The following is a 72,089-nucleotide window of genomic DNA, read 5'->3' on the forward strand; positions in this document are numbered from 1 at the left end:
AATGAGAGGGAAAAAAAACTCAACAAAGATATTATTAGTTTTGTAAAGTTTAGAAACCGAAATGAGGTTTGTTTCAAGTTTGGAACACATAATATTTCAGGTAAGGATAAATTTTTAATTTGTGTAGTGATATGTGTAGAACCAGTGAGGGAAATTGCTAGATATGTACCACTGCCAAGTAGTATTTCATCTGGACCGCCACCATATTTAGAGAAATTTTGGAGATTTGATGGATTAAAGGTGATCTGGGTTGCATAAGACCTATTGTGGTGACATTGGCAACATGATTCCGAGCTTGATGAATGGATACTAAGATGTGGTTGTCATGAAGAAATTTGGACAATTTATGACATTCCTTTGTAGGATGATCCGATACATTGTATGATAAGTTTAAAACATAAACTTGAAGATCGATTAGATCTTAAACAGGTAATATAAAGAACAAACAGCAAGAACACGAAAACCGTAAACAACTCAAAAGTGAATCAAACGTGTCCAATGATTTATAAACAACCCTCAGAAGAGCTCGATAAAGAACATCAACTGCAGAGGGTTAAAAGATTTACAAGAACGATAAAGAAATCTGCAAAGTTATCGACTTCTATCAATCGTAATCTAGATCGTTAACCTAATATGCATGCAAGCATATTATTATATAGTAAACCTAACAGCTCACGGTTGGACAGGCCCAAACCGGAGTACAAAATATTGGACTATTAACCGAGCCCAATGACGCAACACAAAAACGAATCTGCTACCCAACAATCTCCCCCTTTGCGTCAATTGGAGCAAGATCATTACTTCTTGCTTGGGCCAGCAGCAGCAGGAACCTTCTTCTTTACAGTCTGAAACAGACGAGAGATAAGAGCAAGTATCGTCTGTCTGAATCGGATGTACCACTGTATCATATCATCGAAGTATTTGATATCATCCGCTGTATTCTCTTTACACCGATGGATGATCCCCAGCACGTGCTCAAGACAAGCAGTGGTATAAAGATGTTTATCCGCTAAGGCAAAGAGACATTTCTATCCTTCAGCCCTAGTGAACATGACCGAATTACGCCTTGGGTCAATCTTTCCCATCTTCATCTGATTGAGATCACTGGCCGAGCCAACAGGAGAGATCTTCGGTTTCTTCTTGAAGACAGTGGCTATCTCCTGATCCATCAGTGCAACCTCCATGATATAACATACCAACATCCTTTTGAGATGGTCTATGATCGGACCATATTCAGCTTCATTCGTCAAGAGGATGTTGTGCAGAACGATCCAGTCATGGGGGTTTAGGTTCGGTAGATCTGCTAAAGATATAAGATGTTCGGTTCTTGCAGACCCTCTGATCACCCTGAACCGAATGTTGATGAATCTCCCTTCGGTATATGGCTTCAAAACCCGAACGTTAACGATCTTCTGAGCGCTCCATGTTTGGTACTGTGGTTGAGTGGCCTTCAGATAGAACTCGATTAACTCCCGATCAACCTCAGGATGAGGATGAGGGACTTCAAAAATGTTGGAGAAGGCGTGAAAGATAAACGCCTTTCGGGTTAAGGGCATGTCGAACTGCGAGTCGACAGAATTGTAGCAGTCGAAGGAGATCACCGGTTCAAGCCATAGGATGCTCGGAGTATCGATAGCCTCCTTAATCATTCTCTCTCGAGTCCAAGCAGGGAAAAGAGTCTTCCTGCTCTCGAGGAGATCGTGGGCTTCTTTCTTCTTGCGTTCGGCTTCTTCAGCTTCTCGCGCCACACGAATGTTGTCATCATCAACATTGCGACTGTTTTTGCGTTTCAGCATGTCAGCAATGGTTTCTTTATCATCTTCATCTTCTTCCTCAGCTATCTTCTTTCCTTTATCCTTCACACCCGAACCCGAAGTTTGACCAGTAGGAGGAGGTTTGGTTGTGTGAGCAACTTTTGAGGAAGGAGGTGGTTTCGATCCGGACTTCACTTCTCCCCCTTGTTTCGGAGTGGACACGAAACTAGGTAGCCCTTCTATTTTGCTGAGAAGATCCAGGGTAGGGGCGAGTTTTTCTGCAAGGGTTCGCCTCACAGTGTGGTTCAGAATGGGATCGTGCGCTTCCAGGATGTTAGATATTGCGGAGTGTACATCCGAAACACACGTCTTGATAACCTCCCGTTCAGATCGAAAAGCGTCAATTTGTTGCTGAGAGTGGGAAAGTTTAGCGCTTTTGACCTTGAGGGCGGTGGTTTTGCTTGCAAGAGCGTCCATCAACGAATTTTCTACAGCGAGATCCTCTTGAAGTTTAGAGAGGCGCTCGTCAATGGAGGCACGAAGGACCGAGTTGTTGTCACTGATTGATTGGCGAAGGGTAGCGAATGACTTCAACTCCGTGGAGACGAACGTGGCCAATTGTTGAACGATTGGTTCCAACATTGTCTTTGTGGCATCGGCGCTCTCCTGTAAGGACTTTAACAGGGAAGAGGCATCAGAGAATAGTTTATCGACTTTTTCGGTCGCTGCCTCACAAGCTTTTGTGGAGGCGTCAGTTGCTGCAGTGGCAGAAGCGACGGAATCATGTTGAGCCTTTGAGAAGGCATCAACAATCTTCTGAAGAATGGATTCAGAGAGAGAGGATTGAGAGTTGGAGGATGAGGCAATAAGCAGGTCAACCTTCTCATTCAACTCCTTTAGGTGCTTCTTTGTAACTGGAGCTTCCTCATCATCGTCGCTTTGGACCTGAAACGGACAAAAGTAGACCGAATAGAAGGTCATATTTTCCCCTCCAAGGAAAGGGTTATCTCCGTCAGAGGCATGACCAGGAGATGAGGGTGGTGGTGAAGCTGGTGGTGGTGTGGTATGGGTAGGTTCAGGTTGAGTTTGAGTGGGGGTAGTTTCGGGTGGTTGTTGAGTATGGGTAGGTTCGGGTGGTGGTTGTGTTTCGGTTGTATGTAGGGGTTCGGTTACAGGTAGTGGTTCGGTTGCATCGGTATGAACCCCCGTATCAGATACGTTGGTTGTAACCTTTGCGGTTGATGTAGTTGTTGTATCGGTGAAAATGGGTGGTGGTATAGGGAAAGAGGTTGGAGGAATAGTGGTAGTGGGGGTTATGGTGGGAATGGAAGTAGGAATTGTTTGAGTGGGAGAGGGAATTAGTGAGTTATGGATTTCCATGTCAGGGGTAGGTGATATGGGTGGGGTATTACCTCTTGGAGGGGTTTCGCCTCTTTGAGAGCCGTCCGAATCCGAACTCGCACCTTCCGACTCACTGGAAGAGGAGGCGATTAGCAGCTTTTGCTTCGGTTGAGTCTTGCGCCTCTTCTACTGCGGGGACTGTGCAACTTTTGTTGATTTCCTCTTCCTGGGAGAAGGACCTTTAGCTCCTCTGGTCACTTGCTTCCCTTTGTCTGTCTTTTTGCCTCTATGAACAGGCTTATCAGCATCATGGATTGATTTGAGCATCTCCTGAGTGAGTTCCCTCGGTCCAGACTGTTTGAACTCCTTGATAGTCCGGATGATCCTACTGTCTGTTGGGACATCAGCATACATTGTCTCCGGAATAGAACCGATAAAGGGGAATTTGGATGCATCTGAGACGATGATCTTCGTGGTATGGAAAGTACCGATCGAAGACATCGATGCACCGGCAACCGTGGGGACATCGAACTTATCCATCGCCCACTTTGTAATGAGAGTCCAAAACCTTGCATACGACACCTCAGAATGTCGTGAAGAAGAAGAGAGGCTTTGGATGAGTTGTTGCCAGAGTACCAACCCATAATCGACGTTGATTCCGTTATAGACGCCGTACATGATCGACAGGAAGAGTCGACTGGAGCCGTCTGATCCTGAGCTCCGTTCAGATAAACCCTTGAAAAGGACAGTGAACATACCGTTCCACGGTGGCGGCAAGCATGATTTTTTAAACTTCGCGACGGAGGAGAGCACCTCCGTGTACCCCATGTTGTAAAACATACTGTAGAGATGGCCAATCGGAATCGTCTCCGGATTAACCCTTGAAGGGTCAGCAGCAAACTCTAGCAATGCGCCAAATCGTTGCTTTGAAATCGAGGTTTTGTGATCAGAAACCTCGAAGAAAACCCTATCGACTGCTTTATCGTAATGGGCAGTCGCATAAACCTGCGATAGGAGCTCCATGGGCACAGATTCCACCCGTGAAAGTGCAGGTGCTATCGGCGAGTACTTCAGGCACTCAATGATCGGGTACATGTAGGAGACGTACACCTGAGGGGTTAAATCTATCACCAAACACTGTTGAGGGCGAATGGGAAGGATGTGTGAGGTAGCATGAACAACGATGATTCTGCCATTGTTGAAGTTGGGAAGAAGAAGATGAACAGTAAGGGTTTAAGGGAATTTTTGCTCTCTTGGGAATTCGGATGCAGTAAAGAGGTAAATGTGAGAGGAGACTGCCTTTTATAGTGGGTGTAAGGAGAGAGAAAAATCTGTTTAAATCTTCTATCGAAATACGAAAGGTTTTTCCGGAATGACAGATGCGTGACAGTTAAGGAATGCGATGATCACGCATGAAAGAGAGTGTCAGATTCCTTGTAACACGCCGCCCAACAAGCGCCATTGCAGAAGAAACCGTTTCAAATTCACACCCGCCTGTTTGTGCCAGAGAGGAACCGCTTCATATTCGCACACGCGTCCATAACGTCAGTTAAAAAATGGGCGTTTCAAATTTGCATGCGTCCCTTTTTACCGCCGTTGGAAATTCAATCCATTTATCTCCCGCCTGAGTCAGCAACCCTTCATCTTATCTCTGTAACGACATCTTGTGAAGGATACTCCCACGTGGATGAATTTGGACCACGTCTTTATAATTAACCACCGATGCAATAAAACAACCTGTAATTATTAGTACCAGAATTTTGGAAAATCAAAGATTGTCGTGCTAAGAGTGTAAAAAGAAAAGAAATAAAGCAACTCTTTTTAGGAATAAATGTGATGTCAATAATGACACGAAACAAATGATCCCGGGCACGAATCTCTTCCTTCACAGTCAAGAGAGACCTTAAAGTGTTAAGGTGGTTTCCCGTTGAATAACGATCAAACACTTATTAAGAAGTGATGAAAGGCTTCTTTTAATTAGGCTCCTTAAGGTGGCTTTATCTTTGATTCAACATTCCTAATCTTGAAATAAGATAGAAAGTGACCAAAGTACTTGTGAGACCGATGTAGTCTGTTGAACAAGTAGGTAGGAATTAATGTTAAAGTGGCTAGGAGAATATAAAATCTCAACAAAAAATTAAAACTGGATCCCAAGTGAAGAAATGTTATGGTGTTTTAACAATTTCATAGGAATCACACAAAATAAAGTTTGAGATTTCATCAAGATACATCCGTCAATTCTTTGGTGAGAACTTGAGCAAATTAATTGTTCACCGTCAATTCAGATTTGGTGTTGAATTTTGGGTTTCACTCAGCTCGTAGTGGCACGAAACTAAGATCATAAACACAGTTGTTGTGTAACCATAAACCTCAGTGGTAATTTCTGAGAGTCTCAAGGGTTACGTTGATGAAACGAATGTAATGGAGAAATGTAATGGAGATGGTGTAAGAAATTAAAGTACCTCAGCTGCGAAAATAAGGACCAAGCAGAAAACTCTTATCTCATGTGAGAAGAGAGTGAGGTAGCTCACGATTAGAATAAATGTGGTAGCCTAATTGGGAAGACAAGGTTCGTTTATACCAGGTCATTAAGGCTATTATTCAGAATTTATGAGGCTTGGGACACATACAGCAGCATGCTTCTAGGGACACTTAACTAATCCAACAATTTTATCCCCATAGACAAACGAACACACAAATAAAATAAAAGAAAATTTTTTTTTGGAGTTTTTGATATATATAAAAAATAAAATAAAAAATAAGCAAGAAAAAATAAGACTTAGAAAGAGTAAAAAAAAAAACTTTGGAAAAATTTGGTAACCGAACCCGAACGTTCGGTTGGTTTTGGTTGAGAAAAATTTTGAAAAACCGAACCCGAGCGTTCGGTTGGTTTCGGTTTTGGAAAATTTTGGAAAACCGAACCCGAGCATTCGGTTGGTTTCGGTTTTGAAAAATTTTGGAAAACCGAACCCGAGCGTTTGGTTGGTTTCGGTTTTGAAAAATTTTGAAAAACCGAACCCGAGCGTTCGGTTGGTTTCGGTTTTGGAAAATTTTAGAAAACCAAGGAATTTAGGCTTGCAATAAGAAAATACTTTTGACAATAAGATAAACAACTTTGTACATGAAATTTACAAGCGAGAAAACTACCTGTGAAGTGATAAGCGAGTCAGATGATTCAACCGAACCTGAACGTTCGGTCAATTTCGCTTCTTACGATTGATGTTGAGAGGTAGTTTGAGGTACTGACTCTGATTCCATCATACCTAGCCCTTGTAATATTCTGTTGAATGACGCTTCAGGAAGAGCTTTGGTAAAGACATCAGCCAGTTGATCAGTGGTTCTAACAAAGTGTACTTCGACGTTTCCATCTTCCACATGATCTTTGATGAAGTGATACCTCAGTGCTATGTGTTTGGTTTTGGAGTGTTGCACTGGATTATGATAGATCCTAATTGCGCTTTCAGAGTCACAATATAGTGGGATCTTCTTCATATTGAGTCCATAGTCTCGAAGTTGACTCTGGATCCAAATCACTTGAGAGGTGCAGGATGCAACTGCTATGTATTCAGCTTCGGCAGTAGACAAAGACACGCACGTTTGTTTCTTTGATTGCCAGCTAACCAACTTCCTGTCAAGGAATTGGCAGCCACCTGTGGTGCTTTTTCTGTCGAGTCCACATCCTCCAAGGTCTGCATCTGAGTAGGCTTGAACGAAGAAGCCTGAGTTGGAAGGATACCATAGACCTAAGGAGGCAGTTCGCTTGAGATATCGTAGGATGTTCTTTACAGCAAGCATGTGAGGTCGCATGGGTTTGCCTGAAATCTAGCACAGTAACACACAGAAAACATGATGTCAGGCCTGCTAGCAATAAGATACATCAGAGAACCTATCATTTGACGATAGAGCGTGATATCAACAGCCGGTTTGTCCAGGGATGGGGTGAGCTTGGTGCCGAATGCCATTGGGACTTTGACTTTGGAATCTCCCATCATGCCAAACTTTGCTAGGAGAGTCTTCGTGTAAGCTTCCTGATTAATAAAGATGCCTTCGGGTCCCTGTCTAATATTTAAACCAAGGAAAAAGTTAATAGGACCCATTGAGCTCATTTCAAATTTAGTCTCCATCAGCTTTCTGAATTCAGCTGTTAGGCTAGAATTCGTTGAGCCAAAGATGATATCATCGACATAAATTTGAACGATCATAAGGTGGTTACCTTCCTTTTTGCGAAAGAAGGTTGGGTCAACCGAACCTTGTTTGAATTTGGACATCTTTAAGAATTTAGTTAGCGTTTCATACCAGGCTCTCGGAGCTTGTTTCAGTTCGTATACGGCTTTATCCAGAATGTAGCAATGATTTGGATACTTTTCGTTCACGAAACCAGGAGGTTGCTCCACATACACTGTTTCTTCGAGTTCTCCATTAAGAAACGCACACTTGACGTCCATTTGGAAAACTTCAAAGTTTTTGTGGGCAGCATAGGCAAGAAATATTCTGACTGATTCAAGCCGAGCTACAGGAGCGAAAGTCTCTTCATAATCAATCCCTTCCTCCTGACAATATCCTTTCACGACCAGACGAGCTTTGTTCCTTATAACGTTTCCTTCCTTGTCCATTTTGTTCCTAAAGACCCATTTGAGACCAACAACCGATGCATCTGGAGGAGTTGGAATGAGGCGCCAGACTTTGTTCCTTTCAAATTCGTTCAGTTCTTCTTGCATCGCTTGAACCCAATCGGAGTGATCGAGAGCAGTGTTAACTGTCTTCGGTTCAACTTTTGATACGAATGAGTTAAACATGCAGAATTCAACTTTGGAAAATAAGGATGTCTGTTTTGCCTTGAGTTGTGATCGGGTCAGAACCTTTTCAGAGACATCACCAACCACTTGAGAGACAGGATGATCTCTGGTCCATTTGGTAAAAGGAGGGTAATTTGGATCAAAGGTTGGTTCCAACTCAGCATTTATCATTTCTTCTGGTTCGGACTGGCTTTCATAGTCATATGACATATCAGCATGCTCCCCCTCGATAGATGAGCTTTCAGGAATGCCTTGAGCTTCAGAGGTTTCTTGTTGTTTGGAGCTTTCGAGCGTAGATGCATCTTTGGATGATTTGGCACTTTCGGTTGGCGAAGTGCTTTCGGTTGGCAAAGTGCTTGGCTCCCCCTCAACTTGTGAGCTTGGCTGGGATGATGATGGTGGTTTCTCCCCCTCAACTGAAGCATTGTGTGATGGAGGTTCGTTAGAATTTGATCCTCCTTCATTCATTCGCCTGGCAGCTTCTTCGACAATTTGCTTCATATGATCTACCTTGTTGTTTGTTGCGCCTGCTTCTGAGAGAGTGGCTTTCTTTGGTTCGTCAAATAGCTCCATAAACTTCTCGTATAGATTAGCGATCGAGACCGTGACTTGTCCAGTTTGAGGAAAGATTTCCCCAGCAGTGTCTTCATTGGCCTTTAGCTTTTTGACATAGCTATCATCGAAAGTCACGTAGTAAGTCTCTTCGATTTTCTTAGAATGCTTGTTTAATACCCTGTACGCTTTAGAAGTGAGAGAATAGCCCAGAAAGATTCCCTCGTCGGCTTTGACATCGAACTTGTTGTGGTGTTCCTTAGAGTTAAAGATGAAACACCGTGAACCGAACACATGGAAAAATTTCACATTTGGCTTCCTGTTGTTGAGAATCTCATAAGGTGTGAGCGTGAATCGCTTGTTGAGATATGACCTGTTCTGTGTAAAACAAGCATCAGAAATAGCATCAGCCCAAAAATAAAGAGGTAAGGAAGCGAAACTTAGCATGGTTCGGGCAGCTTCACACAAAGATCGGTTTCGTCTTTCGACAATTCCGTTCTGTTGAGGTGTGTAGGGAGCTGAGAAGTTGTGACTTATTCCCTTTTCTGCCAGGAATTCTTCAAATTCTCTATTTTTGAATTCCAGACCATTGTCGCTCCTGATGTTGCGAACGACCTTCTTCAGTTGTACTTCAATCTGCTTGATGAACACCTTTAGCTTGTGAGTCGCTTCGGATTTAAGCTTTAGAAAGAACACCCATGTAAAACGCGAAAAGTCATCAACAATAACAAGAATATACTTGCTACCACCGATGCTTTCGATAGATGATGGACCACACAAATCAATATGAAGTAATTCAAGTGGTTCAACAACTTTAGTGTTTATTATAGATGGATGACTTTGACGACTCTGCTTCCCCATTTCGCATGCAGCACACAAATGATCTATATCATACTTGAGCAATGGGAGACCTCGAACATGACCTCCAGTGACAAGTTTGTTGATGTCTTTAAAGTTGAGATGAGAGAGTCTTCGGTGCCACAACCAGCTTTCATCAGATTGTGCTTTTGATAACAGGCAGATAGCTGGGTTTCCTCTGATGGGTTTGAGGTTTAGAGGAAACATTTCACCCTTACGCTCCGATTTGAGAATAACTTTCTTCGTCTTCTTCTCAATAATTTCAGAACCCTCATCGTCGAATGAGACTTTAAGACCGGTACCTCCAACGAGCTGAGATACACTGATGAGGTTGTGTTGTAGCCCTTCCACGTATGCAACCTTCCTTATCGTGAAATCACCGTTAGTAATCATTCCATATCCTTTTATGGTGCCGAAGGAGTTATTTCCAAACTTGACGTTTCCACCATTTGAAAGAGACCTGTATTCCCTTAGCTCTTCCTTCCTTCCTGTCATGGGACGTGAGCAGCCACTATCAATGTACCATTCTTCGTCGAACTGCTCGTCACTTATAACCTGCAAAAATTAAGCAGATTTAGGAACCCAAAGTTTCTTGGGTCCTCGTGAGCCTTTTACAGGAACAGGAATAGTAAGAGTGATGTCAACAAGATATGTTCGTTTAATTAGGGTTGTCTCATCTTTCTTTTTTATGGTAAAAACTTTGATTTTATTAGGATTAGGTGCGTTCGGTTTAGACTCAGGTTTAGACACTGAAACCTTCTGTTTCCCTTTTTGTTCAGCTGAAGATTGAGATTTTTGAAAAAGAGCGGAATGGGATTTAGAATGAGGTGAAAAAGAGTTGGAAGAATTAAAAGAATTAGATGAGTGAGAATGAGAGGGCTTAGATTGAGATGACTTCTTGGCTGGAGACTCTAGGTGACCCTTTTGCTTTTGATCATTAGTGGGACTGACCTTAGAGTTTTGATCTCTTTTGATTTCAGAACCGAACCTTTGCTTTCGGTTGGTTTCGTTCTCTGAACCGAACCTTTGCTTTCGGTTGGAGTCATTCTCAGAACCGAACCTTTGCTTTTGGTTGGTATTTGTTTCTGAACCGAACTGTTGCTTTCGGTTGTTATGGCTCTCGTGCATTTCAACAGGATTTTTCTCATACTTTAGGTTCTTGTCTTGATGTGAGAAATAAGCATTCTGGGATTGCCAAAACTGCTTTCTTTCAGAGAGATTCTTCCTGTATCTTTGATTCCTTTGGCGTTTCTGATTTCTCATCTGCTTCGGTTGATGATGGATATTAGCTTTCGGTTTCGGTTTTTCTATGGCTGGTTCACTAGAGGGAGTGTCTTCTTTTGCCGGACTTCCTTTTTCTTGAGGAATGTCTTTCGTACCACTAGTACTTGGCACATCAAAGTTATCAGGCTTATTCAAGGGTTCTGGTACGTATCTTCCTTTGCTTTTCCATGAGGTCCTTTCAGATAAGCCTACCGTTTCATCAGCATTATCGATTGGAACTGACCAGAAGAACTCATCACAGCCATCAGCATTGTCTTCGTTTACAATAGCTGTGAGTTCAGCAGTCTGATGTTCGGTTACGTCTGTGACCTTGTACACCTGATTTGCAGTGGTTCTAACCTTTTGATATACAACGGCCTTCTCTGCAAGAATCGGGGACTTTTGTTGGGACAAACGAGCGAACTCTACTGAATTTTCTGAAATTAGATTCTTGTGATTTTCGGGTTCGCTTTTTACAAATTCTGAGCAGTCAACCGTGTCCTCTACAGAAATTTCACTCATATTATCGTCCTCAGTAAGCTCAGATGCATTTTCAACATCAATTTTATTTTCTGAGCTCAAGTTGGCGTTTAAAGAATCAAATTTTTGTATGGTTTCGGTTCTCAGTTTCAGTTTATCATTTTCATCCAAAAGGTTTTTAAGCATGTTCTTATGGTCCTTGGATTTAATGAAAGATTCTATTTTGTCCAGTCCATACATATAGGTCGGATTAACATCCTCAGATGATATCACACTCTCACAATTATATGCTTCAGCATCAATTTCATCCTCCTTAAACTCAAGGAAGGGCAAAATCATGCGATGAATCTTTTGTCCTATTTCACAATCCAAATGAAGCTGAGTAATATTGGAGTAAAGACGTTTAGCAATCAGACAAAAAACATTTCGCTGTTTCAACAACTTTAAATTGTCTCTTTGTAAATAAATGTTTTCATCTTTTATTTTGATTAATTCCGACTCCTTCAGTTCGATCCACATGCGCCGTTCCTCACTCTTCGAAGACACCCTGCTTAATTGATCAGTTAGGTTAGAATTGGTGACTCGAGTTTGAGTAAGACTACTATCTAGATGAGAGATTCTTGAATTAACACTTTTTAGTTCTTTTTCATATGAGCATTGTGGGACGTTAAATGAGACAAAAACCGATTGTACCTTCTTAATCAGTTCATCGAGCTCGTTGAACTGCACGCTGAGCGGTTTGGCTGTAAAGCACATATCTTGTTGCTCCTTCGGTTCATTACTCCCACCATCAGTGTTGTATCCCCTCATCTGAGATACGTCTGACACCATCAAGCACTTTCCTCCACTGCTTTCTTCTTTAGCCACACAAGCCTTTCCATGAGAAGGCTTCCTCACTTCATCATCTTCAGAGTCGTTGACCAAACCTCCACGCCACCGAACTCGTCATCAGCAACCGAACCCTGCACAATTAGAGCATTCATAGAAGAGTTAGCGGTAGATTTCTTCTTCCTTATCTCATCAAGCTTTTTCTGCAGCAAAGCTTCCTCATCCTTTTCCTCATCCTTTTCAACCATCTTTTTAAGGACACAATCCTTTGCATAGTGGTTCTTTCCACCACAATAGTAACAACTTACTCCAGAATCACCTTCCGCTTTCGGTTCCTTCTTAGACTCTTCAACCTTCGGTTCATCTTTAACCTTTTCAAAACTATAACTCCCCTGCCAGTTTCGGTTTTTGTTGTTGGGGAATCTCTTCTTGATGAACCTCTTGGGGTTAGATACCATCATAGCATAATCTTCAGACGTGAGGTCATAATCCTCCAAGTTGAGGTCTTCGTCCTCCATTACAGCTTTACTTTTGGACAGGAGGGCTAACGAGCCTAGGCTTGAAACCACATTCTTTTCCTGCAACACAATCTTCTCCTGAGATTTGAGAATGCCCACCAGTTTCGCCAAGGAATATGATTTAAATTGCTCGTGGGCTTTAACTGTGGACACAACTGCTCTCCACTCTGATCTGAGACCATTTAAGAACGTAACCTTCTGCTCTATAAGCTTCCTTTCGATGTCATGTTTAATCATCTTGCTGAGAAGATGAATGAAGCGATCGAACGTTTGGGTCACGGTTTCTTCGGCTCCTTGCCTGAATTCACCAAACTCAGACAAGAGTAAGGTTTGAATGGAGTGTTCAAGATCCTCGTCTGTAGAGTACAATTCACGTAACCTGTCCCAAATCTCCTTTGCCGTCGTGCATGAACTCACCAGTCTAAAAGTATCGGACTGAAGTGCGAATCTGATCAATCTTAACGCCTTGATATTGCACTGAAATTTATCTTTTTCATCTTGCGCAATATCTTTAACATCTTTCAGAAGATCATTATACTCTTTTTGAGTTTTAATAATCCTTGAAGTTGCAGAATGAGAAAACGGTCCAGAAATAATTGCTTCCCAGATGAGGTATCCATTATCCTCAGATCCTATAACGTAATCTTCAAAGTGATGCGCCCAGACTTCATAATCATGGGTGTACAGGATGGGAATCTACGTGGTAGATCCAATGCTGTTCGAAATATTGATGGGATTCGATTGCGACTCGTCCATAATGATCGAATAACCTGTTTAAAGATCAGACTTGTAATAAATCAGATTAGGACAAAACAATAAATATCAAGATATGTCAATAATGAGATGACGGCTCAATAAATATCAGTAATTGCGGAAAACCCTAATTGAAACCTTTTTCACAGAAAAAAAAGTGTATCGATTACACAACCTCCTGCTCTGATACCAATTGATAAGTTTAAAACATAAACTTGAAGATCGATTAGATCTTAAACAGGTAATATAAAGAACAAACAACAAGAACACGAAAACCGTAAACAACTCAAAAGTGAATCAAACGTGTCGAATGATTTATAAACAACCCTCAGAAGAGCTCGATAAAGAACATCAACTGCAGAGGGTTAAAAGATTTACAGGAACGATAAAGAAATCTGCAAAGTTATCGACTTCTATCAATCGTAATCTAGATCGTTAACCTAATATGCATGCAAGCATATTATTATATAGTAAACCTAACAGCTCACGGTTGGACAGGCCCAAACCGGAGTACAAAATATTGGACTATTAACCGAGCCCATGTGTGTGTGTGTGTGTGTGGGGTGGGGGGGGGGGGGGGGGGGGGGGGGAGGATAGAGTGTTTGCTCAACGAGCCTTTGTTGCTCCCATACCATTATATGGTATCGAAGGGAATAGAATCTCATATATTACAATGAATCGATACATGGGTTTTTATAGCTATAATACATACATGGAAAGGAAATAAATAAGGATCTAATTCAGGAATGTATCAACACTAATTTGGCTGTATAAATATTCTAAATTTGAGTGTTATTTTTTGCCTTGGGTATGTCCGCAATATGATTGCTCTTTACAAATTTATAACCAAAAGAAATTATTTGATTAAAAAAAATTATACAAGACTACTAGTTAAATAGTAATTCTTAAATCGGTCGAATTGCTTTGGTTTAATCAAAATTGTAGACATAAATCAAAATAAGCCCACCTAGTGAGCACGCCTTCATCAAAAAAAAGAGAGAAAGAGATGAGTATTAGTAACTAAAACTTTAATTTATTAAATTTCCAAGCATAATTGATTATTGTAATTTAAGTATTTAATAAAGTGAACACATATTCTTCTCTTACTTCATTCCCCATATCTTTTGTAGCTTTACCAACACACACACTTCTGTCTTTTGTCGTGCCTTGGCCCTTGACCAAAAGCATTGCCCAAAATGGGTACACCGTCCAAGGTGGCTGCACTCATGGCGGTGCTGTTAGTTCTCTCCGGCAGACTCGCGACGGCGACGTGGTGTGTGGCCAGAAGCGACGCCACACAGGAAGCTTTACAAACGGCACTTGACTACGCATGCAGTGCCGGAGCAGACTGTGCACCATTGCAGCAATCTGGTCTCTGTTTTCTTCCAAACACCATCCAAGCACACGCCTCCTACGCCTTCAACAGCTATTACATGCGTAAATCAATGGCTCCCGGATCTTGTGACTTTTCCGGCACCGCCACCATCGCCAAAACAGACCCCAGTTATGGATCTTGCGTTTACCCACCGACTCCGAGGTATATATATGCACCATTTCATTTGTCTTATCTCTTATATGTTTAGTCCGATTGGGATCAACACCACCGTCTTACCGCCGTGTAATTTCAGCTCCGCAGGAGGAACGACACCAATCACGACTCCTAGTTCAGGCATTGCTTCGCCACCACCGTTCGGAGGAGGGCTGACTCCAGACAATGGCATGGTGCCCACATTAACCACCCCGCCAAATTCTAAAGCTTTCTCGACGTCCGACGTGTCAAGAATCTTACATCTTAACACCATCTTCATAGTGTTCTTGTTCATCTTTTAATTGATCAAGATTTTTTCGGCATGATTTGCTTTGAATGTAGAAGGTAGACGATTATTAGTAAAGTTTTGTTAACACCATTTGGTTTAACCGTGATCATCTAACTTAAAAAAAAAACGAAGGCACATGAAACTGCAGAAATCTATCATATAATTTACTTAAAAACTTTCAGGGTAGATTGCAACAAACAATAAATCATGGGTCCACGATGTGGAGCCATGTGGTTGAAGCAACTTGAGTCATAGAGTCTAAGGTGTTGCTTGTTTACCTCTTAATAAGTTCCATATGTTCCTGTTTGAGTTTCATATGATCATTAGTTGGAGCAGAGAGCAGTGGTTGTTACACTAGTGTTTGATATTTAGGTGTTATAGAAGCCACCAATTGGATTTGATCACTACTTAGACGATGAGACCTTGGGATCTTTTGGACAATCAGAGCCATAATGTTTTGGTGTTTGACATTGCATCATTTGCACAAACTAATTAGGCTGTGGCGGCAGGTATATATGATGGAGATTTACAAAATGAGCAATCGATATTATTCCATTTTGCTTCAAATTTCAAGTCATGTGGTTTACCTTTGTAGCCCGATGAAGGAACATGTAGAACAGTGTCAATGGAAGTTGGAGACATGGTTGTGTTAGGGACTAAGGACTTCGACAAACACAAATACAATAATACAGTTGCGAAGAATTACAAAGAACACAAAGATTTAACATGGTTTTTTGTCGGGATAATCAACCTATGTCTACACATGCAAATTAAAGAGATTTTAGTGATAATCAATGCTATATACTTTGTGTTTATGGCATCTACTTTTTGTTAAAATCAAGGGAAATGATTTGTACACAACAAATTACATCTCAATCACCATATGCATAAATTACATCTCAATCACCATATGCATGGTGCTCTTGTTCATCTTCTAATGGATCAAGATTTTGTCACCATAATTTGCTTTGAATGTATACATGGGTAGGGCTGGCAATTCTCGACACGACACGCGACACGACCCGCGACACGACACGAAATAAATGGGTTTGGGTTGAGTTTTTCAACCCGCCAACCCGCTAACCCACTAACCCGCCAACCCGTTTATTAAACGGGTCATATATGGGTTACTCAAAAAATAAACGGGTTGACCCGCCAACCCGTTTATATTCTTAATAAAAAAAATTATTTTATTTTTAAATGTATTTATGTATCAAGTATTAATATTTAATAAGTATTATATAATATATACCATTGATTGATAGACCATTTGACTGTTTTGACATTTTGACTCGTAGTGGATGGTCTAAGATCGTGAGTCGTAACCTAAAAGGTTAAGTCTGTAACATGTTTCTATGAATGTTTTTAATTTTCATTTGGATATTTAAGACTTAAATGTCTAAAATTCGGACCCACAAACCCAAATCTAACCCACGAACCCGCCAACCTATGAACCCGTATAAATAAATGGGTTGGCGGGTCATATATGGGTTTATGTTCCAAACCTGCCAACCCGTGACCTGTATATTTAAATGGGTCGTGTTTGGGTTGGCATATTTTGACCCGCCAACCCGTCAACCCGCGACACGCCAACCCGAACACGACACGATTGACAGGCCTATACATGGGTACACGATTATTTACTAAAGTTTTAGTTTCAGCTGTGATTATACATTATTTCAAAATTAAAGGCACGTGAAACCGAAGAAATCTATCACCAGATTCACTCACAACTTACTAAAAAAATTCCAGATAACATTCAAACAAACAACAAATCATGGGTCGAGTGGTCGACCCATCTTACAATCTATGCTATACAAATCTGTTTTAGAACCCTAACAGATACAACAAGCTTCACTTTGCTGATCTCCAAAGCTTGAGTGTAGGTTTAGCTTTAACAACAGGGCATCTTCCAGGCTCACGAACAATAAATATTTGATCACCCGACTCATTATACATGTCTTGATTTCTATGCCATGTCCATAGAGCATGTGTCTCATTCTTCACCTCAAGAATCCCATGCCCAAAGCTACTTTCTCTATAAGCACTATATTCAGGTTGTCGATCCCAACAGAAGTTCCCTGATGCTGGACCTGATGTGAAATTGGTTGCACAAAAACCACCCATGAATGAATCCGGCGTGGTGGAGGGTTCCGGGCAGTTGCCCGGTTCATCAGCATGTTTGACCGCCATCTTTTCTCTGTTACCACCGTCTCCTACGGTTATGTGGACCGGACCACATGGATCCAACGTGTAGTTGTACACTCGGTTTGTTCGTTCGTACGCATGTACCTGAAATTTTTTTAAAAGTAATTTTAAAATCTTTAGTACTTTCAAGTTTCTGCAAAAAAGTTATTCTTCCTGCAACCCCTGAGCTGGCCCACACTCATTGACCAGGAGTGTCATGTAAGATGTAAATTAGGTACACAACGGTCTGCTTAAGTGGCTGGCTGACATAATCCACATTGGAATTGAAACCCTGACACTGTATGGATCATGTAATGCTTGAAACACTTACATGACCATTGAAAATTATATCGACGCCGGCATTGTATAGTAGTTCTTCCATGGCTACCCTCATGCATTCGACTTCTTTGTAATGAGAAACATAGGTGTTGTACCATGGTGGATGCCAAACACCAACTAGCCATGGTGTCACTTCTCGATTGACATTCGCCAAATCCCTCAGCAACCATTTGTATTGATCCGCTGTAGAAAAAAAAATGACACAAATCGACGTCAGTGTTAGTGTCTCACATCAGCTAGATACAGTGGCTCTCCATACACGTTGGAGTTTCTCTCTCTCTCCTTAAAAGTGATTTTGGAGAAAAAAAATCAAGAACCCTACATATCTAACATGGTATCAGAGCTATCTGAATAATCAAATAGTGAAAAGTGTAAACAAGATTAAGTTTTACATGATTTGTCATAAGCAATGTAGCCACCAAGCATTATGAAGTGTATTCCTCCTGCATTGAAGGAGTAGTACATAGTAGATTTGGAGCCACTTTCTTTAGATGGAAAGGCAAATCGTGCACTATAAGCTGCAAATGTTGTGTTATCAACTTGCTCTTCGATTTCATGGTTACCCTCTATAGCCATGATTGGTACTTTAGATGTTAATCTCTGCATAAACCTGAAATACATCACTCATCATCTTCAAGAACAAAAGCATACAACTTTAGCATCAAGATTCGATAAAGATTCAAACTTTTACCTTCCCCAGAAATCCCAACGTGGTTGATAAGTTTCGTGAATAGGAGTATTTGAGAACGAACAAGAATAGCAGTCTGAACCAGTGCCATTTGTTAGATACAAGTTAGCATAAGTTGCATCTCCTACAAGAAGCACAAGATCAGGTTGGTTTTGGATGAGGTGGCTCACTGTTGATGTTGTATTATAAGTAAGACCAAGATCACCCATAATTCCTATTTTGGGGTAATTTTTAGGGCTAGAAACAGGCATAGTCTTGAAATGAAAAACACCACTCATTGATTTAATCGAAGGATCTCCACATCGATAGTAATAAACAGTATCTGGAGATAATCCTGCAAGATTCATATACCAAGATTTGAGATTTCTTTTATTATATGTAAATCAAGAAATTGAAACTCTTAGAAACTAACCTGTAAGTTGAACATGGTGGATGATACCAGAAGTGTAGTTTTGAAGACCTTTAAATGGGTATAGCTGATTGTAAATCAGAGAGTAACCCTCTGTTTTTTGTGTTTGTTTCTTCATAGATTTTACTTTCCCATATTCTACAACACTAGCTACGCTTTCAGGATTTAAGGGTTTTATATTGTCACCAATTTGATAATCACCTGCATTTTTTCAGAATTTTTTTGATCATTTCTCCTTCAAATAATCTAAAAAACCCCAAATTCAAACTCCAAGGCGAGCATTAACCAGAGCGACAGTGAAATTTATTTTGATTGTATTTTAAAGCATATGACAGTAAATTAACGAAAGCGAAGGTGTAATTCCTAATTTGTTCTTATCAAAAACCTAATCATTATCGGAAAGATTAGTACCTGTAACCCAAGAAATCCAAACAGAATCATGGGTGGTGGAAAGAGAAATCGATATCTGTTCAGGTTGAAACCCGTTAACAGTTCTCCGGACACGAGGATCATCGGACGGCAAGTCCACCGCATTCCCACGAAAACTCTCATCCAGTGGCACCGTCACCGGCGTAAAAGGTCCGTCAAGAGTGGTCGGAATACCACCGTCACCTTTGACGATCTCACCGCAGAAAACAAAACCCACAAGAATTAACAAATAGCAATAAAACCCAATCAGAATCACACTCCCTCCTTCTCTCTTGAACACCATTTTCCTACGTCGAAGGTGAATGTGGAGGTCTACGTGGTTTTAAAGTTCGATTGATGGCATATCGGCATATCCTAAAGAATATTACTTGGAATCTTTATGCGTTGCAGAAAATGACACTTTCTTCGATTTGGGTGCCGATCAGCCACCGCAGCCAATTACATACGGGGTTTTGCTGTTTTGTCTATTACTTTTTTCTCCGATTTCACGTCGAGAAAGATGGAAGAAGTGGCGTGGCGTCTTCGTAACCATCGACCGTTGCTTGCCGTTTGAGACTCATTTTTATTGAAGGCTGAACCTTTTTTTAGAATATCTCTATCCAATCCGTTAAACATTTGTTTTTAGAACTTTGTTTTTTTATATGATTATATTCGATCGACATAATAATTATGTTAAAATGATTAAAAATTAAAAATCTTATTTTTTATAAAATTTTATAATAATAAATTCGTCAAAATCTTTATTTTTAATATTTTTTAGATGTTCTATAATTATCTTAAATCTTTTATATTAAGTAACCATTATCTTAAACATATTATTTTTTATAAAATTTTATAATAATAAATTCATCCAAATCTTTATTTTTAATATTTTTTTAGATGTTCTATAATTATCTTAAATCTTTATATAATGTTATAGCTTGGAGTTGAATCTCAAAGTATAACTTCGTTTTAAATCCAATAGAATAAAATCATAGGTCACCTTTTGTGCACCTCAAAATCAGAGCTTCGATGATTTCGGAATTCATCACGCATGTGATAGCCCTCGTCTCCAACCGAACTTTACTTCTGTAATTTATGAAATCAAATGGTAACAAAAGCGGGTCATGATGGATGGTAGAGAATGAACGGGAGGAATTGAGACACATATGGACGACTAGAAGGTAATCGACAAAATGTTTTTTTCTATTTTAGGTTAGCGGACAGTAATTTGATCAGATAAAGGTCTTTGGCTTCAAGGGATAAAGTTTTTGCCTTATTAAATGTTGATTAAATGATTTAAGCCCTTGAATCGTGAATTGGAGGCAAAAGGGGTGAAATGGGAAAAAGTGATATTTTAGACTTTTTGTATGTATTGATGAATTAAGTTCTGTATGTATTAAGTAAAAAGTAATTAGATAGAATTGTGGGGAATGTTATTACCTTCACATGTATGTATATAAAGATCACCAAAACAGGTTTAGAATGAAGAAATTATGGTTGTTTGAAGCTAGAATGAAATCTGAGAAACGCGTTTTAGGTCATTTTCAACCCTCAATCACACCGAAAAAGTTGGGAGCAAACTCTAGCCTCTTTTGAGTGGTGTGTGCTCAACCTCCCTCTTAAATCCATTTTAGTACTCTTTTTATGGTGTTTTCATTATTAGATATATGAGTATTTGTTGTTTTTGTCCATTTTAATGAGTTTTGGCCCCTTTGAGGTTTATTCCGCAGAGTTTGAAGAGCTCTTGAATTTTGATTGTCGTTTGGGTTTAGATCTAGTCATTTAATGGAGTAGAGACTGCATGCAAGAGCTCTCTTTACTCCATGCTTGAAGAAAAGTGAGTTTTTGGACGTCTTGATCTAAGGCTTTAGATCTTGCTTATCTGGAGCTTCTTAATAGATAAAGCTGGAAACTTTATACATTTAGGCATTATTAGTAATCAAATCTAAAAGTCGGAAACTTAGACATAATGGATTAAGTCGTCTTGGAGTTGTTGGAACAGGGCAACCGCTGTTCGGTTTTTAGGTTTCTAATGTGTGCCTGTTTCGTGAGAATCCCGATTGTTTTGTCCTTTAGCAACAACGACACAGTAAATGGGTTTGGCCACGGTGCGATGGTTAGTGATGATTGACCGTTGACTTTGATCGTTGATCGTTGACATTTTGACTAGTTTGACTTTTGGTCGAACTTGGGTAGAATTTAGTATTTTAGTAAGGAATGGTCTCGGTTTGGAACTAGGTAGCTTGTTTTCATTATTCTATTGTTGAGCTTCTTCTGGTTAGCTCATGTGAGTTTTCTCACTATATTACTTATATCATAGTTGTTATGCCATGTTTGTATGCTAGACTAGTATGTTTGCATGTTGACTATATGTTTGCATACTTTGTTGTGGGTTGGTACGGACCCATTGTTATGGGTTGATGTAGACTCGGGGTTGTTAGGGCCCATTGATGTTATGTATAGATATTTGTGTTGTATGCTTTATAGTTGTATAAGATTTTGATTATATAGTCATAGAATGCTTGATTTAGCCTTACTTCTTGTTCATTGTTTGGTTGTGGGCTTAGGGTAGAATAATTTATGATGGATTTTGGGAAGCTAAAAAACGATATTTTTCATTAAACAATTTATAAATGACAAAACAAAACACTTTAAAATAACTAGTTTATTTTATGATAATTTTAAAAAACCCACCAATAGTATCCAAGTACATGAACTAGAAAGATTATGACAACCATTGGATGTTTGGAACTATAACATTTGAAGATTTTGATCCCACTTGTTTTTGGGAGTTGATGTAGATGGAAAAAAACTCAAGAATAGAGTATTGTTACATCTGAATCCCAGGTATAAATTTTATTTATGTATGTTTGGAGATCTGGTTGGCCACGACGTAGTGATGACATCACCACGACATGGGAAACTGGTTTGGCCCATGCATCTTAAATGGGTGTCACACCATGGTACTAGGTGGTCACGACGTAGTGAACAATTTGGGCCAAACCCTAATTCTCAGGTTTTAATCCTTACTTAAAGGAAGTAAAGGGTAAGGTTTTCTCCACCCTCAACCTCCATCACCTTCAAACGACTCCTTGTTTAAACCCTAATCTTTTTGGAAGCTTTTGTTCTCATTCTGCAAGTTCTTGGTAGTTTTAAAGGAAGAAGAAGAAAAGTCGGTGCCTTAATTTAGCAAACAAGGCTTTCCTTCACTTGTGTGCATCTTCTGGACTCTCTGTAAGTCCTCAAGTTTCCATTTTTTTAATGCGTTTCTCCTTAGATTTAGGCTTTATATCATATTATGGTCCTTTTGATGTGATTTGTGTGGGTTGAAGAGATGAAGTTTGCAAATTTATGGTTTCTTTATGTCACAAGAGCATTATATCTAATAGATCTAGGAGATGGTGGTGATTTGGAAACCTTTCTTGATTTCTAGGTCATATTGTATCTTTTAACCTAAATTGGGAAATGACATGCATAGAGTATTGTAACAATCCCAAAACAAGATACAAATTTTCAATTTTAAAAGAAGTACTACAAGTATAAAAATTGTTCCAAAACCATCACAATGTATAAATATAACATCATCAGAGTACAATGTTAAAATGTGGAAATAACGGGAGAGAATGTTGTACCATCACGTCGGGCTTTTCTCCTTAGTACCGGAAGTACCTGAAACCATAAACACAATCTGTAAGCGAATGCTTAGTAAGTTTTCCCCCAAAATACCACATACCAACATACAAATTAATGGTATGGGCCAAATCATAGCCTTTCATATAATTCTTGCTGAGAGCCAAATCCCGATCTTGCATATAATTGCCAAGGGCCGAATTCTGGTCTTTTATGCAATTGGCAGGGGCCAGATCCTGGTCTTTCAAGCAACTCCTAGGGGCCCAATCCTGGTCTTTCATGCAAATATCAAACAAGTAGTCTGTATCCTATAATACAAACAATGGGCCGACCTTGGTACCTTCGACCCATTGATACAATGAGAAAACTCACCTCAGTCTACTGGAAACACAATACGCTTGCTTTTGAATAGAAAAGTCCCACACTATCACAGATAAATAGCCCTAGTCAGCATTAGGTCACAATCCCAAAACATGGGCATAAACCCTAAGTCCAAACTTGTAACATCTTGTTCCAGAAACGTTTGTGATTAGGGTTCGTGGGCTGCAAACCATGCATGAGGAGGTCTTGGGGTTGCGATGAGCTGCTAGGAGCTTAGGGCATCTCATCACCTTTCCGTGGGTTTGAGGATCATGGGAATCAGGGTTATATCGAGGAAGCGATGACAGTTTGAAGATTGGGCAAGATAAGTCTTTCAATTAAGAATGGTGGCAGTGGAGTACGCTGGGCGTACGTGTGTGTACGCTTAGTGTACTCATGTGCGTGACTTTTAAGCGGAGCCACTTAGTATGCTGGGCATACCAAAGGGTATGTTGGGCGTACTAGGCACAAAAGGAAAACCCTAATTGAGAGAAGTGTACCTATATAAAGAATGTTATGGCCTCATTCTTGGCCACCATCCTCAGTTTGTAAACCCTCTCAAACCCTAATCCTCATTCTTGAGCTTATATGTGACCATGGTGAGCTTTAAAGTGTTCTTGTGGGATTATTGGAGTAAAGAAGGAGCATGGAAGAGAATAGAGTTGGAGTCCAAGCTTTGGATCTGAGCTTTTCTGTGGTTGGAGCATCATTTGAAGGTATAATGCTCAAAGCTTTCCCATCCTTTTATTTTGCGCATGATATGGTCCATTTTAGGTTTTTGGTCCAAAATCTTGAGGCTTTATGAGTTGTTGCACTCCAGAGCTTAATATATGTCCTTTTAAGTGTTTCTAGTGAAGACGATCCATAAAAATGAGGTCTTGAACGTGAGAATCAGCCCATGCATGAGATATGAGCATTTTGAGTTAAGAGAGTAAGAGTTTTGTGTGTTTGTGACCTTATCAGCCATGCAAAGGCTAAAAGTCACTGACTTTATGTAGTAAGAGCTATTAAGGAGTCTAGATCTGAGAAATGAGCTAAGGTCTTAACGGGTTAAGACCAAGAGAATGGACTAAGAAAAATTGGGCGTACGTCCAGCGTAATTCCAGTACGTCCCACATACTGGGCTGGTGTCCCCGATCAGATTCATGCATGCTAGTGTACGCTGAGCGTACTAAGCGAGGTACGCCCCGCGTAACCTCTCTGCGAGCTTTTGGGTTGAATCTATTATTGGGCCTTAAGGGTTGGGCCTAGATCTTTGCGCTTGTGTATTAGTGACTTTGAGTAAAGAAATATTATATTACACTTTGGTCCCTTGAGTTGGGTTTGCCATTTAGATTTAGAATTGGGCCTTAGGAGAGCCCATCTATTATTGGGCCTTGGTGGGTCCAATGGGTTTTAGGTCATTGATGGGCTGATTAGTGGATTACCTTTAAACCTAATGAGTGAGAGTTTGGACTTAATTCCTAATTGGGATAATAGTGGGTTTGGCACAGAGTTAGTGGCTGGTGCGTAGCAGTAGCGTCTATTGGAGCTGTTCGTCATCTGAGGTGAGTCTTCTCACTATACTTTACCTAGAGTGGTACTTATGTGTGACCGGAGGGTCTTATGTGCTTACATTGAGTATTATGTTATCCTGCCTTATGTTGTATGCTATGCATTATGTCTTTGTTATTTATCTTAAAACTGCATACAAAATTACAAGTACGAAACAAACACATACACTCGGTCTTGGGATTTAAGACTACATAACATCTTATAAGGAAAATATTAGATTTTCTTGGGTATTCATTTCAATTACCAACATGTTACAAGTATGAAACACACATATACACTCGGTCTTGGGATTTAAGACTACATAACATTTTATAAGGATAATATTGGATTTTTCTTAAGTGTACATTACATTTACAAACAAAGGTTTCCAAACTCGGGATACAAAACTCGGTTTTATTTCAAATAATAAAACTACTATACATGCCGGTGGTAACCAGAATTTTCAAATTCTATATCCAAAAGCTTATGAACTCACCAACTTAATTGTTGACACTTTTTCGAAATTACTTGTATTCTCAGGAAATCAGTGAAACAAGAAATCAACTTCTTTTGAGGATGGGACGTGTTAAACCGTCAAACATTTCATTTTGTCATCATCGTGTAATTGATTTTGAAACATGTAAACTCATACTATGGTGTAACTTTTTCAATTATATTTATGATGGTTGTATTTACTTTGAGCACTATTATACTCGTTGTTGTGATACTATACATGAAGTCCGCCACCCCCGGACATTTCCACCATCCTTGGTTTGGGGGTGTGACATGATTCGTATACAACAATTTATGCGTTATAATGTTTTACAAATTACAATATAATTCTATAAAACATAAATTCTTGTGTATAGAGAAAAACTGATTTATATAAATTATTATGTATATATTATAGTTGATTTCTACATGAATTATTCGATATATATTATAATTAGGTGTGAGACCCATGTATTACATGAGTTTATTTAAAAAAAAAAACTAAATACAAAATTCTAGACATTTGAAGAGTATGAATTTATAAGAAAAGTGAGAAAATACTGAATTATAAAAATTAAAGTGTTTTTTTTTCTCTTTTAAATTTAAACAAATAATTTAGATAAATAAATAAAGAAAATTAATGAATTTTTAATTTGGTAATTTTGAAATTAGAAAGAAAGTTCATTAATGAAATTAATATGCATTTATTATTGAATATTAATATTATCTACAATTTAATAAAATAAAAAACCTTAAAATGACATTTGAAATAAAAATTAATTTAAAATAACCATAAAATTACATGTGGCAAAATAAATAAGAAGATACAACAGTAGAAAGCAATTCTTCTAGATTGCTCGAACCCTCACTTGGCCCGGATTATACATTGGTTGCAGCAAGAGAGAAAAGATGAAGCAGAAACGTAAGAAAGGAAGAGAGTGATTTCGTTTCATCCAGTGTCTCGAATCAGTCACATATGCATTGTATATATATTACCCAATGCAATTAAAACGAAATCGTAACAGTCACAATTAAATAAGAAAATTAATCAAGAAATCAAAATGCAAATTTTATTTATTTATTTATTAAAGATGATTTATTTCTATGTATATCAAACATAAGCAATTTTTAGGTGTCCTAGGTACAATTGGTGTTGGGATAGAACCCCAGTCTGATCATCACTTATATAAGATCTAACTCATTCGTTTTTAACTCCATACTTTAAGGAATCCAATATTGACTCTCTAAAGAAATATCTACCCTCCTCATCCTCTATATAAAGTTTTCTCAAGTATCAAGAATTATGTTAGTTTCACATTTTGGGCTCGGTTCACTTTTAAACCCGAAGCCGAGGTTTAAAAACAAACCAAAGAAAAACAGGAAACCTAGAAACAAACACATTTGGTACAAATTATTACGAACATATTTCACACATAAACTCAATGTGGGACAATTGATACATTGCAACATCTTGTTCAACAAACACACACATACACACAAATTGACATATAGCTAATGCATCCATCGATCATTCTGTTTGCGAAAAACGCTTGGTCCATATGTGGAATAAACAAGTTCCACGAGTAGAGGAAATTGCAACAACGCAAACAAACATGCTGGAATACTCGTTGCTATAACGACTGGAGCTGCAATCCATGTTACTTTATCGCGAACCACAAGCGTTATAGTCGCACTAAATGCTATCATAGCGGCTACTAACGATAAGAATAAAGAGACGAGTCCAATCGTCATTCTCTTTGGTAAGGCATAGAGAAAGTCACCCTCTGCATATCGTGAAGTAAGTATCCCTAAGAACATCAACACTGAAGTAGTCGAAGAGAATAACGCAATGGCATCTGATACGATAAAAAGCATAAAGACTCCTTCATCTAAGAACAAAGGTTTCCCATTATCTTGGTTTCCACCAGGGACAGTGAATGCAGCTGCAAATGCCATTGTCACTGTGAGTGCTGCTACTACGGTGCATGAAGACGCTGTGTCTTTCATCCATTCCTGCCCTTCTCTAAGTAAGTCTTTATGTTTATCAGTGAAAACCATTCTTGGGGTTTGTTTTTCTGTATTCAAGGCTTCTTTATATGAGGGCTCTATAAACTTTTCGACTTCCTGCACAAATATGAAGTATTGTTATATTTTATGACTAAAAGTGAATTTACTACATTCCAAAAGACTGAATATTTTCATTACTTTTAATTGGTACTTCACTATTTTTATAGTGAGTGCAAACAGAGGGGCTGCTGTAAAACCTTAGACCATCCCCAATATATTGAACTCATTTGAGTTCAATGGATTGACATATGTACATTCCACTTACTATACAACTTTAACCATTAAACTCTACATTCCATTAAACTCTATACAATTTAATAGATTAACACATCATTTATTATTTTTTTATTGTTATTTTTTAAAAATTTAATTAGCATGAAAATAAAAATTAAAAACTACAATTAAAATCAAGATTAATTTAAAATTTTAAATAAAAAGAATATATATATATATATATATATATATATATATATATATATATATATATATATATATATGTGTGTGTGTGTGTGTGTGTGTGTGTGTTTGGAGTCTCGAGAGAGAATATAGAGTTCAGTGGTGATTGAAGTCCCCATTCCATTGAATCCTAGTCATTTTCTCACAATGATGATTTTGAGTTTAATGAGATTAAACTCCCCATTAAACCCCATTAAACTCCTGTTGGAGATGGTTTTAGTTTTGTTCACCAAGGTAACAGCAGAAAAAAAAAACACACACACACAGGAATAAAAGAAAAAAGAACGAAACACTAGATTAAGGCCCCGTTTGATAGTTGCTAATCGAGAAAGTGCTGACTGAGAAAGGTCTGTCTCAGTAAGAAATTCTGACTGAGTAAGAAATCATGCTGTTTGATTGAAAATCTGACTGAATGTGCTGACTGGTGCAAAATGACCATTTTACCCTGATGCTCTACACGTTTCTATGCAAAATGAAGATGATAATAATAATAATAATAATAATAATAATAATAATAATAACAACAACAATAATAATAATAATAATAATAATAATAATAATAATAATAATAGACATTGATAATAATAATAATAATAATAATAATAATAATAATAATAATAATAATATATAAAAAAACTTCCAATATAATAGACATTAAATATATTATTTTAGAAATAAAACACAAAAACCCATTCAGCTTGCTGGTACTATTGGAAACCTTCACTTTCTTTCTAGGTCAGCCATCTCCCAACTTCTTTCTCGGTCAGACCTTGCTTTCCGAATCAGACGTCAAGATTTTGTCTATCAAACACCTTTCGTCTGACCGAGTTAGCCAAAAATGTCTGACCTGACTCGGTCAGATGCATATCAAACAGGGCCTAAGAAGCTTGGGTGCTAAAGACTTTTTATTATAAGCAAACAAAAGGGTTAGAATACTTACAAAAAAGAGTAAAAAAAACTCCTTATACTAATCTAATTAGAAATCTAAATGGACCCGACTAAATAAATAAAAACTACGGAAAGCAAACTTTTTTACTTTGACCTTGAAACTAAAATCTCCTTGTTTGGATTTCGTTATCTCTGATTTTGAAAAAGAGATCATTAAACTAAACAAAAAAAAATACATATATTGCCACCATTTTATTGATTTATTTGTCAATAGATTATTTTATTGGTTGATTTGCATGCTTAACTATTTTTTATGATTGTTTAAACGTTCGTTGACTAGCTAGATTTACAAGAAATATAGTTAATGAAATAGAAAAAAATAAGTTATGCTTGTATCTTTCTCCCTTTAATAAGTGGTTAAAAGAACTACAAGATTATTTCACGAGTTAAATTATGACTTTAATTACTATGATCACCTTAAACCATTGAAGCTCACGCTGCATTTGAAGAGCTGCACCAGTGACAACATTAAGTCGATGAGGTGGGGCTAACTTTGCTGCCATGTGTAATGCATTTTCGTTTTCCTTATCAAGCTGAGTTGCTACAAATACTTTGTGATCAGACATTTGGTATATAAGATTGTAGACTCGTTCTTGGCGTTCCTTGATTGCTGCATGAAACAAGTAAAGCCCTTCGACACTATACCAGATTATGCCAGGGTAAGTTAATATACACTCCTCAATAAGTTCATAAGCCCCGTATTTGACTGCTGTAGTTATCCCAGATCCTAAAATCTTCCAAACTTTGTCATGATCCTCCGTTCCTATAATAATTTCGCATATACGCTTTACAAGAATGTTGCTCTGAGCATGCATTGCCTTGCTATCATGGATGTTCTTGATTGCTGGAGCTGGAGTTATACACAACATATGATCCAAAACTTAGAGATGATACTTACTATAAGCAACATGAGTTATGAATATGTAGCGTACCCACGAAATGAAGCCCCCTCCAAAATCCAGCAACAATCTGTTCAAGGAAAAAGTAGAAAAAGGATTTTATACTATATAATTACGTAGAACCTTCTTCTTTGTGTGCATATAGGAGAAGGCTCTTTCCATATTATAAATAGATATTGGCATTTCGACCTATATGATAATTTTTGAAGCATCGAGTAGAAATCATTATTTGTAAAAGATTTAACATAAATTTAAACCATATTTAATGAGGTCTATCCAAGGGCATCGTACGTATCAAATTACATAGATTGAACGATTAACACTTTATTATTTTATATTTCATACTAGATCTAGATGTAATACCCATATATTATATAGGTTGATTTAAAAAAATGGAATATTTAAATTGAAATAATAATTATTTTTTAATATAAAATTTTTAAATAAGAAACAAATAAGCATATTAATTGCAATTTACGATTATATTTATTATATTTAATACTTTACATATATAAGTAAAAAACATTATGTGGTTTTTTAATTTTAAAAATTAAAAAACCCATAAATTGACATGCAGATATTATTTATTTAAAAAATATTACAAAATGACAAGTGTCAAAACTCATAAGAGATTGAGACGTAACAAAATTAATCTTCATTTATTATAATAGATAAGTAGGTGTGAGACCCATGTATTACATGAGTTTATTTTTAAAAAATTAATATGAAATTTTAACAATTTAAAAAGTTTTAATTTATAAGAAAAATGATTTTTTTTTTGAATTATTAAAATCAATGAGGCTTTAATGTATTGAATACATTACATATATAAACTATTTCTAATAAATATCTTACATATATATTACCTTAAATATTAAATATGAAATTTTAATTTAAAAAATTAAAAATACAATAAAATGAAAAGTGGAAATAGAAATTCAAAAATTCAAGAAAATGTCATGTGTCCAAATAAAGGAGAAAATGACATGTGGCAAAAAGATCTTTATTTATTAGGGAAAAATCTATCAATATTTTTTAAAATGTATTGACTTGTATAAAGTTCAATGAAATATAATTAAATATTTATTTAATGGTTAAAAAGTTTGTTTTTCCTATTAAAGAATTCAATGACAATTGAACTTTAAATTAATTGAATATCAACATACGATTTCATGAGTCTAGAATATAAACCCAAGTGGGTTACTCACTAGGGTCATTCAAGAAAAAAATCGGGCTCTAACTAAAAATATAACCAATTCGGTATGTATATAATGGTGAGAGCAGCAAGTCTAAAGCGGTCGACCATAAATTTTTATGGACTAAATTCTACTGGAATTTAGAATAAAGCTTGTCGGTTATTTATTATTCACAAGTCGAATAGTGATGAATAAAAAAATGTGTGAGTAAAGGTTTCCATTTAAAGGAAAAATGATATGAAAATTAATTTAAAAGTAAAATAAAAAATAAAAAGAAACTAACAAAATTGGATATAGATTCACGAACAATTAACGACGATAAGGTTTTAAATAATAAAATTTAATCTTTTATAGAAATATTTACCTTTTATAAATGTTGAATTTGAAGTTATAAGTAATTTTAAAATTTTGGTATATCTCATAATTAATAATTTATTTAAACAAATTGATTAATAAATATGAACTTTTAATATCAAAATTTAATTAATTTAGTAACCATCGCTTCACAGATTATAAACTGGTAATTATAATAAAAGAGAAATCCCATTCTCCTAAATATACTTGAGAATTATAGTGCCCGTAATTTCTAAATAATTTGAGTCTAACCTACCAAACTATGTCTCCTTTTTGTAAATCATTGTCCCATTGCTTCACATGTGTATATCGTACTTGGGAAATAAAGTGTCAAAAGCCCGTTCTTCCTAAATAATTTGAATCTAACCTACCAAACTATGTCTCCTTCTTGTAGATCGTTGTCCCATTGCTTCACATGTGTAGATGGCTGTTGTATTGTTTCAACAATTAACTCTAAATTATGGAAATGCTTTTTATGGTATAGTCGAATTTTCAATTTTGGTCATTAAGTTTAAAATTCGATAGTTTACATCTTATAGTTTGTGAAAATTGCATGGTAGGTCATCCATATATAACACCAAATTACTCTTTTTTTTCTTTTAACATATATATATATATATATATATATATATATATATATATATATATATATATATATATATATATATATACACACTATTGTTTTTTATCTTTATCCAAATAAAATTTAAAATAGATTATTTATAAAATTATTTTTATTTTTTAAATCAATTATCTAAATTATATAAAACCATATTATTATTATTATTATTATTATCATTATTATTATTATTATTATTATTATTATTATTATTATTATTATTATTTAGTTTTTTTTTATATTTATTATCTTTGTTTTTGTGCTTTAAAAATCTTTTAATATTTTTGACATTTTATTTAAATATATTTTTTAATGTTGTTTTTTTTATCAACGTTTTTTTCGTTTAAATTATATAATGATTTTTTTGACATTTTTTTGGAATAAAAAAATTAAAACAATAACCCAAACATGAACAAAAGTTAACGTTCGTTTAGTTTAGTGAAACGAACGAACATGAACAATTACCTCGTTCGTTCATTTATGTTTATGAACATTCGTTTATGATATTCGTTTATGATATTCGTTTACGTTCATTTATGTTCATTCGTTTAATTTATTTATATTCATTTATGTGCAAAAAAAATTATTATATTACCATATTATATGTTTGTCTATGTTCATATATATTCATATATGTTCAATTGTGTTTGTTTATCTTTTTTTGATTTTGTTCGTTCGTGTTCGTTTAATTGTTAAACGAAATAAACAAAATCATTCGTTTATATGTCAGTGTTTATTCATTTGTAGCCTAAATAATTATATTTTTTCTAGTAACTATTTTTGAAAAAATACACTAAAGTTATATATATATATATATATATATATATATATATATATATATATATATATATATATATATATATATCGTTAAATGAAAGAGAAAAAAACAAATATTAGATAATTTTATTGGAAGACTGACAGTTATTCGTGATATTGTTTTAATTTGTTTATTCGAAAAAAATGGCAAAAAAATCTTTATATAATTTAAAAGAACAAATTGTCAAAAAAAAAATACTAAAAAATATATTTAAATAAAACGTCAAAATTATTAAAGTATTGTTAAACCACAAAAAAAGATGAATAAATAAAGGAAAAAATAAATACATAAATAATAATAATAATATGATTTTTTATATAATTTAGATAACCGATTTAAAAAATAAAACTAATTTTATAAAAAATCTATATTAATTCTATTAAAATAAAGATAAAAAACAATAATATATATATATATATATATATATATATATATATATATATATATATATATATATATATATATATATATATGTTAAATTGTTAAGAAAAAAAAGATAAAAGAAAGATAGAGCAATTTGGTCATTTTATATGAACCAAGGACTTGCTTTTACAAACCAAAGATGTAACATATCAAATTTTAAAATTCAGGACCAAAACAGAGAATTCGATCAAACAATAGGAACTATTTATGTAATTTACTCTTCTTTTTTTACCAACCCCAAATCTCTTTCTGTCCTATTTTTCTTTCATTTTCTTTGTAAGATAGGTCCTTCAACAACTTAAGGTAGTTTCTAAATGTTTTGGTATATGTTTTGGTGGGTGAGGTGACCCAACTTATAGGCATACATAAACTCACCTTTGCAATAGAAGAGTTTCTTCCATTGAACAAGTAGGATTGCCATATCATTCAAATCTCCATTATGGATAAGGAGCAACTTTATGTGTTAGAGATAAAAAAATAAAATAAACTCAACGTGCAACTTAAGCTGGAATTTTAAATTGGTACCTTATTGAAAATACTTAAGAAGATGTTGACTTTACGAGCATCTTGACTCTTCTTTATAGGGATCACTAACAAAATTCTAAAGTTTAAAACTGGTATCCAAATATTAGTAGTATCATATAAATCTGGAATAACATGAGAAATTTACATGAATAGATGAGACGACCCCAAAATCCAAGCCTGCTTCCACTAAGAAAATTTTCGGGTTTCATAGCTAGTGCTTGCAAAGCCGTTTCGCTGTTCCTATCAGATTCAAGCACGATGTTTGGGTGCATATCAATTATTTTCAACGCCACATCTGCATCACGAGATTCAAACCAAGATTTAAATACATATTAATTTATACTACATAAATAACTGCTAAATATCCTAAGTTTTAAGCTGCAAATATCGGACATACCATAGAATCCAGCCATAATTGTAAGAGTAATGAGATCGCCACCAGCAACTCCGGTGTACGGACCAGTCCCTTCCTCATTACCAGGTGGTGGCAAATCCGGAGTCACGGTCAACAAATATTGAAGCGTTTTCTTGTTTCCATGCCATGCGGCCAGTTTCAATGGCGTATTACCGTAGGGATTTGGAACACGGGTCATAGAAGGTTTCTGCTCCACCAAAAGCATTGTAGCCATCAGATTTCCAACCTTAGCAGCATAATGCAACGGGTTGCTTCCACCCCAAGTCGCAGTAAACAACTTATCAGCTGCACCAACTTCAATGATACGTTCCACCAACTTCTTCACGAAACGTTGCGAGCGATTCGTTCCCACGGCTATGATTAGCGGAGTCTCTGACCAGTAGCCAATCTGTTTGGTCATCAAGTCTGGATCTTGTTTGAAGATTTGACTTACAGATTCCCAATCATCAAGCAAGGCTGCTTTGTAAATCGGAAGATCCCTGATAACGTAATTGTATGTCATTTTGGTTAATTTGAATACGCTCAGATGAATTTCAAATCTTTGATATGTTTTGATTTACGATTCATATATCATATATAATGTATTTGTTGAGTCAATTCATGCAGCTGTATTTAAGACCCCTGCTATATTATAATCCCACTTGTATAATTTTAATTCGTTGACCTATATATATATATATATATATATATATATATATATATATATATATATATATATATATATATATATATATATTACCCTCGTCATCATCTATTCGTCATCAAATGTTAAAATCTCTTGGGCATTAAATAATATGGCAAGCAGTGGCTGTTTGCCTGTTAGTTTAGATTATTATTAGATATTGACTACGTACAGTTCCTTAACATAAAGTCTAAAGGTTATTGAAACCCTTAAAATTAGAAAGTGATAGTACAGAATTTAAAATTGTAGATGATAATTAAAAGAATTGCTATGATAGGTAAAAAATTTAAAATATAAATGGTTTTCTTTTGCCAGTTTTCTTGAGCAAACGGCGAAAATGACATATGTGCTAATTAAGTGTTCTTGTGTAGTAGACTTTGGCCACTTGCATTCTTTAAGGATGTCACAAATATTTTAAGATATGTTGGCGTTCATGAACTTTTTACAAAGGTATGCATGCATATGATAATTTTGATAATGTTGATTGAGTGTTTTTCTTTTTGGATTTGGAATAGATCTAAAAAAACTAAGATTAACTGGGTTTTTTGGATTAGAACACAACTCTAATTAACTTGCATTTTTCTATAATATGGTTTATTCTACTTCCTTCATAATTTTTAATATATTTCCGTCATTCCAAAAAAGAAAAACATGGTGAAACAATGCACACATATGGAATAATGAACTTCATGCATTGTCGTGCCAATATGTGCGGCAGCTTGAGCGATCGTCGAGACCCTTAAAATTTCTAGGGCCTCATTTTATTTACATTATTATGTTATTATGTTAGTATAGGAAAAAAAATGTTGATAAATCTTTAAATATAACAATCATGACCATTCATTATTTTTTCTTGATTAATGTCAACCCTTGGATCGTTTCTGCATTATTCTGATGATGTCATCTTAAAGAAAAACAAATCACTATTGATCGAACGCATTCCAACTTCGATCGATTACAAATCGTCGGTCTTTAATAAACACTTTCCATGTTGAAATCGATAAATCAGCCACCTAATTAGCGATTTTTTATAAGTCGATGAGGATGATTGCAACATATTTGATTGAAATCCTTTCTAAATCACTTCCTCAAGCTCAACTATTACACGATTACATCGTCTCTAGATTAGGGTTCTATATTGTTAATCATCTTTTCATTATGATTAATCTTAACCAATAGAGCTATCGTTGATTCTAATAGTCTTCTCTCTCAAAAATGGATTGATCAAGCTACCCAATGCAGATTGACATCAGGTGTGTTTTTGTAAAAAGAATTGTGACGATGTGTTTGGTTTTTCGTTTGTAAGTTCAACTTTTATGACCATATTCTTGATTTCTTTTTGCGATTTTTGAACGATTTTTACACAATTGTGGATGATTGCATTGAAAAGTGGTGCTTTACGTCACGACATCTTATTTTAGGGTTTTGGTCCCCTGATCATGGTGGAGAGTGGGTGTATTTCAGATTATGTAGAGAAGCTCATAAGCACAATTTTCTTGTACGAATTTAAGATACTGACTATTTGTTATTGCAATTTAAGTTATCAATTGAGTGAATCTGTTGCTTTAAAACGACAAAGAACTTCTATGAAGCATAGAAATGGTTGTTTCTTGAAGTAAAAATGAATTTATTGTAACCTGCCAAAGGGAACTGTTTACTGAAATTGTGGTTAATTGATTATTGGCATGGTTTGTTTCTTTCCCCCATGGCCTTTCATGGAATTGGACCTTGGCGGGGATTGGATGTGTATTCTCCCTATTTCCAATATGCTCCTTTCTTGCATTTCTCTTGACATTTTAGATGATAAACTGGAACTAAAAGTCATAATTTTTAAGAATGATAATGAATTAGTGATAATGATGATTATTGGTGATAACTTAATTTGATCTAGATGATTGCTAGCTCTTTCTTTCTTCATCCCCATGCTTCATTTCTTTCAACTTTCTTATATCTAATGTTTGTTTTCCTATAATAACCATAATGTAAGAATTGATTTAAGGTCTTGTTTTGATTGTTGTTGTTGTTCTTCTTCTTTTTCTATGTTAAGCTACAAGGACTTGGAGTGAACCTGAAATGCAAGGCACACTACCTGTGCCCAGAGATAGCCACAGCTGCACCACTGTAGGAGATAAGTTGTTTATATTTGGTGGCACACATGGGAACATTCCTCTTAAGGATTTGCACATTTTGGACACCTGTGAGCTGTCTATGCTTTCTTTTTCCTACATACACATTTCCATGAATCAAATCTCAAATATAATCTGATCATATGATATTAATATCATCAGCTACAAACACATGGATGACACCATATGTAAAAGGGGAAGGCCCAGAAGCACGAGAAGGCCACAGTGCTGCACTAATTGGCAAAAGACTTCATTTTTGGGGGATGTGGGAAGTCTTTTGACTCTCCTGTTGAAGAATAGTTTGATGATTTATACATCTTGAATACAGATCTAGTGTTTCCATTTCAATTGAATACTGTAATGTAAATTGTAAAATGACAATTTTATCCCTTCTTTAGAGACAATACTATAGAAGCAAGTGGCAACCACTGGAATTCCACCTGCCGAACGTCATAGCCATACTTGTATCTCATGGAAAAACAAAATCATTGTGATTGGTGGAGAAGATACACGAAACTATTAAATGTCTGATGTCCATATGCTTGATGCAAGTTTCAATTTTGACTTTTTCTACCAATTTTTTTAATGTCATTACCTAATTTCTACATTCTTGTTCATAGATACACTTACTTGGACAAAATTGGTGACCAATGGTGAGCTTTTGCCACCTAGAGATGGGCATACAACCATTGCATTAGGCAAGAATTTGTTTGTGTTTGTAGGTTTTACTGATGTTGAAGACCTGTATAATGACTTATACATGTTTGATCTTGGTATGTAAATTGTAATGTAACAGAAGTATCAAGTTTTGTTTTTTTTTTTCTTTTTTTTCATGATATGTTATTTCTTGATATTTCCAACATTTGTGCAGAAACTATTACATGGACTAAAGTTATGACAATAGGAGAAGGGCCTTCTGTAAGATTTTCAATGGTTGGAAGCACTTTACATCCACAACATGGAGGTGTTTTTATATTCATAGGTGGATGCAATAAGAAACTTAAAGCACTTGATGACATGTTCTACCTATTCACAGGTTTAATTTAATCAATCCTTGAAGTGAATTTCACAATGAATCAGTTACCTTACATTATTGCTAATACATTTATGCTAACTGATTTTGATTTTAGGGATTGTAACTGAAAACGAAAGAGATGAAAGAAAACTAGAGAAGTTATCTTTGAGAAAACAGTTATTGAAAAGTCAAGAACAACAAGTTTTGACTTTGACTCCAAAATGTGATACTGATACCCCAACGGCAATGCCAAGTCATATCCAATTTCCACCAAAGTACGATTTTTTTAAAATTTTATTTTTACTTTTTCTGATTATGTGTTGGCATTTTGACTTTTTTTGATTTGCAGATAGACAAAATGTGTATTTGAATGAGTATCATAATTCACAAGGGAAGAGAACATTTCAAGCAAAAGTAACAAAAAACATTACAAATTGTTATACAATTGAGACAATTATAGATGGGAAGCCTCTGCGTGGAGTTTTATTCTCAAACAACGTTAAGAAAAATGTTGTTGATGATTTAAGAAGGTTGTAAATCTATTTAATAAACCTATATTTGATGACTTAATAATCAAATTTGATTTTTTTAAAAAAAAATATTAGGAAAAGAGTTGTAGTTGAGAGTGTAAAAAAGGGATTTGAGCATGATACCACAAAAAGTACTGAACCTGAACATCATACACCAGGTACAACTTCTGCTTCTTCTGATATGAAGACACCAGCAGCTTCTAATGCTTCTCCACCTCATGAGGTTATTTTTGTAATTCTAATAATCATTTCTTTATTTTGTATGTTTAACATAATAAATTAATTACTCAAAGTGTATGTATTGAGATATGATCTTGTTTTGTGCAACTAATATGCAGGTTTCAGGAAAGGGATAAAATCGTCTTTAGAAGTTAACAAATTGAATCCATCAACAGCAGTTGAAGACATTGCCAATTCAATTTCAAATCCAAACCTTGGTCATTGTATTTTACAATTCTATAATTTTATAATTTTATAATTTGTGATGTTCTTACAAGCTTAAATTAATGATGGTTGAATTTATTGCAGATGGTGAATCTCAGCCCTTGACGGGTGAAGAACATGGTCAAATTCATTAGCTCCCAAACTTTTTACCAAATTGTATTCTCAATGCTTGACGGGTGAAGAACATGGTCAATTTCAAATCCGTTTTTTTCTTTTTCTTCTTAATGCTTAACGACTATAAAATTGGATTCCTTGTCGCTATTAATTTTGATTTATGTAGTAGATTTTTCAATGTGTTGAGCTATTTTCTGTTAAATTGTAAAATATATGTGCTTATTTTACACCAGTATATCATTTACATAAACACATATCAAAACTAGGCTATCATGTATGTAGGAGTACATAAACACATAAACCATTAAAGGACTTGAGTTATATCATGAATCGAGACAATGTTTTTGAGCAATTTCTGGCAAACGATTTGCCCCCTTTTTATATCTGAATCAAAGTTAAGCATCTCTTTCCTTTAGAATGGTCACATAGATATGATGCACCTTGATGGAATACTTGAGTCCAAAGTATTTTAAATGAGTGTATGAGCTTTGAAGATTCATTTATACCAAAAAATCATCATCAAAATGTGAAAAATTGATTACCAACTTATGGTTGATTTGTAGTTTAATTCAAAGTGATTTGAGAATTGTTAGGAAATTCGTTGAATTAAGAGTTCATTAAAGAATACCCAAGTTCCAAGACAAAAGAAAATGACCTTGAATATTCTTTGTGATTTCATTTTTAACTGTGAAGAAAGATGGTGAGACGTTAAGATCTAAATTTGTACACTTTGGTTTTTTTAATTTACTTTTTGTATCCTATAATTGAAGTTATTAGACGTGTGCTTGCAATTCAAGTTCTTTCGGTTGATATAAATTAAGAAACAACTATCCCACACATATTTATTAGTTCAATTCACGCTAAAGTCTAGACATGCCATGTTGCCGATTATATGAGGGGTAAATTTCAGGAAATTTTAATTGCTAATAAACATAAACTACTTATTTTGATATGTATTAATTTTTAAAATTAGTTTTGGAATATTTTTTAAGATTATTTGACATTTTGATTTATGTTTTATACGATTTGTTAAAAACAATCTTATAACAATTTTGTGTTTTTTCAAAATCAGTTTTAATCAAGATATGGCCACTTTTTTTAAAAGAGTATTTTTAACCAGTTTATCAATACAAAAACATATTAAACTAGATTTAAGACAATTTAGAAGGATTATCGAGCTCAAAAAGTGTGATGACGTTGTTTCTCATGCGATATTAGAAGCTATCCAACTGTTCTTAGCGCAAGGTTTGAACATTGAAGTTCCTCTATGGAATTTTGTATCCCAACTATTATGCTCCCATCATGGGGAGCAATGTCGATCACATTAGATGATATAACACTAAAATCACCAGCATTCATGTACTATTTAGTCTGATCATTGACTAACCTAAATGATATAAACTCAAGTATAAACAAAAATGTTTTGAAAATTAAATTTTCCTTTTACAATATTACATACTCAAACACTCGAGAATCTGTGTTATGTATTGAACCATCAACCGTTTTTGACTACCTAATGATAAGACCAAGGGTGTGCCTACGGAAGAGGCGACACCACCCCTGCCACATCATCACAAACACCGCCCCTCCACCGCGGTGGGGATGCGGTGGAGGCCGCATTGTGGTACCCCAAGGGAGCGTTCATTTCTTTCAATTTTCATTCCAATTGACTGTTGAATGGTCTGATTTAAAAAAAATGTTTTTTTTCTTTCCTTTTTAACCTTTTTACATTCTTATTTAAACCTCAAACCTTTACAATTTTTTTTTTATCTTTCTACTACATTTCCTCTCAGAAAAATTAAAATATGTCATCGTCTGGTTCTTCTGAACACTTTGCTATTATGTTTGATGTTGTTGTCGCTGCTGCTAAATTGGTGGAGTAAACTTATGAAGCTGCATGGAGTAACACAACCGGAAGTGCTGAACGAAGAACCCGAAGATATATTTATAGAAATCGTGAAGAAACAAACCAACGCTTGATACAAGACTACCTTCAAGAGAATGCCACTTTCAATGGTACTACTTCCGAATGCGTTTCAGAATGTTCAAACCTTTGTGCGAACGTATAGTCGAAGATCTAACGAGGGAGTGTGATTTTTTCCAACAACGTCCCGATGCTAGAGGTACACTCGGTTTCATTCCTTTACAAAAATGCACAATTGCACTTTGTCAATTAGAATGTGGCATCATGCGTGATGCGTTGGAAAAGTGTTTCAGGATGCCCGCTAGGATTGCACGAGATAGTCTCCATTATTTTTGCAAAACTATTATTCAGTTTTATGGGTCAAAATATTTACGTAAGCCTACACGTAATGACATCATCAAATTGCAATCTCATCATGCTAGCGTATATGAATTTCTTGGAATGTTAGGAAGTTGAGATTTTCTACATTGGGCATGAGAAAATTGCCTTACCTCACACCATGGTCAATGAAATTTTCCCGAGGTGATCATGGTGATTCAACGATCATACTTGAAACAATGGTATCACAGGAACTGTGTATTTGGCAAAAAAAAATTTGGTTCTTTTGGTTTACTTAACGACATTAACGTTCTTAATCATTCAACTATATTTAATCGTTCTTAATCTGTCACACCCCCAAACCAAGGATGGCGGAAACGTTCGGGGGTGGAGGATTTCATGTATAGTATCACAACAACAAGTATAATAGTGCTCAAAGTAAATACAACCATCATAAATATAATTGAAAAAGTTACACCAAATTATGTGTTTACATGTTTCAAAATCAATTACATTATGATGACAAAATAAATTGTTTGACGATTTAACGTCCCATCCTCAAGGCGCTGATGTTTTCCTGTTTCACTGATTTCCTGAGAATACAAGTAGTTTTAAAAAAAATGTCAACAATTAAGTTGGTGAGTTCATAAGAGTTTTGTTTTATAATGAAACCGTTTTCCTTGTAAAAGTAACAAAATATGTTTCCAGAAAATCCAATATTTTCCTTATTATGTATGAAATGAATGCTTCTATGTTATGCGGCAATGAATCCTAGAAAGCCCCATAGATTCCTTCTATAATCACTCAGCGTATATAAATTATATAAAAATTAAGTTAAATAAACCGTCGAATATAATGGGTCTACCCCAGGTCCACAACCAAATAAGGAACATGAGATAAGGCGGACCCACCAATTCTAAGTCGATTGTGACTAGATTCTTATAAACTCTAGCATATACACTTAACAATTATAGCTGAAGTCTAACAATTCTAGATGAAATATAGTTTTAATATCATGAAAACTATTTCATGTGAACCTGATACTTTGTATTTGTACCCCTTTTCGTATGAAAACCTGGTACTTTGTATTTGTACCCCTTTTCGTATGAAAACATGGTACTTTGTATTTGTACCCATTTTGTATAAAACCGGTACTTTGTATTTGTACCCCTTTTCGTATAAATCCGGTACTTTGTATTTGTAACCCTTTTCGTATGAAAACCTTTTGTAATGTAAATGAACATAAACTATACCTATTATAGTTTATCAAGATGTTTGAAATATATAAGCAACCTAACTATACCTATTATAGTTTAGTATGTTTGTTTGTGGTGTATAAGAACCATTTTCTATGTAAGTCGAATGTATAGCAAAATATAACTATGTTTATCTTGCTTTGTTTTGTACTAATGGTAATGATGGAGGATTCTTACAATTCAGTGAGTATTTTCTGTTATATAATTATACCACAACAAGAAACACATGTAAAATATGAAGTCATCAATGATTTAACACTTTGCTCAACATGTTACAAAGTGTGTTGAAAGTTATAAGCTGTTAACTAGTTTTTAACTTTTCTACACTGTTTTAGAAAGGTCATAGAAAAATCATACGAAGTCGAAAACTAAATCCATAAATTATGAGAGTTCCTAAAATGTGTCTAGTTTACTCATAATTTTTATCATGATTTTTAATGACATCCAACTTGAGTGAAAAAGTCCATAATCACATATTGGTCCAGATTGGTGTTTGAAATGATAGGCAGTTTTGTAAAAATCACCATAAATCGTAGAAAAATCGTGTAGAGATGTGCAAGTAGTCATTTTAAAGCTAAGAATTGGAACTACTTGCACCTAAAACAGTTTTGAAAACTAAAATGTTTAAGTTGCCCAAAACAGTCTGTGAATGGAGTTGAACTTTTCTGATGAAGGCTGTTAAATGAGTTTAGTTGTGTTCTTGGTGTTTTATCTTGTATCCCCCCCCTAAAAACTTAAGAAAACATGAAAATGTAGGGGTATGAACTCACCTTATGTGATGTAAGTGGGTGGATGTTGAAGAAGAGAAGTGTTCAACTCAAGAACAGTTGATGCCTAAAAGATTTTCGAGAATCTAACACCAAAGTGATGGAATTTGTGTAAGCATTCTATGATATGAGTAAAGGGGAGTGTAATGATCATAGAGAGGATGATGAAACTTACCAAAAATGAGAGAAAGTTTGATGATCAACCCTTAAATCTCGAAATTGGAGTGGGAGGATTTGAGAGAAAAGTGATGTTTGATACTTGGAGAAAATGAGGAAAATGAGTGAAGTGAAGAGTGAAAGAGAGTTCTCCAACTCCTTTGAACGTGGGTTGTTGGGAAAGGAGTGGGGTAGGACCTTGAAGTGACTAGGAGTAGTGGGGAGTACAAGGAATGGTCAAAGGAATGGGCATGGGGTGGTGGTTTGTGTCAAATATCATGGCAAGATTCACACTCCACCTCAAGATCTCACTTAAAAGATTTTATTCCTAAATAAATATTTCCATCAAAATATGTTTATATTATGAATATTTAGGGTCTTATTTATTAAAATATGATTTCTGGAGAAATTCACGCGTTAAAAGGATGAAAAACGGGCTTAAAATGGAGAACTAGTCGAAAACCGGGTGAAATGTATGAAAATCCGAAGTTCTGGGCGAAGTCTCGGTCATCAGCAGCCTAAAACCGGAGTGGCTTAGTCGCCTGGGTGCGGTCCGAGGAGAAGGGAAGCTTAGCCGCGGATGAAGAAAGGAGGCGCTGCGGTCCGAAGTCAGGAGAACCGGAAGCGAACCTCAGATGCAGGCTGCTCCATGCGGCTGCGGTCGGTGGCTGCGGTCATGACGACTGCGGCTCTGGGCTTCGGCTCGGTGGCTTCGGCTGGATGGCTGCGGCTACTCAGGGACCTCGGACTCGGCTTAAGAGGCCTCGGATCCAAGAGGACTTGGCCCCTATAGAGAGGCTTCAGCCCAAAGGAGCTATTTTCCAAACTATCTCCCCTCTTTGAGTGGTTTCTTATCAAGCCAAGTACCGGGATGCCCAAAATGATCAGAATAAATCCAAAAGAGGTTTTGGGAGAGATTTCACATTCTTGGAGAGATTTGGGAGAGATTTCACATTCTTGGAGAGATTTGGGAGAGATTTCACATTCTTGGAGATATTTCTCATACAAAGAGAGATTTAGGAGAGATTTCACATTCTTGGAGAGATTTCTCATACAAAGAGAGATTTGGGAGAGATTTCACATTCTTGGAGAGATTTCACATTCTTGGAGAGATTTAAGAGAGATTTCTAGATAAAGAAAGATAGAGTGAAAACGATTGAGAGAGGTTTCGTGTGTGACATTTGTGAGTGTTTGGCTCCGCAACGCAAGGTCCGTAAGCCCCATTAAGCCATGTTTAAGGATCTTACACACTCCCAATGAGTATGCAACATTGTTTTATCGGTTTGGTTCGTTACTTACTACGGTTTTAGGTTAAGGAAATCTAGATGTACGAAATATTCGTGAACCCTAAACTTAAACCTATTTTGAGTCATGAACCCAGTAGTTTGGAGAAAACCTGTGGAGTAAAGACAACTAGTGAGATGTAAGAAATCTACTCATGATATTTTAATAAATTTCATCCTAACACTTACCAAATCATGTTTGCTACGTCAATATCATGCATATGTCACCGAAATTCCAATATCGTTGTCTATATGACACTGTTTTGTTTATGTCATGTCAAGTCGTTATACGCCCCCCCCATTTTAAATGAAAAAGTAACCATGAACGATCGATCTTTATTCAGAGAATTTATACCAATTCCGAGCGGAAGCTTTGACATTATCATAGGTATCAATCGGCTACCTCCCCATTGTGTCTAGATCTATAATACAAGAAAGGTGTACGGCCAAATCTACCTACGAGAAAACCATGGTCATTTATGATGACAAGTTGGAGAAAAACCAAAAATTTTGTAACGCCCCGTTCCTAAAAGTACTTATTTATGAGTCCCCGGGATTTAAGAGGAAGAGTATTTTTGGTCCTTTTATGGGAAAGTGGGAAAAGAAGGCCAAATATGAAAATTTGGGACACGCCGAGTATGCCCATCGTAAGCTGGGTTACGCCCAACGTAAGTGAGTAAGTGGACGCGGTGCAAGGTTGAGTATGCCCAGCGTACTCTCAGAGTTCTAAAACCCTAAAATTAGGGTCAGCCACTATATAAGGAACATGTTGGTTCATACCCTAGCCTCCATAAGCTCTCTCTTAACCTCAGAAACCCTTGATAGACGTTCCACCTCCATTGTTGGGTGTGTTTGGCCTTGGAAAGCTTATTTTGGCAAAGAGAGGCTAGAAGAAGAAAGAGGAAGTTGTCAAAGAAGGAGTTGAGTGGTTGGAGCTTATAGATCTGGAAAGATATCATCCTTTGGAGCCTATTTGAGGTATAAAGCTTCTTGCTTGACATTTATATTGCATAGATCTAAGTGTTGTGAAGTTTTGACATCATTCTTGTCCCAAAAGTCCTCATCTTGATGCATGTTTTGAGTTGGTCGAGATTATCTGTACTTTCAGACCTTAGGAGAGGTCTTGAGTGAGAAAAATGAGGTCCCAAGGGTTGTGGTTGTTCCATGGGTGAGATAAGTAGGTATTAATGGATTAAGACCTTGGATTAAGAGCTTTATGGACGTCCCAAGTGATAAAGTTCGAGACTTTATGAATCTTAGGCATATTTGGCCTAACGATCTGAAGTTTGGGCTTAAGAGCTTAAGCCATTAAGAAGTTATGTGGACTTAATGAGCAGCGAAGTTACGCCCCGCGTAACAGAGGAGTACGCCCCACGTAGCGGGTTAGTGCCCCGATCCCCAATTGCGAATCAGCGTGTACGCCCGGCGTACAAGGAGGGTACGCCCAACGTACTCCCTCTGTTGGGTTTTCATTTTGGGACTTAGGGATTGGGCTGTTATTGGGCTGCTGGACATTAGGGATGGAGTATTGTGGACCCATTAATTATTATGGACCATGGGTCTAGGCCCATTTGGTGAGGTGGGCCCAATTTAGTAAATTGGGACAATAGCGGGCTTTGCTTCGGACTTTTGGTCTTTGGGCCATCAGTGGGATTGAGAGCTTATCCAGTGTTGGGCCGGAATGAGTTAAGGGTAAATTGGTCAATTTACCCTTAGAAGGGTATTGTGCTTAGCCTAATGATTATTTTGCTATGTTGGCTAGTTCGGGATTTTCGGTGAGTCGGTGATTCGAGAATCTGCTTCTTCAGTTCAGAGTTTCGACAGTGGCAAGGTGAGTTATCCTCACTATATCAACAGGGTCTAAGGCACCAAGGCCGACCCTTTATCGGATTGAGATCCGGGTATTTGTTGTTATGTTATTGCTTTGATATCTTTGCATCCTGGTAGCTAGGATGGTATATGTTAGAGACCTGGTTAAGGTCGGTATCCTGTTATGTAGGATGATGCTATGCTAGTGACCGGTTAGGTCGGTATCCTGGTTAGGATGATGATATGTTATGTGATCTGCTAGATCGGCTTGTTGACTATGATTTGTTATATGATGGTATGTTTATGTGCACATGGTTGTTTGGACTGGGGTTGGGTTGAGGCGGGTCCTGCTTTGTGTTGTAGGCCAAGATACCCAGGGCAGACCGGTTGTCCCGAAGGCCCAGCGAGCGGTCCGGATAGGCTGTAGGCCCCCAAGAGGGCGGACCAGACGTGCCGAGGCTCGGAGAGTGGACTAGGCTGACTGAAGGCCTAGTGCGGGCGGACCAGTCATACAGTAGACTCAGAGAGTGGACCAGGTGGATTGAAGGCCCGGAGCGGGCGGACCAATCACACTGCAGACTCGAGGTATATGGCTAGACTCGGAGGGTGGACCAGGTGGACTGTTGGCCGGTGCGGCGGACCAGTCACACAGTAGACCCGAAGTGCATGGCTGTTCTGTGTTCTGATATGATATGGCATGTTATGTGAGTATGGTATATGTGGTTGGTATTTTGGGGGTATCTCACTAAGCTTTCGGGCTTACAGTTGTGGTTTAATGTTTTCAGGTTCTTCAGGAGACTGTGGCAAGGCAAAGGCGTGATCGTACCGCTCCTCATGATTATGTTTTATGATGTGATTCTGGGGAGAATCTGATAATAATTGTATTGAAAACCTTTTTGAAATAACATTAAGAAAATGGGTTGTTTTTGAAAAGTTGAAATTGGTTGAATTTTTATGGTCGTTACAAGTTCCTTACCGTAAAAATCAAACGATGGATTGTTGTGAACTTCTCGGTTCACCGTGAGTTAAGCAACCTTGTGAAGGATTTAATCAAATGTGAAGGATTAAAATGTGGAGGATTTAATCAAATGTGAAGGATTTGATAAAATGTGAAGGATTTGATTAAATGTGGAAGATTAGGTGAAGACTTCTTTTCAAGAAATGAATGCTAGAATTTTAACAACAAAGGAAATTTATGTTGGCTAATACTGGAGATTCATCAGCAAATCCTCTAAGATGAGCCCAATCGCCAACCATGTTAACACCAAAAGGAAACAAAGTCCAAATGGAAAAATAAGCAAGAAATTATATTCCAGAAGTTGGAACAACTATGGTGTAACGCACCAAACCTACCTTTTTGAAAGAACGAAGAACTTGTTCGTATACGACAACATGATCATAACGGATTGAGGTGCACATAGATAAATTGAGACAAGGTTTTTGCTTATGCTTTTGGTTGAATGACATAAATAATAAATTTTTTTATTATCATGACATGTGAGATTCGTTGACATTGTAATGAGATTGACATGTTAGCAAATGTCTTGAGCCGAAAAGAATGTACCAAACCCCACTGAGTATGAAAATTAACTATGAATATCCATTCACAACATATGGCTCAAATTCGAGAAGATTTACTCGATACCTTGAGAGAGAAAAGCTTCACGAGTGGAGCTCTGTAAAGGCTGGATAATTAGGTCAACCTCAGGGATGACGCGACGTGATACTTTATGAACCAAGTTTGTACACTTAAGTGCAGTAAACATAAGAGCATGATCTTGGACAAAGCTCACGGACGAAAGCGTCCCATCCATCAAGGCTCCGACCTAATGTGTTTATATCTAAAGAAACGAAAATGGTGAACATGAATGAAAGCAGAGATTATCAATTAAGTGGACAAATAACAAACTTGTACCAAATGCAGAATGTCAGAAATACTCAAGACTAGGTTAATGATAAAGAAATACCCTAGTAAAAGCGGGAACCAACGTCAATGGAATTCATACCAAAGCTACCCTAGAAACATAGTGGCTTCAATTTTATTCAACTAGTCGTCCACATATTGACTAAGTATGCCTATTTTCCGTTAAATCTAAGAACCATGCTAAATGGAGAAGCTAACCAGGACTTGCCAAAGAAATCATCAGACTGCATGAGGTGCCAATCTATATCATGTCTCACTATGATAGTAGATTCACCTAGCAATCTTGACAGTCATAAAAAATAATTGGGTACACGCTTAGACATAAGCATAGCTTATCATCTCTAATGGTCAGAACGAAAGAACCATCTCAACATGAGTAATATGCTCTGAACATGTATGATGGAGTTGAATATTTCATAAGGTACTCATGGTTGTTAATTGAGTTTACCCATGATAATAGTTGTCACACCAACATAAAGGCCATACCATTGAGTTTTTATATCAAAGCGAGCGCCAATACTCGATATGTTGAGCAACGGTTAAAGATGCAAAATTCAACAAAAAGCATGCATGTGATATGCTGCATTTCGATCCAAGAATCACTGATGAAATTACAAAAATATTATGTGAACCTGAGAACGATTTCGGGCTATACATGAATCTCAAGAGAGTTATGTGAAAAAAAGATGTAAGTCTTGACTTCCAAATCAAAGACTGGGTAACTTTAAACGCTTTCCTTTTGAGGAATGATTCAGATTAGAGAATGAGGGAGGTTAAACCTGCAGCTCAAAGTACCTTAGAGTTTCTTAATAGAACTTGGCCATGTTATTTACATCAAATTATCTTGAGGACTAAACGATATGGACGATGCTCTTTCAAATGCCAAATCTCAATGAGTGTACCAAAAACCATGCTAGTGTTTCATATTTGGGAAAGTACATCACCAGAATTGTATTTAAGATTCAATAATCTTTAAAATACTTGATTTGGTCTTATTCCATATTATTTTCCCTTATAGGATTAGAATAGAGCCATCTATTTGACCTAGTATCCAATCTTGGGTTATGAAACATAAAATGGCTACAGAAAGGTCATGTGTGGATCAAACGAAAAGAACATACCACCAATTGCTTTATCATGTTTTATTTACATGTTGAATTTCGAGAAGAAATTCCTTTCAATGGGGGAACAATGTAACAATTGGTAAAAACTGGTCAGAGTTCGCCGGTCAAATCACCGCGAACTGCTATGTGTTAAGGATCAATTATGTGAAAATTATATTTTTATAATGTATATTAAAAATATTATATTCAAAATTGCCTTTATAACGTCTCAAACCATTTATAGTTGAGAATAGAATCGGAAATCACCAAAAAGTAATTATATTTGTGATGTTAAAAATAAAAAATTTCATTAACTATATTTGAGAATTATAGATAAGAAATTTGGATAGATTATGTTCTTCTAATTCCATGGATATAAAGAATGTTCAAAACGGATATCGTATGAGAAAGTTACGCCTCTTTAAAGTTATAAAAATCAGTATGCATCTGATTTTCCTGAAACCAACTGTGCACTGCTACGTTTGGAATAGCTACGAACCTCGTAATCCACTTATGAATATGTTTTTGAACTTAGATTATGATACATTACATTATTTAATTTTTATCACATTTTTAATCTCGACAAAAAGCAGCTTCGTAAAATCTGTCGAATCCGAAACAATTAATCGTTAAATTTTAAAAGTTGTTTCCTGGAGTTTGGTATATCATAAATTAATTCAGTCTAAGCTTTTGGAATCACAATGACCCAGACAACAAGTAGGAAAATTTCAGAAAAAATTTCACAAAACGATTTGTTGACACCCGAATCGAAAACGGGATTTACAACACAAAAATATATTGCATTGATTTTTGCACAAAATATCTTTAGAATCTGATTTTTTTTACAACTTCAATCATTAAAATCTATTAAAAATCTTTGGACAATCAAATTTCTATCTTTTCTTTTTATCATTTTAGAAAACTCTAAAATGATAATGCTCTCTCTCTCTCTCTCTCTCTCGGTCTCGGTCTTGGGTATGACCGACAAGGGAAGAAAACCGGTGGCTACCAACACCTCCGTAACTCCCTTCCTTCCTCGTTTTCTTTCCCATCGATCAAGCACCCAAACGCCCTTCTGCTTCACATGTCGCAGCTTCCAAACACCCATGTGATGACTCCCAAGCAACAACAACCAAACAACCCCCTTTTCTTCTTCCTTCTACATCCAAGCCAAACCAAAGCACTGGTGGTGCTCTTTTCATCGGAGATTGATGCTGCTGCTTTTGTTCTATCGGCTTTGTGCCGGAAACAAGATGTAAGAAACGAGAAAGGCTACCGGAGATCGACTACTTTCCTCCTCGTGATTTCTCAGCCACACCTAACCAACCCTTTTGACTACCTTCATTTTTTTGCTTTCATTCGACTTTCCTTCTTCACCGATCGAAAAAAAACTAGAGATCGCTATCTCTTATTTCTTTCTCTTCCTTCGTTTTTCTCCTTTCTCCAGCCAAGCTAAGTGCAGACGATGTCTTTCCGATCCACCCACTACCCATTGTTTTCTCTTTTTCCTACTCCCATTCGTTTTCTTCTTTGGTCATATGGGAATTGAAGACCCATTCCCTTTCGTTTGAACTGTCAGGCCAAACACAACCACCACTAGCTTTGATTTTCATCCTTCTTGTCTCGATCAAACACCACCGATCCTTCCCTGTCGCTACCCCTGTTTGTGATTCATTGTGTTCGATCGGATGAAAACCAAGGACAGGAGTTCCCTTTTCCCATCGTTGACGATATGAGTTGCCCCCGTTTTATTATTTTCTTTCTCAAAAGATAAATCATTGGATGCTCTTATGTGCTTCATTTGTGTGTCTAATCGTTTTCATTCATGTTTCTTTCCGTTCGATCTATCAGACAAGGGCACAAAAAGCCCCAACTCTTTTTGTTTGAACCACTTGATAGATTCAGCCCCTGTAAATGTTTAGTAATACCAAAACATAGACCTGGAAATTCGTGTATTTGTGTCATGAAAACATGTCAGCCACGAATTTGACACGATACCATTACACGATGAGAAATATGCTTTAACTCAATTTTTAAGATGTATTCGTGTCGTGTCGTGTCTCTCACATATTCGTGTATTCTTGTATGGAATTGCCAGGTCTACCAAAACAACACTCATTTGAAAACATTATCAAAATGGTCACTTTTGGTTAATTGATTTACTAAACAAACCTCCACTTGTTAAGTTATACCCACAACAGCCCTACATATGTTAAGTTATACCCAAATCAATCCCTCTTATTTGTTTTGATTAACTAAAACTATCCATTTTGGTTAATTAAGTTACAAATCAACCCCGATTCCATTTATTTTAATCAAAATAGCCCTAATGGTTTGTTTTAAACTCAAGAAGGTGTAAATTGCGGTTTCTCACGACAAGCTTCAAAAAACGAAATGTTGCTAGGAATACTAAGACTGTGTGTCTTGGTGGAAAACCCTTCATTTTCATAACCGTTAATCCGCAAAGAACGACTAAGGAGAAGTATATATGTCATACTATTGATCTTATACGGTTAGACCGCCTGCATGGAATTGGTAGCTACAACTACGTCTGACGAGACGTATTTTGGCATTGACATTAGTACCACTGAACATTACCACGTCTTATAATGGGATGAATGACTTAAGCATGCCCTATTAAGGAGCCAGTTCAAAAAGTATAGTGTCACGAGTTCGATTGTGAGTTTATTATAAAATCGTAGTTTTGTTTCGTTACCGTATAGAGTTGATATTGGGTTTATACGGTGTTTTTGTTCACTTATACTAGTTGAAAAGGCTTGTATGTAATGGAATAACTTGTGACGCAAAAAGATAAGTGTCAATACTAGAAATTAAGTAAGTCATAGAATACTTAATAAATATCATGACACAGATGGACATGTTTTAATAACTTACATTAAATAAGTTATTTAAACAAACCCTTTGTTTTTTTTGAAGAAAATTCAATATTCACGTGAGAGGAGTTTGCCCTAGTGGGGTAAGTGTGTTTCCCAAATTAAGTAAGATAATACTTAGGTAATACCACGGCACGATTTTACAAAATTATAAATTTGAAACTTATTAGTTTTATATATAAACTATACAATGCTTGTACATGGTTTCTAGAGTAAAGTTGGTCATTTTTTGTCTTGCACAAGATGCAATATTACTTTATTTTATATAAATTGACACTCAAATTTTTTATATAAAAAGCATTTTGGTCATGAGAATCGTATAATTTTTATATAAGTCTGAATTACTTAGGTGTGTGTCACAATTTAGCAATAGTCATCATCAATGTAATTTCTATTTCAGTAATAATAGAAGATTATATTTGTACTGTTCAATGTATGATTCAATAACTGTGATTACTGATTTATGTCGCGCACATCGATGTTTCTATCGGTGTGAAGGGTTTTGAGCATTCTAACACTCCTATGGTGTACATGAAACCCTATAAACCTTGGATCTATGTTTTTTCTATTATACATGCAAATATTCAATATTCCAATGTTTCATCCTAACTAGCATAATATGAAGTATATACAATACAAGAATCTAGTAGAATGATATACCTTTTGATGAAGCTTGAAGTCTTGAACCTTTAAGAGCTTAGTGCCCCAAGTCTTGGACCTCAAATGGAATCACACAACACCAAAAACAACTTGGAATAACTTGAGAATAAGGATACTTAGGTTCACACTTGAAATTGACCCACTCTTGTTTTCTCACACACTAGTGTCAATTTCATGAACCAAAGACCTCTTTATATAGTGTGGAGGATTAGGGTTACATTCATGTAAACCCTAATACCCATGACCTTTCATTTCCATAGGATCCATGGGTTAAACACTGCATGGACTATCCATGAAAGCTTAGCCCAACCTAAATAAACTTGGTCCACCACACACACACACACACACACACATATATATATATATATATATATATATATATATATATATATATATATATATATATATATATATAAGAGTCCATATTTAATTAGTTCCTTTTGATCACTAAATTTATTCTAAATAAATTCTTGATCAATACTAATTAAATAATACGATTTCATATTAATATATTATAACTTATAATATATTAATATAAACCACTAGTATCCTTTTTCTCATTTTGTCTATCCAATTGTTCCGATGTCATGTAACCCAAATGGACCATGCCAAATCGGGTCAAGTACATACCAATTATAGTTATGGACTTAGACACTAATCCAACAGTCTCCCACTTGGATAAGTCTAAAACTATTATTGTGTATAACTCCAAAACCTGACTAGCAATCGTAGCTCTTAAAGCCACTGTCGAACTCCGACCTAGTCAATGACTTGTTCATTAGTTAAGGGATCATATATTCCTCTATTCTAGATATCATATGGACTGAGACATGAATTATAATCCTTCTCTTTGTCCATTTGTTGTTTCCCGATTTCCGATTTACGATGACCGGCTAATTGAACAAATCAAATCAGTCCAGGCTTGGCCAAGCACTTAGGGGTGTCATCACTAAATCATCGAGGTGCGCACAGATATCGCTTTTATCCCTACAAGGGTAAAAGGAATGGATAAACTTCGACTCATATGCTAGTCCTACTACTTGTTGAATCATACAAAAAGGCACGTTTTGTAACATTGAGTTATCAATGCGTTTTTGTGCAATCAATGTATAACCAACTCATAGTCAACAACTCATATCTCTAGGTTTGAAGAATATAAGATATTATCGTTTTATGATCGCTCGTGATAAAATCCATGAAGTAATTCAAATGAGCGTGGGTTTAATCCAATACTCAGAACTTATGAGCAATCATGAATGTTGTAGCAACTCTCACTATGTCCAACACCTTAGACATCTAGAAGCCAGCTTCATGACAGTCTTGCCTTAATACCTACTTCCAACGTATTATCGAATATGGATGGTTTGAATAACTTAGTCATTCGGGAAGAATGACCTCGTTATTCTGGAAGTCAAAACATGCAAAGTGAAACACAAGAATAATTGTATCCAATATGGTCTCAGAACTTATGAATATAAATAGAACACCCTTTATTTATTACCATATTGATTACATATTATTCATTGTATAATGTTTCAACTAATCAACTTTATACTTGAATCAAAACAATAGTCATGCCATGATCTAAGCATGCACACTATGTTTATCCAAACAATAGTCATGCCATACACCAAGTATGCACACTATGTTTGTCCAAACATTAGTTATGCCATATACCAAGTATGCACACTAAGTTTGTCTATGATCTTTACTTTGTGAAATAGATCGATTGAACATAATTCCAATGATTCTCATTTCACAATCCCAAATCCTTATCGTAAATGTAAGAATTCCAAATCCCTACCATTTACCAAAATCTGTTAGATTTTAAACTTATATGCACTGATCCTCTTGTAATGATTATGCACAAAATCATAAAGACTTGTCAACAGTCATTACAGAGTATTCCAATGGAGATCAACTACATGGAAACGAAGTCTCAGATTCAAAGTACATTGCTTTGAACATCCTACTTGCATTAAATTTTCTAATCTTACACAGATTGAATAACTTCCACCTATGGAGACATTTCCATATTCCCATTTTGACTATCACTTCTGAACAAGTGTTGCCTCCTTTCAGAATATGTCAATATGGCCCTTCCAAAATTAACATTATACTTCCAACTGTCCCTGAGCAACCAATCTTTAGTAAACCTCATATTGTCCTCGACAATTGCTTAATGACTTTAGTCATATCCAAGTCTAGACCTTTTCCCCTCTTAATTCCCCCAGACATTTGAAAAATTTTGAAAAGATAAATATTATAGCACATGCAATCGATCCTATACCCGAAGCATATGGGACACAATTCATGATGTCTCACATAAAAACATGATTATAGACCAGTCTTTTGCTACAATATTTTTATTTTCCATGTTTTCACAATTCGACTATGAAGAGGGATGTCGTAATCATAATCGAATTTTGAGAACGCAATATATATATAGAATTTCCTTAAGTTGAGCCCTTCCAACATAAAATTCATATATATATATATATATATATATATATATATATATATATATATATATATATATATATATATATATATATATATATATCCTTGACTAAAGATGATTAAAATCTCAATCTAAGCTTTTTAGAAATGAAATAAAGTATAATTTCCTCTCCCTTAATTATAGAAAAACAACTTTTCCCAATTAAAACTTTTATTTTCTATAATTAACATTGCTAACTTGCAACACTTATCATAATTATCATGCTCCCACTAACATGATGATTATCAGCATAACACTTATGCTCCCACTAGCTTTGACATGTACTCAGAAATCAGCTGGATTTCTAGAAATCAATACTTTGTTGACTTTCTTACCAAAGTTCAGACTTTTGATACGAGATGCTTTGATAAAACTTTATCAAAATCATACACCTTCCCTTAGATAGCACACATGTGTGTCTAAACAATTTCAGAACTATGAAAAAGGATGTCGTAATCATAGTCTCACTTGTTTAGACCTTTTCACAATTGCTATCTACTTAAACCCACTTAGTGAAAGCATTTCTTCACCATCATTTTCATGAATCGGAGAGAATATGACATTTAGATTTTATGGTGTATGTGTTCCTATCCATGTGAATTTGTCAAAACCATAATCACAAGACAAGGTTAGTGACAAAACCGAATTCATATGGAGTGAACTTGTGCAGTCTTAACTTCTTGCCACCTGGCAGCACAAGGGTCTGTCATTGCTTCCATATTGTTATGCAACCAATTGAGAACTCTCAGAACTCATATACAAAGCCAACTTTAATTAAAATGGGCACATAAATAGGAATATGTCAACACGATAGGTTATCAACCTCAAGTCGTGTGCTAGTGATAAACTACAGGTTTTATTCTTGATTAGATCTTGAAACTCTTTCAGGATCTTTTAGACTCCCACTGTCCTCTTGACATATAAGAATATCTTGCCAAGACCCATTCCTTGACAAAAAAAAATATTCAAGAGATAGTGCGGATTCTAATCAAGACAAACACTTCACACAATTGGCCTTAGTTGGTCTTTGTTTTATCCAAAACATTATAGCTTACCAATTTCATATGTACAAGAGTAGAACACATTTTACTCTTACATTTTACAAGTGTTAATAAACCATCTTTAAGATGTGTCACTCAAGTTACAGTCTTGGAATATGACTCTAAAACTTGTTTTGGAATGAAGTATGACCCATCTTCTTGATTTAACCATTTCAACAATTCATGACACCTCTTCTTAGCCATAAGAATGCACTATGGTGTCCTTAGAGGATGAATTGTGATATGGTCTCACAATCATTAAGATGATCATAAAACATGATACTAAAGTACTCTCCCATCTTTTCAGATTTGAGAAACTTTTATCTTTCTGCTAAATTTGATTCTTCTCATTCGTTCTGCTATACATCGAAAATTTTCCAATGCTTCAGAATTATACTTAAACTTGTAACTATAACCATATTTACTAAACTTTAGTAAATCATGACGAATAGTCTTATCGATCTTTTGTGGTCGACTTGACTAATGCACAAGAATGTGTACTCGATCCCTTAGTCCTTTACTTGACTCACATATACATGTGAACAAGGAATTAGTCTTAATTTTCCAAAGATGAAAATTCTCATTCATCATACTATACAACTTGCATGATTCCAAGTTTCGGTCCAATTGAAACTTGGGTGATGAGAATCTTTCCTTATTTTGTAAATTTAGACACTACCACGAATGAAAGAATCAAATTCATATTTCCATTATTGCTAGAAACATACAAACATCAATTTTCCATAAATGCCATTGCAAGGAGATATAAAATAAAACAATTTTTTTATTTATAAAATACGGAAAAACTTTTCCTTACAATGAAACTTTAAATGAAAACTCCTATGTAGAAGCTCAAGAATCCGATCTTCGAACCATGCGATTGAAATCCATCTTCGCTATTAAATTCAGCATACTGTTCTTTTAAGTTTCCTTCCCTTTGCTTGATCCTAAAGAAGAGTCAAACTTTTTGATTCTTCCTTCTCTTAGATCTTTCAGGTAGCCAGGGTAGCTTCGCAACCAATGCGCCTTACTTTTGGCAATAGAAACATATAGACCCTTTGGGAATGGTACATGGGACAATCTCAAACTTAGCCTCTCTTTACCATTTCGTCAACCAAGTTGACTATGGTCAATCCCTTTCCATTGGGAAGAGAAAGCTTTTTTAGACTTCCAATGTTACCATTGTCAATATCCATGGAAGTTTGGGAAGTCGATCTTCCAATCAAATTTGCTTTACCAGTGCTCCAAATCACTGCTGATTCAGCAGCATCAAGCAAATAGGTAAGATCATTAAGGGTCATGTCATAGTCTGTTACATAGTTGTCCCAAAGGAACTCACTATGTGACTTTGAATATGATTGATGAGCCTAGTCAACAACCAACTTCCTCAAGACTTTGACACCCAACTCTCCCAGCTTGTCAATATATGTGACCTCATCTCCAAGATGTGAGTACACATAGACATTTTTTGTCAATAGGGCTTGAGTGACCTTGAACTATTCAAGAACCTGTAGGTTAAGGAGAATAATTGGACAAGGTGGAGGAAGAGAAGTATGATTTCCATGATCTAATCGCGGGACATCATCTTCATTAGGAAAGCTTGTTCCAAGAGATTTTGGAAGATCATAGTTGTCTGAACCAAACATCTACAACGGGAGAAATTCAAGTTAGTTGGTTTAAGTCCTTAATATAACACTCAATATGAAATATTAAGGCTAGGACCCAACACAATATTTTATAACTTGGAAGAGGGATGTTGTAATCAAAGCTATAAAATATTTGAAGGTAGGTGAATGACGATTCACCAATTTCCACCATGAAAAACGAAATGAAATATTAGGTTTTAATTGGATTTGAAACTCCTAGATCTTTTGAGATTCATTGAACTTTTCACTAGCATGTTTCAATCTCGATTGTGCCCTCTCAAGTTTGTGACTGGGATGTCGAGGATCACAAACAAGGTGTGAATAACCATGCAAATATACTTGGTACTCTTAATATTTATCACTTAATCGATGTGCCGGTTAACCACACGCGCTCCACCCATTTCTATGATAAACATTAAGTTACCCTTTGCCTACCTTCTTAAATCCATACTAGTGTGCTGGTTAACCATACACGCTCCACAACCGACTTAAGCAAAGTGCAAAGTGTAACTTCATGGGTTAGCACCAAATTCACATTTTCCTAAAGTAACTAAGATTGGGAATTTATAAAAGGTTTAGTTACTGTATATTTATCATTATACTTATATTGAAGGGAGAATTAGAGTCCTGTCAAACCCGTTCGGCTAACGACCCTCCTCCAGCCAAGGAAGCGGTGGGTGAGAGTGGACACCCATTAAACTGCCATTTTATAGGCAGTAACTTTTTACCCCCTTATAGACCGGCTTCGTGAATGATGCCTACTAACGGTAAGACTGACTTTGTTCTTATACATACATATATATATATATATATATATATATATATATATATATATATATATATAGGGAAGAGTTATATGGAAAATGAATGATTAGGGCAACACATATTTGAACCAATGAAAACATGACAACACATCACTTCCACAATACATTACTTATGAAGAAAGAAATGGACACGTGTCATTTGATTATTGGTTCCCGTAGATGTTGCCCTAGTTATTTGTTTTCCATAGAACTCATTCCTATATATATATATATATATATATATATATATATATATATATATATATATATATATATATATAAACTTATAATACTATAAAGTATAAGGGTTGAAACTTCATGAGGGGGAAACTTCACAAATTCATGAGGGGAAACTTCACAAATTCCAAAACTTGAGGGCAAGTTTTGAACTATTCAAAAACTTTTGGATTTTCATAACTTATGAGTTTAATTAGGGTTTAAAAAAATTTAATGAAGAGACTCTTGAACATCCATAACTTGAGGACAAGTTATGGAGTTCATAAAACAAAAAGACTCTTCAATTGTGTAACCTATGCATTTTAATGGATCTTTAAAAGAAATGACTTTTAGTAATCCATAACTTGAGGAAAAATTATGGACTCCATTAAAAAAACATTTAGATCAAGATTAACTAACAAACAATTTGCAAATAATTCCTATGATCTACCAAAACTCATAAGTGTATGAACAATCATATCAATAATTTCAAAAATTACATAAACACACATAAAACTTGAAATTTTGATAACAACATTGAAATTGGTTTACCATAATCATTACCAAATCAAAAATCAGGTTTTATAAGTCCAAAACAGTTTAAGGTAATAATTCTAGACCGATTCTAACCTTAAAACTCGAAGATATGCTGTCAGGGGGTCCAATTCATCGAGTGCATGAACCAACTCGACAAGTTGGATGAACTTAGGCATGGACTCGTCGAGTCCCTTAATAGACTCGGCGAGTCAGCTGACCAAACATCATATAAACTTCAATTTTCAGCAATTTGCATCAAGTATAAATGAAAACAAGCATAGTCTCTGATACTACTGAAAGATTTTGAGCATTGTAACACTCCTATGGTGTACATGCAACCCTATAAACCTTGGATCTATGTTTTCTCTATTATACATGTAAATATTCAATATTCCAAGGTTTCATCCTAACTAGCATAATATGAAGTATATACGATACAAGAATCTAGTAGAGTGACATACCTTTTGATGGAGCTTGAAGTCTTGAACCTTTAAGAGCTTAGTGCCCCAAGTGTTGCACCTCAAATGGAATCACACAACACCAAAAACAACTTGGAATAACTTGAGAATAAGGATACTTAGGTTCACACTTGAAATTGACCCACTCTTGTTTTCTCACACACTAGTATCAATTCCATGAACCAATGGCCTCTTTATATAGTGTGGAGGATTAAGGTTACATTCATGTAAACCCTAATAACCATGACCTTTCATTTCCATAGGATCCATGGGTTAAACACTCCATGGACTATCCATGAAAGCTTAGCCCAACCTAAATGAACTTGGCCCACCACACACACACACACACACACACACACACACATATATATATATATATATATATATATATATATATATATAAGAGTCCATATTTAATTAGTTCCTTTTGATCACTAAATTAATTCTTGATCAATACTAATTAAATAATACGATTTCATATTAATATATTAGAACTTATAATATATTAATATTAATCACTAGTATCCTTTATCTCATTTTGTTTATCCAATTGTTCCGATGCCATGCAACCCAAATGGACCATGCCAAATCGGGTCAAGTACATACCAATTATAATTATGAACTTAGACACTAATCCAACACGGTGGACAGGGGTGTGACACAGTAGGAGATTTTCGTGTGAGAAGTGTAGATTTCAAGCCAAAATATTCGTCCCTTAGATTAGAAAAAAAAGCATAACAAGGTCTTTTTCTTTGATAAGTTCACCAATGTTGGCTAAAGCACTAGAATATTATTGAGTGTGAGTTAAATAGGTTGAGGAAGATTCATCACCTTTCATTGCAATTTTTAAAAGTTGTGTCTGTAGAGTGTGTTCTCGTGAGGAGGTATGAGGGGCATGGGCATGATTAAGAGACAACCAAGGATCTTGTGAAGTAGTGCCCTGAACATGTTGGAACGATGCTTCAGATATTGTAGAAAAGATCAACATTCAGACATGGGCATCATTGTTGACCCAAGCTGCGTATTTTGGATTGGTTTGAGAAGTAACATATATTTATGATCCATCTTTACCTGATGAAGTGGTTGAAATGATGGTGGCCTGAGGACATAGGGTTGTTTTGTCAACATAGCCAAATAGATCGTTTGTAATCAAGAACAGTTGTATCATTGTTTTCCAATACCCGTAGTTTCTAGGAGACAGAGTGAAGCCAAACTTTTGTGAATTGTTAGATGTTTTCTTAGTTGAAGAAAAACAGTAACAACGTAAATTTTAAACCAAAATTTTTCAATTTAAAAATGCCTTTGTCTCAATAATAACATCACAAAATGTCAAAATATCAAATCATCAATTCTCATATCCAAAAACTATATATATATATATATATATATATATATATATATATATATATATATATATATATATATATATAGATCCTCCAAAAATAAATCTTCAATGCGAGCGTGTGTATAATCAAGCCGGTGCCTTCCCGCGATCCTGAGAAGTACCTGAAACACATAACACATAACACACTAAGCACAAAGCTTAGTGAGTTCCCCAAAATACCACACACATTACATTAGCCACTCGAGGCTAACTCAATACGATACTCTAGTCAACGTATTTCAGTGGAGACCCTGCGTTCCCACAACTCGGGTGGACCCTCCGGCCCTAACTCAATAAGTTCATAACAACAAGTGTAAACCATGAAGACAAAATGTAGAGTACCACAATACACAGATAAGCACATAAGACATCTCAATCACGCAAAGATACCACTCATGGTAAGTATAGTGAGAAGACTCACCTCGTAAGCTAGCAAGTAAAAGTATCGTACTCGAGAATCTTGAACTAGCCTCCGCCTAACACATAGGATAATTATCTCTAATTAATACTCTACTCATACTCAAATGCACCAAAGGCTGTTCTCTCTTTCTCTCTAACTCTTGGAATGGGTAAAAGACCATTTTACCCCCTTCATGGTCTCCCTTACTCATGCTGACAAAACCCTAAAGTCAATAGAAGTCAAAATCGAGTCAACAGTCCAGGTTTGATCTAACTCGTCGAGTGCACTCATGTGACTCGTCGAGTCCACTCGTTCCTCAGAAGTCTTGTGAAGGTCCAACTCGTCGAGTTAACCCCTAACTCGCCGAGCTATAACATGGCCAGCTCATTGGGACAAACCCTAAATCACTCGTGGAGTCGGCTCATCGACTCGGCGAGTCCATTCATACCCATCTCGAAAACAAACGATTTTAAGGTAGAAAACCCTCTCACACTCTAGATCTAAGCTCTCAAGGCTCACTTATCACGTAAAGCCACACGTTTTACATTCATGCATGGCATTTAGGGCTTGAAATGCCAAGAACATGCTCTATTAAGGTTTTTCCACTCAAGGCTCTATTATGACTAAATAAAGCTGGGACCTTTGGACTCTAGGGACCTCACAAGGTCCAGATCTGATGTCCAAATCTCTATATGTGCTTAATACACTCAAAGTCCCAATACATAGAAAAGAAGCCCTAAACTCCAATAATATGAGATCTACCCAAAACAATGAGAAAGGTATAAAATTTATACCTTTTACTAAAGCTCTTGGATTAATAGCAACAAATCTAATAGCCTCCTCTTGATCCTTGCTTGAAATCCTTCTCTTCTCTTCCAAAGATGCACCAAGATACTCACTATTAGCTCAGACACTCTCTCTATTAGCTCAAAGGGCAATTAGGGTTTCTCTCAGTGAAGGCAAACAACTGATGAGCCGCAAATGAGGCTATATGTGCCCTTAAATAGGCCCCAAACCCGGGGATTTAGGGTTTCTCTTCACAACGTCTACTCGGCGAGTCGGCTCTCAGACTCGTCGAGTAGATCATTAATCCACGTGGCACAACGCGACTCTACTCGACGATTTGTAGCACCAACTCGTTGAGTTGCTCAATAGTCCTCTAAATAAATAAATAAACAATATACCTGGAAGTCCGAATGTTACACACACACACAGATATATATATATATATATATATATATATATATATATATATATATATATATATATATATATGGATCATGGATGGTAAATCAATAGACAAACAATTTTGAACCATATGTTGCTACGTTGTGATGATGTTTAATAAAACTGCTAATATTGTATACCTCTAAATCTTTTATGACTACAAGGGCAAATAGTCACAATTTCTTACAAAAACTTAACTAAAAAACAACTCTTTAACTTTTGGTTCCGACCATAAAACTAGTCTTGCCTATAAAACCTTATAAAACTGGTTCCGGTTCTACTTAGCAATTTCAGTGCTTAAACCTAGTTTATTCGGACTCAATGGACCCAAACTTATATTACTCGAAACCAATAAAGACATTCATTAAATTTGAAAACTTGATGGGTTTTTCATATTACTATTTTAATGGTTTCGGTCTAGTTTTCCATTTTTAAACCAATGTCAGATAAAATATTAAGGGCGTGTTTGACACAGAGCTTTTGAAAGTGTTTGAGAGCTTCTAGCGTTTGAAAAAATGCTCCGTTTTGTATAGAAATACTTGTTTGGCACTACAAGCTTTTAGCGTTTAACAAAACGCTACAAACTACAAGCTACTCGTTACCAACTAATTTTACGAACACGCCCTAAGAGTTACATTTTATAAATTTTTTAAGTACTATCGATATAATTGATGTGATGCCTCCACGATTGAGCGATAGTTTTTGTATTTTTTTTATTTTAAGTTTCATCTATATATGTTTTAATTTGCTATAGACGACCAAAATTTTAATCACTTGATACACACAGAGCTTTGTAGTTTTTAGAAATGTTTTAAATAAACTTCGTAACTATTATAAAGTTAATATATGGCTACCTCGCTATCAAAAAAATGACAAATTATACATGAACTCTTTTGATTTAAGTTTTATAATAAAACTAGTTGTGTGACTCATGTATCGCATGTAGAGGTGTAAATAAGACAAGACAGCTCACGAGAAACTCGAGCCCAGCTCGGAAAATACTCGAAATCGACTCGACTTTAATCAAGTCGAGCTCGAGCTCGAGCTACTCGAGTATCTTATTGAACTGAGCTCGAGTAGTAAAATACCCGGCTCATCACGCTCTCGAGCTTAATTGAATATTTATATAATTAAACTTTTTCCTTTTATATACTTTTAAATTATTAAAATATTTCAACACTTTTAGCTTTTATACGCCAATTATGGAGTAAAGAATTAAATTGCACTTCAAAACTTTTGAGTATGTTTATTTTTCGTGTTTTGGTTTACGAAAAATGTAATAACATGGATGGTTGGTGTTATATTGACTTTAGATGGTTTATTGTGAATTTTTTGTTATTTTGAAGAAAGTAAAACATATGAAATGTTTTTAATTTGAGATGATTTTAACTTTTTTTTGTCGAACGGAACCGAGCTCAATAGTATCGAGTATTTCGCAAGTCGAGTCTGAGCTTAAAATCTAGGCCCGAGGTGAGTTCGAGTCGAGCTTCGAGCTCGTGTATTTTAGGCGAGTCGAGCTTCGAGCTTAGCAGTACTCGACTCAACTTGACTCGTTTACACCCCTAATCGCATGGGTTAATTTAAAAAAAAAAGTCAAATATAAAGGTATAAATATTTAAGAACTTTGAATTTATAAGAAAATAAGAAAAATAATGAGTTATTAAAATTGATTTTTTTTATCATTTAAATTTAAACAAATAATTTAAATAAATAAACAAAATAAACAAATAAGCCTTAATTTGAGAATTTTGAAATTAAAAAGTAGGTTTATTAATTAAATTGATATCTATTTATTAGTACATTTATGATAACAATTATATTAAAATATTATGTGGAATTTAATAAAATAAGAAAACCCATAAAATGACACGTGAAAAAAAAATTCAAGATAAACACAAAATGATATTTGACAAAGGAATGAATGTGTGACATGTGGCAAAAAAAAACATTCATTTGTTATAGTAGATTATTAAATGGAAATTTTGCAAATCATTGATTAATTGTTGCATTTTTAAATTATCAATAGTGGGTCATTTTTAACCGTGATTTCCATAGGTTTAAAGCTAGTTAGCTAAATAATGATAAGTTCATAGTTTACCATTTCATTATTTCTATAATGATCATGGAAATATTGGGACGTGGTTGGTGTAATGTTAATTTGGATTGGATAAAACTAGAGTTGTAAACGAACCGAACAAACATTGAAAAATAGTTTGTTCATGTTTGTTCATTTGAGTTAGCTGACCAAATGGACGAACATGAATGAATAAATGAATGAGTTTTCTTGTTCATGTTCGTCCGTTTAAAAAAATTACATTTGTTCATGTTCGTTCGTTTATGTTCGTAAACATGCTAAATGAACATAAACAAACATAGATAAACAAAAAAAATGTGAAATAAAAGAACATATAACATAATAATGTAATAAAAACAATTGAACATAAATGAACATAAAAAGAACTTAAATGGACAAACACGGACATAACTGAACAAGCAAGATCATTGTTCATGTGCATTCGTTTAATTAAATGAATGAGAATTTATGTTTATGTTCGTTCATTTATTAAATAAATAAAATAAACAAACTTCCGTCAAACGGTTCACAAATAGTTCGCCGAACGTTTAGATTGTTTATTTCCCTAAATAAAATTAATAAATGGGAAAGTTTTAGAAAACCCCTAATTACGATATAAACAAGTAATTAGCAGAGAGTAGAGAGGTTTAAATCGGCCAAGTTAAGTAAGAGGTGAATAACCATATTGCTAAATCACATATTTGTTAAATTTACATTTTGGGATTTATAGGAATATTTGATAATCAAGTATAACATTCAAGATTTAGATACTTTAAACACAAATACATTCGAGATTATACTGACTTGTTTATTATGTTAGTTATATACAAACATATAATGTGGTTCTGGATAAGCCCTTCGAGGAACTTTGACACAAAATGCATAATACAGGCCAAGAGATGCCTTTTGAGGAACCTAAAAAAGAAACGAAATGTAGCCTATGAGAAGCACTTCGGGGAACCAGGGCAAACAAATGTGGTTGGTACCAATAATATGTATTTGAAGTTATATATTACATGATCATGTGAAAAGTATTTGTTATAATAAGGTATATGATTGATATAATGGGTAAATATTATGTATATTCACTAAGTATTTTTTTGTTTTTTCGCTTACCCATTGTTTATGAATCTTTTTTAAGATCCTATGTGTATAGTAGATAGATGAAAAAACAGTTTGCGACTTCAGACATTCACATTCTTAAAGATTTTTGTTATATTATTATTTAAACATTTGTGATTTGGGTTGTAAACGAACTGAATGTTCAACGAACTGTTCGTGAACCGTTCGACAGGAAGTTCGTTTATGTTTGTTTATTTAATAAATGAATGAACATGAACACAAATGTTCGTTCGTTTAGTTAAACGAAACAAACATGAACAATTGCCTCGTTCGTTCAGTTATGTTCGTGAATGTTTTTTTATGTTGTTCTTTTACATTTGTTTATGTTCGTTCATATAAGTTCCTTTTATCTTCATATATGTTTACTTGTGTTTGATTACATGACTATATTATACGTTCATTTATGTTCGTATATGTTTTTTTATCTTTGTTCGTTTATTTATGTAACACCAGAAATCCAGAAGGCCAATAAAAGAAAAAAAAAACCCCAAGTCAAGAGGTCTACTCGTCGAGTCCAAGGGGGTGGCTCGACGAGTAGGAGCAAGTTTTGGGGCACGGGTTAAGTGACCTACTCGACTAGTTGGAGAACCAACTTGGCGAGTTGGTCTGGGTTTGGCAAACCCTAAATTCGGGCTTTTGTCCACTATTTAAGCATCTTATTCTCCTCCCATTAGCCTCATTTCCATCCTACACTGCCCAAACCCTAATCCATGAAACCCTAGTCCCTTTCATGAGCTTGTGAGCCATTTATGAGTATTCTTGAGTGCTTTGAATCTTGAAGCAGAAGGAGAAGCCTCAGGGATACAATAAGAGACTAGTAAATCTAGGAACCTCTTGCCTTCTTCATCATTTTCTGGTAAGAAAGTTTCAACCTTGATCATTATGCATTTTGATCTCTTCTTTGTTATTTTTGAGGGTTTTTGGTCCAAGAACCCTAGCATGCGAGAAATAGAGGTCCCAAAGGCTTATATTTTCAGATCTAGAACCATTAATGGGCTATTATGGCATAAAGGTGCAAGCTTTATGCCATAGGAGTCCCCATGCAAGTATTAGAGTGTTCTTTTGGCCTTTTTTGCTCAAAGGGCCATGTATGGAGGGAAAAGGCGGGAGCTTTGCATGGTTATGAGATGTTTAGATCTATGTTTGGATGCATTAGTATGGTGTATTGGTGACTTGTGGACCAAGATCTAGGTCCTTAGGAGTTAGGGTTTGAGTGAAATCCTTCAAGCAAGAGTGTTATCAGGTAAAGTTGGAAACTTTCCCCTTCTAAGATCATTTACAGGGTGTATTCGAAGTTTGGAGTTGGGATTTGAAGTATAAGGGCTTAACCCATTAAGTTAGCTTATCAGACTAAGAGACTCGACGAGTTCAGGAAGGGAGTCGACGAGTCGAGGTGGATTGTCCCGATTTTGTATGGTTGAACTCGACGAGTTCGAGGAGTGACTCGACGTGTTGATGGGATGAGTCGCGACCATGAATAGCCAGGAAGCGCGACGAGTCAGGGGTTGAATCGATGAGTTGGGTCGCAAATTCAGTATTCTTAGTTTTGGAACTCGACGAGTTGATGGAGCAACTCGACGAGTTGAGTCAACCTGGTACGTTGACTTTGACCTTGTCTAGAGGTGACCTAGCTTGACCTTTGACGGTATTAAGGTCTAAGTGTTATTTTAGTATTGATAGTTTGGGGAGCCGAAGGATCAACAGTTCGGGAATTGCCAGTAGCAGTCAGAAGTGTATCAGCCAGACTTCAGCAGTGTGAGGTGAGTCTCCTCACTGTTTGTATGGGTCGAAGGCACCAATGCCGACCCATTTAGTTTATGTACGATAGGAAGACTCAGGGGGTTAGCCCTAGGCAATATATATGAAAGACCAGGAGGTGGATTCTGGCAAACTGTATGTTATTATGTATTGTAGGAAGACCCTGGTGTTAGCCCTAGGCAATATGTATGAAAGACCAGGAGGTGGCTCCTAGCACACTGTATGCTAAATGGCTAAGTAGAGTAGTGTGCATGCTAGTTGTCTTTATGATTCTTTCATGGAAGAACAGGAGGTGGCTCTTGGTACTTGTCTGTAAGACCGAGGGGTGGCCCCAGGATTAACAAGAAAGACCATGTGGCGGACCATGGCATAATGGCAAGACTATGTTCGGCACATAGCAACTTATTTGATATATGACAGATGTGTATGGCTCACAGTATGTATGGATCAGTGGATATGTATGGTATGTGGTATTTAGGGAACTCACTAAGCTTCGTGCTTATGAGTTTCAGCTTTTGTTTCAAGTACTTATGTTTTCAAGGAAGGAGCTTGGGGCGGTCGCAGCGCATCACACTTTGTTTTCCGCACATGAGATCTTTGAGATTACACTATGAGATTGTTTTATGATAACATGTTGGAATATTGACACTTGGGTTTTGTCATGGAATGTTTTATGGATGTTTTCTTATACTGTTGGTTTTATAATAACCTAATTAAAATGAAATTTTTGGTCTTAAGTTTTGGGATGTTACAAGTTGGTATCAGAGCCTTGGTATGAGGGATTCGGGCACACTCTCTAGTGTGTCTGGACTCAAACTAAGGAATTGGTATGAAAATGTTTAAAAGTATAATCATTTTATAAAAAGAAGTTTGAAAAGGATTTGAGAAGAGAAAAGAACTTTGAAAAGAACAAGGCATGTGATGCGTGCAATCATCCGAGCTTAAGTAAGTTTTCCGCAAAATACCAATACATGTTTATTATGTGATATGATATGATTATGTGATTCACATGCTAGATTGGAGCTAAGGATCTAGGGGAGATGCCTTTATATGCTATATGAGCTTGTAGATTTGCTTGCTAGAACTGATCAACCAGTAGTAGGATGTCGTGTTTAGGTTATGCCTGATTGTATGAGCCTTTAAATTACATGCTAGTATAGATTCCTGTTAAGAGGATTGAATGGCTTGTTGGTTAGATTTTTCTGTTCGTTTGAATGCTACTTGATTTGTGCTTTGTGGGACTTCGAGTGATGGGAGTTAACTACTAGATAAGTCACATGTGACCAGGGTTGAATAATCTCAGAGTGTTGGATTTGACCCTATTGCACAGCTCTCATTTGAGTCTAACCGTTTTAAGGATGAGTCCTTTACTTGAAGGATTATCCGATCCTTGCCACAGATGATGGCATTCATGTAGTGGTTAATTGGCATCATGAAGAGTCTTTCAGCAACTGAGGACTGGGTGGGTTCGGGAACCTAGGAAAGCCTAGGATATGCTTCAGAGGGCTAGTAGTATGGTTCAGTGAGTATTGGCATAATGATTTGAGAAAGTGACTTGGAGGATTCGGGACGATTGCTGAGGAAAGTATGGATAGGTGTGGAGGGTAGTATAGGGCCCGTACTACTGGAAGCATAGGATCCATACTCGAGTCGGTGAGAAGTCTTGGAGAATCGAAGAAGCTTATGGGAAAGGACCCTTGGTTATGTTTGATTGTTGGAATGTCGTATTTTTGATTGGAGATGAATCTCAGGGAGATGGTACGGGTTCGGGTTTTGGCTCAGGTGCGGATGCTGAGCCGATTAGCGAGTAGTTGCGAGAGTTTATTTCATTAGAGGTTTCTCGCTGTGTATCGGAGATAGTGGATGAGCGCATAGCCACATTCCATACAGAGGTTATGGCTATCATTGGAGCTCGCACACTAACTTTTTGGGAGTTCCGTGCTTCTGGAGCTCCTGCGTTTCATGGGGAGGGGGCCCCCATTGTCAGTAGGAGGTGGTTAGCAGATATGGCTAACGCATTCAGTACGAGTTTCTTCCCCGAGGAGGTGAAGGTCAGATATGCTTCGTGCCTATTGAAGGATCGGGCACGTGATTGGTGGGAAGAGATCGGTAATGTGTTGGGTGATAATGCAGTCGATGTCATGTCATGGGATGACTTCTCGATCAGATCTGAGTTGAGTTTGCACTAGCGATTGAGGTGCAACAGTTGACGCGAGAGTTTCTGGATCTCCGCCAAAGTACGGAGACTGTGGTATAGATCACTGCCATGTTTCGGGAGAGGGCTTTATTGGTACCACAGTATGTGGCAGATAAGGAGATGAAGAAAGTGAGGTATCACAACATGATGCAGGATGACATTAGGAAGTTAGTGAGTATTTCAAGGTACGAGACCCTGAACGATATGATATCTAGAGCCCGAGAGCGAGAGATTGATTTGGAGCACATTGAGAAGAGGACGTCAGATTAGGTGTATACTTTGGAGGGTCCCTGGAAGAGGACTAACACTTCAAGTCAACAATTGGTAGGCTGACAGGGCCGAAGTCAGCACAACACATGCGGGAAACTTCAGGAGGGAGCTTGTCATTCCAGGGGTTTAGGCTGCTACAAGTGTGGTAGGGAAGGTCAGGTCAACAGGGACTGCTCGTAGGGGGCAAGCCCATTATGTTTTCACTGCAATCAGGTGGGCCACAAGAAGGCCGACTGTCCAACGATAAGGGGAGGGACAGTAAGCACGTTTGCCCCGGACATTTTGAGGATTACTGATGGACGAGAGGGTAGGGCAGGAGCCCCAACAGTGAGGAGTCAGACTTTGCAGTGACATGCATGAGAGATCAGGATTACGACAGGAAATGTTGCAGGTATGTATCAATTGCTTTTTTCGATTCTATCTGTATTATGGTTGTTCTTGCCTTAGTCTAATGTAAGAGTATGTATGAGTTATCTCCCTGCTTGTATTCAAATTGTATTTTCAAAATGTCATATGCTAATTGCATACCTGGAATTGTTAGTTGCTAGTGTAAGGTAATTTCCCTTTTTCTGGTTCGAAGTGTTGAATGCTATCTCGGTTACGGCCGGGATCACTCCAGGAGCATCATGTGAAGGTCTGCGGTCAAGGTCCGCAAGGTGGTTATCTACCATTGTCAGGATTCAGTGGTTTCAGTCTTGGTGTTTGAGAGAGCTTTTGGAAGCATCAAGGGAAGGGGGTCTATCACTGAAGAGGTTGCTCTGAGCATTGGTTATTTGACCCTTAAGGACGTTAGATCGTTGATTATTAACATGTCGGTCATGTAAGGAAGGAATGAATGAGGATCCTCCAAGTGTCGCATGATTTAAGGAATTAGTTGAATCTTAGTGGGGGAGAATCGTCCAGGGATTTAGAAGTAGAAGCGGCTGGAAAACAAGGATGAGTGTCGCATTCTTGTCAGGAAGAAGAACGGATCAAGCAGCTGTATGGTTTGGGTTTAGTGTGAATTGGAAGTTTGGAAACTTTCCAATGATGAGGTCATGTCCTCGGAACGTTTGATGACAGGTTTTAGGAAAACCTATTGAGGATTTCGGTCAGGTTAGGAGTTCATATAGATCATTAGGTTGTGGGCGCATGCCAGTCAGTGTGGGAAGTGTTGTAAGACTACGGGTTAGCTGTAACATACACTAGCATCCAGGCAGGGTGGAAGGTGTTATCAGACTACGGGATAGCCGTAACATTCACCAGTGGTCAGATAGTATGAGATATGTGATAAGACTGCGGGGCGGCCCGTAACATTAGTTGGCAGATAGTGTAGAAGTGTTATAAGACTATGGGGGTGGCCCGTAGCATTCGGAAATTGGCAGAAAGAGTATTGTATGATTGCGAGGTGGCCCGTAGCATTTGTTAGTTAGACTGTAGGGTGGCTCGTAGCATTTGTTAGTTAGCCATTGGTATGTGGGTGTGGTAAGACTATGGGGTAGCCCATAACATTCATTAGACATTGGTATGTAGGTGTGGTAAGACGACAGGGTGGCCCGTAACATTTGTCGATCCCCATTCGGTGGTAAGAATGTGGCTGATGTGTGATTCGTTCACAAGGTTCTTCAGAGGGTTAAGATAGGGTAGGGTGTGACAACCTAAAAAACAGAAAATTTTGCTTCTAAGTCCAGCCAATCAATCGAGATTCAGACTCGTTTCTGCTATCTTTTAACATTGTTTAGGGT

At 36.3% G+C, this 72,089-nt stretch overlaps 4 protein-coding genes across 7 annotated transcripts; 2 read left to right on the plus strand and 2 right to left on the minus strand.

Annotated features, from left to right (window-relative positions):
- Window positions 1–14,268: 14,268 nt before the first annotated feature.
- LOC145058313 (PLASMODESMATA CALLOSE-BINDING PROTEIN 1-like) lies at window positions 14,269–15,060 on the plus strand. Its single transcript, XM_079006234.1, has 2 exons — window positions 14,269–14,680; window positions 14,772–15,060. Exons 1-2 carry the CDS (start codon window positions 14,340–14,342, stop codon window positions 14,971–14,973), a joined length of 543 nt encoding a protein of 180 aa, XP_078862360.1. The 5' UTR covers window positions 14,269–14,339; the 3' UTR covers window positions 14,974–15,060.
- Window positions 15,061–16,656: 1,596 nt separating this feature from the next.
- On the minus strand, window positions 16,657–19,597 carry PAP15 (purple acid phosphatase 15). Its single transcript, XM_079008222.1, has 6 exons — window positions 18,995–19,597; window positions 18,587–18,784; window positions 18,178–18,508; window positions 17,879–18,096; window positions 17,479–17,669; window positions 16,657–17,252 (listed from the first exon to the last, which is right to left on the minus strand). Exons 1-6 carry the CDS (start codon window positions 19,293–19,295, stop codon window positions 16,815–16,817), a joined length of 1,677 nt encoding a protein of 558 aa, XP_078864348.1. The 5' UTR covers window positions 19,296–19,597; the 3' UTR covers window positions 16,657–16,814.
- A 6,812-nt stretch (window positions 19,598–26,409) lies between these two features.
- On the minus strand, window positions 26,410–34,268 carry LOC145060576 (uncharacterized). The gene is made up of 6 exons (XM_079008221.1): window positions 33,711–34,268; window positions 33,459–33,608; window positions 33,314–33,378; window positions 29,413–29,449; window positions 28,897–29,330; window positions 26,410–27,133 (listed from the first exon to the last, which is right to left on the minus strand). The coding sequence occupies exons 1-6, from the start codon at window positions 34,228–34,230 to the stop codon at window positions 26,522–26,524; spliced, it is 1,818 nt and encodes a 605-aa protein (XP_078864347.1). The 5' UTR covers window positions 34,231–34,268; the 3' UTR covers window positions 26,410–26,521.
- A 1,070-nt stretch (window positions 34,269–35,338) lies between these two features.
- On the plus strand, window positions 35,339–38,817 carry LOC145060578 (uncharacterized). 4 transcript variants are annotated; one of them, XM_079008225.1, is made up of 10 exons: window positions 35,339–35,663; window positions 36,458–36,607; window positions 36,699–37,083; window positions 37,157–37,309; window positions 37,408–37,572; window positions 37,667–37,826; window positions 37,901–38,081; window positions 38,157–38,304; window positions 38,420–38,524; window positions 38,610–38,817. In XM_079008225.1, the coding sequence occupies exons 4-7, from the start codon at window positions 37,297–37,299 to the stop codon at window positions 37,902–37,904; spliced, it is 342 nt and encodes a 113-aa protein (XP_078864351.1). In that variant the 5' UTR covers window positions 35,339–35,663; window positions 36,458–36,607; window positions 36,699–37,083; window positions 37,157–37,296; the 3' UTR covers window positions 37,905–38,081; window positions 38,157–38,304; window positions 38,420–38,524; window positions 38,610–38,817. The 4 variants fall into 4 exon arrangements, with proteins under 4 accessions (XP_078864351.1, XP_078864349.1, XP_078864350.1 ...); XM_079008223.1 differs by having other exon boundaries at window positions 38,240–38,304; XM_079008224.1 differs by having other exon boundaries at window positions 38,240–38,304; window positions 38,420–38,518.
- The last annotated feature ends 33,272 nt before the right edge of the window (window positions 38,818–72,089 follow it).

The sequence above is a fragment of the Lactuca serriola genome, chromosome 6, assembly GCF_051521515.1.
Source record: "Lactuca serriola cultivar US96UC23 chromosome 6, Lser_US96UC23_V15, whole genome shotgun sequence".
In the NCBI taxonomy this organism is placed as follows: domain Eukaryota; kingdom Viridiplantae; phylum Streptophyta; class Magnoliopsida; order Asterales; family Asteraceae; genus Lactuca; species Lactuca serriola.

What these genes read in the sequence shown, in the direction of transcription:
- LOC145058313 (XM_079006234.1), top strand. Translation starts at nt 14,340, where the DNA reads ATGGGTACACCGTCCAAGGTGGCTGCACTCATGGCGGTGCTGTTAGTT. An exon ending in GTTTACCCACCGACTCCGAG is followed by an intron (nt 14,681 to 14,771) that starts GTATATATATGC and finishes GTGTAATTTCAG; the next exon opens with CTCCGCAGGAGGAACGACAC.
- PAP15 (XM_079008222.1), bottom strand. Translation starts at nt 19,295, where the DNA reads ATGGTGTTCAAGAGAGAAGGAGGGAGTGTGATTCTGATTGGGTTTTAT. An exon ending in CCACCATGTTCAACTTACAG is followed by an intron (nt 18,509 to 18,586) that starts GTTAGTTTCTAA and finishes TGAATCTTGCAG; the next exon opens with GATTATCTCCAGATACTGTT. An exon ending in CGTTGGGATTTCTGGGGAAG is followed by an intron (nt 18,097 to 18,177) that starts GTAAAAGTTTGA and finishes GATGTATTTCAG; the next exon opens with GTTTATGCAGAGATTAACAT.
- LOC145060576 (XM_079008221.1), bottom strand. Translation starts at nt 34,230, where the DNA reads ATGACATACAATTACGTTATCAGGGATCTTCCGATTTACAAAGCAGCC. An exon ending in GAGGGGGCTTCATTTCGTGG is followed by an intron (nt 29,331 to 29,412) that starts GTACGCTACATA and finishes GTATAACTCCAG; the next exon opens with CTCCAGCAATCAAGAACATC. An exon ending in GTGAGCTTCAATGGTTTAAG is followed by an intron (nt 27,134 to 28,896) that starts GTGATCATAGTA and finishes ATATTTGTGCAG; the next exon opens with GAAGTCGAAAAGTTTATAGA.
- LOC145060578 (XM_079008225.1), top strand. An exon ending in CATGTTCTACCTATTCACAG is followed by an intron (nt 37,573 to 37,666) that starts GTTTAATTTAAT and finishes TTTTGATTTTAG; the next exon opens with GGATTGTAACTGAAAACGAA.